We start from the raw sequence: 72089 nt of genomic DNA, 5'->3' as shown, positions 1-72089 counted from the left end.
AGCTCAATGTAGTTCCCTGTTCTGACTGTACTAACCTTCTGTGACCATAAAATGACATTGCTGCCCAGCTGTCGGTGGTCACTGGGATTTAGAATTCCCCCAGAAGTGGGGTGGGGCCATCTTAGCCCTTGACATGCTCTAGACTGCTCTAGACTGCTCTAGATCGGGCCTGTGGTGGTCCATACTGACTTATCTTTTGTGGGTGAAAATCAAAATCCTAGGGCCTGAATTGAGGGCCAGGAGCTGTCACTTTAGTTTTGTCCGTTTCATGTTCTTTGCACAGCTGAGCTTTTTCTGACCCTCTCTTATCCTCCACAGGTGGTAAGCTGCCCCCTCAGTCCCCAGGTGTGGGCACAAGACCCTGCCCAAACTCACCGGTTTTTAGGACAGGCAGTGAGCCCACCCTGAGCCCAGCAGTGGTTCGGAGGGTCTCCTCGGACGCTAGGGCAGGGGGGGCGCTGAGGGGCTCAGACAGCCAGCTATGCCCCAAACCGCCCCCCAAGCCCTGCAAAGCGCCCATGCTCAAGGCTCCCCGGTCTCCGTCCACCTGGCTCAACTCAGAGGCCAACTACTGCGAACTGAACCCAGCCTTGGCCGCAGGCTGCGATGGGGCAGCACGGCCGCCCTTCTGTGCCCAGGACAGCTACGTGGACCTGCTAACCGCCAAGCAGAACGGCGGGCCGGCTGCCCGGAACTCTGACACCAGCTACTTGATCCTTGATGACGATGACGGGGCAAAGCCTTGGGAGCCGCTGCCGACTCAGAGGGACAAGGGGCAGGAGGACGAGGGTACATTCGTGACACCCCTCCTGGAGACTGCCTCCTCCTTCAAGCCCAACGACCTTGAGTCGAAGCTCCTTCCTCCTGAGAACAAGCCCCTGGAAACCGCGATGCTGAAGCGTGCGAAAGAACTGTTCACCAACAACGACCCCAAGGTCATCGCCCAGCACATGCTGAGCATGGACTGCAAGGTAGGTGCCTGGCGGGTGGGTTTGGTCGGACTTCCGAATGTTTGGAAGGAGGATCTATCTGGGCCTCATTTTGCCTTACCTTGTGACTGCTTTGCTCACAGGAAAACTCAGATGATAACCTGGGTGTGGGGATTTATTTAAGGGGTGGGGACTACAGACCGGGACAACCCTTGCCCAGGCAGGAAGCTTGTACAATTCACCTGAGACAGAGGGACACAGGCTGCTACCCAGGGCCGTGCCTTCCCTCTCCCACCCCTGCTATGTCCTTCTCCCAGCTGGCGTAGATTTTCAAGTTCTCCCACAGCCTCAACTCCATCAGAACTGGTGAAGTCAAGTCCAAAGAAGAGTAAATTGTAGATGAAAATGTAGTTTCTGGAGTAGCAGAGCCTTGGCTGTTTTTATTTTCATTGTACATGCTACATATGTACATTATATATTTGTTTTATTGTTACAAAAATGGTCTTTAGGATAAACTTTTTTTTTTTTTTTTTTTGTGGTACACGGGCCTCCCACTGTTGTGGCCTCTCCCGTTGCGGAGCACAGGCTCCGGACGCGCAGGCTCAGTGGCCATGGCTCACGGGCCCAGCCGCTCCGCGGCATGTGGGATCTTCCAGGACCGGGGCACGAACCCGTGTCGCCTGCATCGGCAGGCGGACTCTCAACCACTGCACCACCAGGGAAGCCCCAGGATAAACATTTTTAAAGTTACTTGCTATAATAATTTTATAGAAAAATTATAAAATACAATTATAAGATACAATTTTAGAAAAATTATACAATACAGATTAAGAGAAAAGAAAAAAGTCACACAAAATCCAGCTTCTTGGTGATCACTATTGTTAACATTTATTCTGCAAATAGGTACATGTAAATAATAATTGCATGCATATCTATTTGTTTACCACAGAAATGGCACAGGTCTATATATACCATTCCAAACCCTTTTTGTCTTCCATCGAACAACATGTCATGACTATGTTTCCATGTGACTACATAAATCTGTGTTTACATCATCATCATTTTTGATAGGAAGCACTTCTTTTAGATATGGGTGGCTTTTGTTCATAGCTGGCCCCAAGACAACCTCATCCTTCAGAGAGAAATTTCTAGAAAGTAGGTGTTTAAGGCTGGGGTGTGCTTAGCCCATGCCTCAGTATAAGGAGACAGATCCCTTCATTTGAGCAACAGATAAGGACTTAGATTTAAAGTCCTTTTTCATTTGTAGCTCAGTGGAGTCAATTAGCTTCAAAGATCAGGGCTTATTGAGGAATTGGGTTTTCCTAAATAAATTTCCTGGGTCATGAATCGTGGCAGGAAATCTAATCTCCGAGTACTCCCCCAGTGAGTTCCTCAGTTGATTGAAGCTCACGGGGGCGCAGAGGGCCTCCCAATGTTCCTTAATGAGGAACGTTAAGCAGGTGCTGGCTGCTCTGGGGTGAACAGTCTGGGGGGCTGCCAGGAAAGGGGCTGTGTTGGAAGAACAAGGGCTGTTCCCGTGGTTGGCTGGGTATTCTTGGGCAGTGCCCCAAGCGGTCAGATAATTTGCCTTGTTAAGACCTTACCTCACTTTAATGTGAGCTAAACCTGTTTGGGCAGGAAGAGGATTTAGGTCTCCTGTTCCAGTAAGTAGCTCTCATCCTGGGCCCTGGATCTGAGAGCAGAACCACACCAATAGCCCAGGAGCCTGGTGTGAACCTGTCTGGGTTCTCCATGGAGGAAGCTCCTTGTTGGGACCATGGGTCCAGGTTTACAGAACAGCCTAATTTCCAGGAGGAAATGAATCCTTCCCTGTTGTGGCCTCAGGTGGGGCTTGGTGGTAGTCTAGGAGGAGGTGAGATGCCTGACCACCCTTTGCAGGAGAGTCTGGAACCTTCCCACTGCCTTGGAAGTCTGTTCTCAACTGAAGGAATGTGCAGCCTCCCCTCCTTCTTGTTCTGTTTGCATTTTGTCCTCCTGGTGAGGGTCCCACTCCCCTGTCTGCCTTCAGGCACCGCTGGAAGAGGGGCTGGACAGATCCCCCAAGCAGCGAGGCAGAGACCTGAGCAGGAGCCCCCTGACTGACCCCTGTTCCCAGCCCCCAAGGGCAGGCTGTTAAGTCCTCCTTCCTCCCTCCAGAGTACCCTGCCATTTCCTTATTCTCTTCCTGAACCACTGACTTCAGGGCTTTGCCAACAAATCACGCACAACTAGTGTCTGTAAGAGGGAAACAAAACAAAGGCTGTTGTTACTGACTCTAAATGCAACCAGATGGGGCCACCAGAAGCCGAGAGCAGGCGCTGGGCAGCATCTGGGGCCCAAGTGCTGGTTCCCACCTGTGCACAGAGCCTGGGGTGTCAGGACAGGTGGATGGCCCTGAGCGCCTGGAGGCTGCCTGCCCAGCAGTGTGAGCCCCTCCCCGGGGCTGAGCCCCTCCCACCCTGCAAAGGGGCGCCGCCTTGGCCTCACTCACCTGCTGGGCTCTGTAGAAGCTAGAAGGGAGGCCCAGCGGCCAAGGGCCTGGCCTCTGGGGATGAACTGCCTGAGTCTAATGCCACCTCCCCCTGCCTCTCGGTGTCTCTAAAAGGAGAACAATGCCATAGCCCAGGTGGTTGTGAATACCAAAGCCTGCCTGCAGCCATACCATGCCTGCCCCAGAGTGAAGCTAAGTAAGTGTTCACTAGTGTTCTGTACTGAGCCTTGGTTGAGCACCAACCGTGGGCCAAGCCAGGCCAGGTCATGGTGGGAGAGGCAGGAGCGACAGTGACACAGAAATCCAGACCACAGCCCAGGTGGGAAATGCTCTGCAGGGAAAAGCACAGGACCTGCAGGGCCTCTGAGGTAGGGTCTTAAACATAGGGGAGGGAGGGAATCAGGGTGGAGATGTCTGAGATGAGTTTTGAAGGCTGAATAGGAGTTGGCCTGATGAAGAACACAAAAGGCATCTTCCAGGTGGCAGGCAACACACACGTGCGGAGACTCAGAGGTCAAAAGCCGTGGGGGGAGGGGTTGGTTTATGGAGGATTCACCCTGTGTGGGTGGTGAAGGGCACATGGGGTCAGCTGGGGGAGGGCCTGGGGTCTTTCCTTCTTGTTTTTAAGTCTACTTTTGGGCTCGTGTCAGGTTGCTGCCTTCAAAGAACTTTGCAGTTCAGTGAGGGAGACAGGCCCGTAAGAGCACAGTGCAAATCAGAGTCCTCTGCAGAGGACAACAGACACGGATAGTGGAGCCAGGCAATCTCATTTCTATGGAGAAGGTCCCTGGCAGCTGGGAGGAGAGCAGGGCCAGGCCCCTCTCAGGGCTCCCCTGGGTCACTGCAGCAACTCCCGAGGCAATGGGATAAGGATCCAGCAGAGTTCTGAGATCCTGCAAAGCTAGGATGGCTGAGATCAGAAGAGCAGAGGGTGGCTAGAATAACTCATTGTGGGGCATTGATGTCACCCTGCACTGCCGGGTCCAGCTCATAGTAAATCCTCTACAAGTGTTCATCCCTCCTCTGCATCTCTGAGCTGCACGGCCCCAGGCTTTTCCAGGAGACCTAATCCAGGTTCTGCACTGTGACCTCACGACACCCTTGTTCCATAGCTCAGCCTTGGGGCAAGCAGGTGTCAGCATTTCCTGGTAATACGTCAGGAAAGTGACCAGGGGATTGCACGTTTACATTGAAGGAAAACAGACTGGAAAGGAAAACAGCTTCCAGAATAAAACTGAGTCAATGACAAGCCTTTGACTCTTGTCACACAGAGTGTGCATGAATTGGATGTGTTGGGTTTGGAGCCTCTGACAGGACAGGTGTCTAAACAAGCAAGCAAAATGTGTGTGATTGCAGGTGGCTGGGGTGTGCATCAGGGCTGTCTTGTCATGGTCAAGGTGTAAATCTCTTTCAGGAGATCTGGCCAGAATTCTTCCCCCTTCGACGTGGCCAACGATTCACAACTTGACTTTTTTAAATAGCTGGGGTTTTAGGGCCATGTGATCCTTGGCAAAGTCTTTGAGAAAGGTGAACTTAGCCGTTGTGTTAGAGAAGGGGAAACTGAGGCCCAGAGAGCAGAGTATGAATCCTGCACCCTATTCTGGAGTCTGTGCTGGACAGTTCATCCCCGGGGCTGACAGTGGTGCCTCTGCTCAGCCACAGAAGTTAAGGGTCAGAGTTAATAATATCAGCTGAACTTCCAGATGTTTTTCGTGGCCTGTTATGAAGACACCTGGACTGTTCATATACCTGGGATAATTATAGTTGAGGACAACACCGGCTCAAGGAGAGGGATTGTCCCGCGCCTGCCGCGTGTCCAGGGTTGGTTTGACCCACTGTATCTGCTAGTTGCACTGTTAGTACATCAGTGCTCTGTGAGTGTCACCAGCCCCGTTTTAGAGACGGCCTAACTCAGTTGTAGTATTTGGAGGTAGCATGTACAACCCTAAGTGGTCAACTAATACCTGATTCCGATAAGCTGTGATCACACACTAGAATTGAGATGGGGAGAGCTGGCTGCGGCAAACCAACCAGATTTCCTTTAAGGAAGACCTCTCGGGGTGGTGGGGGGGAGAAGTGGGTGTGTTTGAGGCCTCGGGTTTCAAATCGCTATACACGTTTCTAATGGTTTCCAGACGTATGCTGTGTTTCCTGAGCCCAGGAGAGGTGTAATTAAGGGTAATAGGAGCCAGCCCTGCCGTTAAGTGAGAACAGGAACGGCAGAGCCTGCAGCAGTGCAGCATTTGGACGCAGCTCTGCTTTTCCACTGCAGGGGATCCGTTTGCTGTGCGCACCCACAGCCCTGCTGTTGGCAGCAAAACATCACAGCAGGATCCAGCCTGTGTTAGACAAAAGCTTGAAGAACTGTACCATTCTCTGACCAGGCAGAAACACCAAATCTGCAGAGTTTGCAGACCAATCTAGGTGCTTTCCTCCCAGGTTTTACATTCCACTATGTGCATTAAAATTCTCCAAATACATTAAAACTGTACCCTACGATGCCACTGCTTAACAAGAAGTGCAACAAGTCAAGTGCATCCACACTGTTCCAGTTGAGTGTATTTCTTTCCATGTGATAAATTCGTATTTGCAGCAAGCCCACGTCCTGGTCCAGTTCATTTCAACCTGTGTTCTTGACAGGTCGCGAGGATACTTGAAGTCTCTGAAGAGATGAGGAAGAACATGGGCATGAGCTCAGGGCTGGAGCTCATCACCTTGCCTTATGGCCACCAGCTGCGCCTGGACATCATCGAAAGGTGAGCGGTGCTGCTCTGCATTTATGGCACTTTCAACTCCACAGGCTGCAGAGCCACAGGTTTCAGAGCTGGGAGAGGCCAGGCACCCACCACCCCAGTTCTGCCTCGCTTGAGCGCGGGTGGCCCAGAAGCCGTAGCCAGAGAATTCCTGGAGAAGCTCAAAGAGACAGCAAAGAGGAAGTCAGGGAACAGAGAGCACGTTCCCGTCCCTGCTCCAGGAGCAGGTGGAGGAGCGGACAGACGACCCGCCTGGGAGCACAGCTCACCACGGCCCCTGCCAGCCTGGGGTGGGAGCAGTACTGCAGGCAGGCGGAGCACGGACGCCATACCACCTCCAGCCTGGCCCACTGAGCTGCGGCCCCCTTGTCTCCAGAGTTCAAGACTGCTTTAGGAATTAAGTGGGAGTTTGTGGGGAAGTTGGGAAGAACAGAGCCTGAACAATGTTTTCTCTGAAGGGAGGGCAGATGGGGGATCAGAGGTCAGGGGATGACGGAACTCGGGCCCCCAGCCTCTGAAGCATCACTGCCCTCTTCTCACAAAAAGCCAGGGCCCTGGCTGTCCATTAAAACCCACTCACTTGAACATCGGATATTGAGAAATTAGAAAGATAGAAGTAGTGAGGCACGTTTTTAAGAAAAGAAGCACTAGACTAGATTCTCATATTACCATAGAAGTTGGCCTTTTCGACACAAAAGAAAAGATAGTTTTTTGTGTGTGAGACTATCTTGTTATCAAACAACCTGGTTGTTTCTCCAACCAGGTTCCCAATTGCCACAACACACATGTGGTCTTTAATGGACAGCCAGGGCCCTGGCTTTTTGTGAGAAGAGGGCAGGGGTGATTCAGGGGCCGGGGGCCCGAGTGCCGTCATTCCCTGCCCATGGCTTTCCGTGATGTTCTGGGTCACGGCGCTGTCCAGTACAGCAGCTCTCTGTGATGGCAGAAATCTCATTACAGCAGCCACTAGCCACATGTTGCTACCGGGCACCTGAAATGTGGCAACTGAAGGATGCAGTGTTTTATTTTACTGTGTACTATTTTAAGTGTCAGTAGCCACATGTGGCTAGTGGACAGTGCAGTCCTAGGCTGTCAGCCCCTAGAAAGTGAACATTGTATTTTAAATAGCCTGGGAGGGTCGATAACAGCTGCTTTCAAGGTTACCTGACTATGAAGCAGATAAAATGGCTCCAATACTCCTATTGCCTTGGCTTCACAGCCACAGATGCATCCCGTAGGAAACATCGAGAGTACCAAATGGAAGACTTCTGGGAGGCAGGAGGACAGGAAATGGCCCCTGATGCCTTTGATCAGAGGCCAGGGTGGGTGCTTGTTGGCCTGTTGTTCAGTGTCTTTGGGCAATTGTAGGTCCGACTTCCGAATTTCCCTACTTTCCCTGCTCAGACTGTTCTAGATGCTAGCTCCGCTCTCCAGGCGTCCTCCTCCCTCCCCATGCCGCAGGGGCCTGGCTTCTCATTTCCACTAACTTTCCCTCCTTCCTGGTCTGGGTCCGGTGGTCATCATTTCCACAGAGACAGCTGTGCTGCCATGCGTCCCAGTTTCTCATGTGATACATTTCAGCCTGAAAACTCTCCGGTTGCAGGCCTTATTTTATCAGTGTCATTAGGTGTGTTGGGCATGGATTCTAGGCCCAGGCTGAGGTCAGCAGGCTTGAGGCTTCTCTCTGGGCTATTTTCTGACTTCCACTCTTGTCTACATCCGTTTCCTCTTTCTCCTGATTGCCGCCTGCCTGGGGTCTGGCTCCTTGGCTTGTTTCCTGTTCAGGGCTGACCTGTGGGATCTACCTGCTAGGGCTTGGAGAGCTGTTTTCTCCATTACAGTGTGTTTACTAAATAAAGGCCAAGGTTGTAGCAGTCCTGCAGGATCAAATGACATTATTGTGTTTGAGAATTGAATACAAACTACCCTTCGTTTTAAACTTACCACTTCACCCATTCCAAGCCTAGCAAGCAGAGATATCCTTCGTATAACATTTAGTGCCTCCCCCTGCCGACCCCGGGAGCTTCTGCTGTAGGGCCGCCTTGCTGAGCTGGTTTCCTCGTGGTGGTGTATGCAAGAGGCTTGAGGCAAATGTTGGTTAAACGAATGGATATAATTACGCAAATAGCTGTTGATATAATGCCACGTCTTAAAGAAGTAGAGAGCCTGTCTTTTATTAAGGGCCATTAAAACATAGGAAAAAACACTGAATTAAAGAATCAGTTGAAGGCAACATGGGAAGTTAGTTTACTACTAAACATCTAAAATGTCTGGTTCAACCTTAACAGTTTGCAAATGGGTAACAAAACTCTTCAATAAGTACAACAGATGATAAAAATATACTTTAAGCCTATTTTAGGATCCATTAATTAGGAAAGATAGGAAATCAGCAAAAAAGATAAGAAAAAGGAAAGAGAGGCCAACAGGCAAAAGGGGCCAAGATACAGAGGGAGAGATGCACATATAGATACAATTTTAGTAACTACTATTTGCTGGGTGCTGTGGTGCCAGGCGCTTTAATTATCTTTACACACACACACAGTCTTTCTCCCAACAGCCCTTGTTCCCATTTTAGAGATGAGGAAATGGGGGAGTAGAGCAGTCAGGTAACAGCCTAAGGTCACACTCAGCAAGCACACTGCATACCCACATGTGCAAACACTCACAGACAGCAGAGCCCGTTACTGATTTAACAATCATTAGAGAAGCTAGTAATGCTAAGCACTAGATGAATCACACCTCTCTTTGCTCTAGAAGAGTGAGAGAGACACCAGCACACGTGGGCACAGAGAGAAGCATGGTCTTGGAGTAACATCCTTAGCTGTGAACTTTCAGGACAAGGTGGCCCAGTTTCAAAGGCAAAGTCTTATTGTTTTGACTATCGCTTTGAATCAGGGCTTCACCTCCAGCACTGTACCAGCGCCTGGAGAAATTTACCTGAAGCTACTCTGGCCCAAGGCAGGAACTCCTGGTCCACAGGAGGAAGGAGAGGCAGGTTTACAGGCTGTGCTGCTGCCACCAGGAAGGAGACCTCTCTGCGACCCCATTCATATTGGTCCCATTGTCTGTAGACAAAAGACCATTCTGCTTCCTGTTTTGGGTCTGCGAGGTTGACCTGTGTAGTTCAGGATGAGAAAAGGGAGGATTGTTGGCAGATACAAGATTTCAATTTTATTAGGTCTGACCTTACAGGGATGTCCTGCTGGTCCACTGTTGAGTCTTTGTCCACATCTCCATTCCCTTTCTGGCCCCTTGACCGGAGCCACAGATACTCTGTTCTTAGCTCCTCATTTCTTTCTTTGTTCTGACATCCATGTCGTCTTCCTGAATCAAGCATGTTCTCTCATTTTTCTGTCCCTTGCATCCCCCAGTCCAGGGGGCTCAGTGGAGGTGGCCCAGGGCTTCCCTGAGGAAGGGATTCCCCAGTGTGTTGGGGGACGTGGCGTCTCCGCAGACCTGTCATGGTGGAAGGTACAAGGAGCCTCTTGCACTTTTGAGCAGCTTCACCCCAGGAGGGCCCTCTTTACATCCCCTGCTCCAGGGCTGAACAGCCCTGTGCTGGGGCATCTGTCCTTTTTGACTCTCCATAGGACACCCACTGAGGCCTCCCCGGGGCCCTGCTGCAGTCAACCTGATGGGGGCGATCTCTCTGTTGAAATCAGCAACCAAACCGGCTGAGCTGCCAGTACATCTCAGGGCGATAGCAGCAAACGGTGGAAAGCCAGTCCTTTCCCTGGCCAATTTGGTTTCGTTTCCTCTTAGTCCTGTTGGCCCTGGGCCTGACTGCTGTTTTCCTCCCTCTCAGACACAACACGATGGCCATCGGCATTGCAGTGGACATTCTGGGCTGCACGGGCACTTTGGAGGACAGAGCAGCCACCCTCAATAGGATCATCCAGGTGGCAGTGGAGCTGAAAGACTCCATGGGGGACCTCTATTCTTTCTCGGCCATCATGAAGGCCTTGGAAATGCCGCAGGTAAATTCTCACTTGCTTTGTGCGGCCCTGTGGGCCTGCGTGCACTTAATGTTCTGCAAAGTGGTCTGCAAGCCCATGCTTAGCAAATCACAGATGATTTTTATTAACCTCAAAAGGTAAATCGTATCTTAGTGAAAGCTGCTTTAATTAGGGGGCAAACAAGAGCAGTGTCCCAAGTATTTTGGCTCTGTTTTTAAAAACAGCAGATAATTGCTGACAACCTACACTTTCTCTTTGATATACGATAAGAAGAGTCATCCTCAGGAACTATAGATATTCCTGAAGGACCAGTTAGGATGATCACGTCTGGCTTGGGTGTGTTGTATAAGAAAGAGACTGCTTCTGTCTGGGTCACCGGACGTGCGGGCAGTTTGGGGTAATGACTGACAAACTGGGATGTTTGGGGAACTGATCTCTAAGAATCCCTAGAGTGATTTATCTCAAAGTATGTTCCTCAGATCACCTAAAACAGACTCTGCTGTTAAAAAATTCAGATTCCTGGCCCATCTGCTATATAACCCCCTAAGCAGAGTTTCTGAAATTGGACACTTTGAATTTATCTGCTTTGACAGACTGTTAGGAGGAGGGTCAAAACTGAAAACCTGTCTTTGAAGTCAAATGGACCTCACAGAGGAAAGTGGTCCTGTTGTCTTGACTCCTAGGAGTCAGCTTTCAGACTTCCGTTGTGTTAAGCCCTAGGTACTCGGCGACTTCGAGTATGAGATCACAGTCCCACAAGGCCAGTGTGCAACCCCTAACACCAAAACCGCAGCTCATTTAGCTTGGCTGTTTCACAGCCACAGATTGTCTCTGAAATCCTGCCGGGTGCTCACTGAACATCCACCATTGCCACTGGGGCACTGTTGCTAAGTCAGGGCATGTTAGGAACATAATTTCCTTGCACGAAAGCGAGGTCACCTTTCAAACAAGAAGCTGAAAAACCTCATGCTTTCACCAGGAAATTTTGAGAGGGGTCAATTCCAATTATAATATACCAAGAGCTTTCAAAATTCTTTAGATGCACTGGGACTGTATAGGGGTGATATTTGAAATAAGCAAGTTCAGCCATATTTTCATGATATACTGACTTCTGCTATACTAACAGGAGTTATAATTTTTCATTTGGGTGTTTTTAATTTACATCATATTTATTTTCTCTTATCCAAAACTGCCTATAATTTTGAGGGCTAACAGGCTAGCTGTATGCATAGGCCCCCCAGCCCAGAGCTTTCTCCGAGAGTAGTGAAGGGGGTGTTTTGTGGCATTAACATGGTTGCTGTCCATGACATCAAACTCAGCAATTAGGGACTTACCCCAAAGCACCTAAACATGCCTTTATAGATGGCTGCCTCCCCCCACACAGCAGCATCAGACTCCTCCCTTCTGGAGTACTTCAGCAATGAGGGGGCAGAGGCCTCTAGGGTGTTCAGGGCCCTGCTTGGGGAGGGGAGTGGCAGGCCCAGGAAAAACCCAAGAGGAGTCACGTCATTTCTGCACGCCATCGTCTAAACCTGCTCCTTCTCTTCTCAGCTTCTGGGGTCAAGAGGGAGCATCCAGGAGATGGGCCTAGCCCAGAGACAAGGGCTCCTTTCAGAAAGGCAGACGCTTCAGGGAGGGGGAAGAGGAGAGAGGGCAGGGTGGTAGGAGGCCAGAGGAAAAACAGCCACATCCTTTCCTTCCCAACAAATCTGCTGATGGTGATCCTTTCTCACCTTCCTCTTGGAATACACAGGGAGCTCTTAGAGCCCAAGGAAATGAATTTCAGCTCCGCCATTTAGCAGCTATGAAACCTTGAGCAAGTTACCTAATCTCTTCTGTTTTCTGACCTGTAAAATGAAGCCAAAATACCTGCCTCATAGGGCATGGTGAGGATTAAATGAAATTCCTCAAATACCTGACAGAGTTGGCTCTCGTTCCATAAATATTAGTTCCCTTCCCTCCGTTTCATGTAGAAAAGGTCAGACACGGGCTTGCTTGAAGGTGTGAGTGGGGGACCATTTATCTAGGGCAGTCGGAGTCAGTGGCATATGTTGGTTTTGACTAAATTGTTCCCAAAGAAATGAAAAGGAATGAGTAGTGGCATCATATGGTCTAGGCAATTTTCCACGTCTCAGACTTTATTACTTACAAGTAACATTAAAATGCTGTATGTCATATTCTACATCCTTACATCAGTATAACCTCTGTGGAGGACAGTTGGCAACTCCTATCAAAATTCAAAATACATGTATTTTTTAAACCAGTAGTTCCACTTCTGGAAATTTATCCTCCAGATATTTGGTAATAGAAAAATATGTTTAAAGCGCTTATCTACAGGAAACTAGTTAAACTATGGTTTATGCATAAATGGAACACTAGGCAAAAGTTTAACAAAACAAGACTGTTCTATGCTGTTTTATATGTACTTACACGGAATAATTTCCAAACAATGAACAGGAAAATATGTGTAGTATGAGACACATTTATTGTAAAAGGTGTGTGTGTCTCATGGGTTATTAGAGCAATGTGGAGCAGGGTCGGGGTGGAGATCAGCTTTTCTCTCTACACTCCTTTCAACTGCTTTGAGTTTTTACCATGTACCTCTATCATCCATTCCAAAATTTAAGCAAAGAGGTAGTTTTAAAAAGAGCCTTTTCCAAAACGATAACACCTTTCTTTCTTCCAGATCACAAGGTTAGAAAAAACGTGGACTGCCCTGCGGCACCAGTACACACAAACCGCCATCCTCTATGAGAAACAGCTGAAGCCTTTTAGCAAAATCCTGCACGAAGGCAGAGGTGAGCACAGGATCAGGACAAGGGGGTCTGGTGGCAGCTCTGGCAGTGTCATATCTGTTCTGGTTTGATCGAAGCATTTAGCAGGGCATATTATGAGGCTCTCAGTTATCTGCAGGACTGTTGATGGGTCACCAAGGCTTTTGTCAGATGACAGCGTCACTTGTAGGTCTGCAGTTGCTAAAACAAGACATAGGCTACTAGTTACCTTATTTTGTGCTTAACTTTATAAATTGAGGTGTAATTTACATAACATTATATTAGCTTCAGGTGTACAACGTAATGATTTCATATTTGTATATGTTGCAAAATGATCACAATAAGACCAGTTAATATCTGTTACCGTACATGGTTACAAAACGTTTTTTTTCTTCTGATGAGAACTTTCAAGATCCACTCTGCTAGCTACTTTCAAATATGCAATACAGTTATATTAACTATAGTCACCATGCTGTACATTACATCCCCCAGGACTTATTCACTTTATAACTGGAAATTTGTACCTTTTGATCCCCTTCACCCATTTCACTTCTCCCCCTACCCCTACTCAGGCAACCACCAATCTGTTCTCTATATCCATGAGCTCAAAGGGTGTTTTTGTTTTTGTTTTGTTTAGGTATCACATGTAAGTGAGCTCATATGGTGTTTATCTTTTTCTGTCTTATTTCACTTAACATAATGCCCTCAAGTTGCATTCATGTTGTTACAAATGGCAGGATTCATTATTTTTTAATGGCTGAATAATATTCCATTGTGTATATATGTATGTGTGTGTGTGTATACACACATGCATCTTCTTTTTTTACTGAAGTTATAATTGATTTACAATGTTGTGTTAGATTCTGATGTACAGCAAAATAATTCAGTTATACATATATATGTATCATTTTTCATATTCTTTTTCATTATAGGTTATAACAAGATATTGAATGTAGTTCCCTATGCTATAAAATAGGACGTTATTTACCTATTTTATATATAGTATTTTTTTTTATAAATTTGTTTTTTGGCTGTGTTGGGTATTCATTGTTGCACTCAGGCTTTCCCTAGTTGTGGCGAGCAGGGCTACTCTTGCTTGTGGTACATGGGCTTCTCATTGCGGTGGCTTCTCTTGTTGTGGAGCACAGGCTTCAGTAGTTGTGGCATGTGGGCTCAGTAGTTGTGGCTCATGGGCTCTAGAGCGCTGGCTCAGTAGTTGCGCACGGGCTTAGTTGCTCTGTGGCACATAGGATCTTCCCGGACCAGGGTTCAAACCCATGTCCCCTGCACTGGAAGGCAAATTCTTAACCACTGCACCACCAGGGAAGTCCCTATATTTAGTACTTTGTATCTGCTAATTCCAAACTCATTTATCCCTCCCCTTCTTTCCCCTTTGGTAAACATAGATTTGTTTTCTATTACTATGAGTCTGTTTCCATTCTGTAAATAAGTTCATTTGTATCATTTTTTTTAGATTCCACACATAAGTAATATCATATATTTGTCTTTGACACACTTCACTTATGAAGTATGGTAATCTCTATGTCCATCCATATTGCTGCAGATGGCATTATTTCATTCGTTTTTATGGCTGAGTAATATTCCATTTTGTGTGTGTGTGTGTGTGTGTGTGTGTGTGTGTGTGTGTGTGTATACCACATCTTCTTTATCTACTTATCTGTCGATGGACATTTAGGTTGCTTCCACATCTTGGCTGTTGTAAATAGTGCTGCTGTGACCACTGGGGTACATGTATCTTTTTGAATTAGAGTTTTCTCTGGATATATGCCCAGGAGTGGGATTGCTGGATCATATGGCAACTCTATTTTTAGTTTTTTAAGGAACCTCCATACTGTTCTCCATAGTGGTTGCACTAATTTTCATTTCCTCCAACCGTGTAGAAGGGCTCCCTTTTCTCAACACCCTCTCCAGCACTTATTGTTTGTGACTTTTTGATGACGGTCATTCTGACCAGTGTGAGGTGATACCTCATTGTAGTTTTGATTTACATTTCTCTGATAATTAGCAACGTTGAGCATCTTTTCATGTGCCTATTGGCCATCTGTATGTCTTCTTTGGAGAAATGTCTATTTAGGTCTTCTGCCCATTTTTTGATTGGGTTGTTTTTTTTGTTATTGAGTTGTATGAGCTGTTTGTATATTTTAGAAATTAAGCCCTTGTTGGTTGCAGTGTTTGCAAATATTTTCTCCCAGTCTGTTGGTTGCCTTTTCATTTTGTTTATGGATTCCTTTGCTGTGCAAAAGTTTGTAAGTTTGATTAGGTCCCATTTGTTTATTTTTGCTTTTATTTCTATTGCCTTGGGAGACTAAGAAAACATTGCTATGATTTATACCAGAGAATGTTTTGCCTATTTTCTCTTCTCAGAGTTTTATGGTGTCATGTCTTATATTTAGGTCTTTAAGTCATTTTGAGTTATTGTGTATGCTGTGAGGGAATGTTCTAAGTTCATTGATTTGCATGTAGCTGTCCAGCTTTCCCACCACTTACTGAAGAGACTGTCTTAGCTCCATTGTATATTCTTGCCTCCATTGTCAAAGATTAATTGACCATAGGTGTATGCATTTATTTCTGGGCTCTGTATTCTGTTCCATTGATCCATATGTCTGTTTCCATACCAATACCATGCTGTTCTGATTAATGTAGCTTTGTAGTATTGTCTGAAGTCTGGGAGGATTATGCCTCCAGCTTTGTTCTTTTTCTTCAGGATTGCTGTGGCAATTCTGGGTCTTTTGTGACTCCATATAAATTTTACAATTATTTATTCTAGTTCTGTGAAAAATGTCATGGGTAATTTGATAGGGATCACATTAAATCTGTAGATTGCTTTGGGTAGTATGGCCATTTTAACAATATTAATTCTTCCAGTCCAAGAGCATGAGTCCACATCTTCTTTATCCATTCATCCATTGATGGACAGTTAGGTTGGTTCCATGTCTTGGCTTTTACAAATAATGCTTCAGTGAATGGGGCAGGGAGGTGGTGCGTGTATCTTTTCAAATTAGTGTTTTTGTTTTATTCAGGTAAATACCCAGAGGTGAAATTGCTGAATCATATGACAGCTCTATTTTTTTTTTTTTTTTTTTTGGTACCGGGGCCTCCCCCCTTACGCGGGCCTCCCACTGCCGTGGCCTCTCCCGCCGCGGAGCACAGGCTCCGGACACGCAGGCCCAGCGGCCATGGCCCACGGGCACAGCCGCTCCGCGACACGCGGGATCCTCCCGGACCGGGGCACGAACCCGCGTCCCCTGCATCGGCAGGCGGACCCCCAACCACTGCGCCACCAGGGAAGCCCGACAGCTCTATTTTTAACTTTTTGAGGAACCTCCATTTTCCATAGTGGCTGCACCAATTTACGTCCCCACCAACAGTGCCCAAGGGTTCCCTTTTCTCTGCATCCTTGCTAAAACTTGCTATTTCTCGTCTTTTTTATAACAGTCATTCTAACAGATGTGAGATGATATCTCATTGTGATTTGCACTTCCCTGATGTAGCTGTCCAGTATTCCCAACACCACTTATTGGAGAGACTGTCCTTTCCTTGGTGTATATTCTTGGCTACTTTGTCACAAATTGACTGACCATATGTGTGTGGTTTTGTTTCAGGGCTCCCTATTCTGTTCCATTGATAATATGTGTCCGTTTTTATGCCAATACCATGCTGTTTTACTATAGCTTTGTAATGTAGTGTGAAATCAGGGAATGTCATGCTTCTAGCTTTGTTCTTTCTCAAGATTGTTTTGGCTCCTTGGCATCTTTTGTGGTTCCACATAAATTTTCGGATTGTGTTTGTTCTATTTCTGTGAAAAATGCCATTGGAATTTTATAAGGATTGCACTGAATCTACAGTTTACTTTGGGTAGTATGGACATTTTAACAGTATGAATTCTTCCATTCCGGGAGCACAATATCTTTCCATTTATTTGTGTCTTCTTCAATTTCTTTCATCAATGTCTTACAGTTTTCAGTGTACAGGTCTTTCATCTCTTTGGTTAAATTTATTCCTAGGTATTTTGATCTTTTTGATGTAATTGTAAATGGAATTATTTTCTTAATATCTTTCTGTTAGTTTGTTATTAGCATATGGAAATGCAACAGGTTTTTGTATATTTTGTATCCTGCAACTTTACTGAATTCCTTTATTCTAACAGTTTTTTGGTGGAGTCTTTAGGGTTTTCTATATATAACAGGTCATCTGCAAATAGTAATAGTTTTACATCTTCCTTTCCAGTTTGGATGGTTTTATTTCTTTTTCTTCCCTAATTACTCTGGCTAGGACTTCCAATACTATGTTGAATAGAAGTCGTGAATAGTCATCCTTTTTTTCCTGATCTTAGAGGGAAAGTTTTTAGCTCTTCATCGAGTATGATGTTAGCTGTGGGCTTGTTATATATGGCCTTTATTATGTTGTTGTACATTCCCTTTATTCCCACTTTGTTGAGTTTTTATCATAAATGGATGTTGAATTTTGTTAAAAATAATTTGATCTTAGTAGATGCAGAAAAATCATTTATCTTTTATTAATGTGGTATATCATAATTATTTGTGAATGATGAGCCATGCTTGCATCCCTGGAATAAATCCCACTTGATCAATGTATATGATCCTTTCAATGTACTGAATTCAGTTTGCAAATATTTTGTTCAGGATTTGTGGATCTGCGTTCGTCACAGATATTGGCCTGTAATTTTCTTATCTTGTGGCATTACAAAGGTTACAGTCCAATAGGACCCCTGGCAATAATAAGCCCCATTGGCCATCAGAGCTAGGCAATTTAGAGGTGTCCTCTGGAGGCAGCTGGAGATATTGGAATGCCGGACAAGGGTATGAGCTACTTTCTGGGATATATCAGTGAGGTGCAGCAAGGCAGAGGGAGAGCACAAAGATTGCGTCATCCATTAGCCTCCATTGCTGAGAGAGCCTCATAGGTCCCAGTTGTTTGCCAAACCAGAAGCCTGCCTCTCGGGCTAAAGCTTTAAGATTAGCAAATGAGCCTCATTTGCATAATTCTCAATTGGCTGCCTCTGCACTGAGCCTTGGGGCAGGTGAGTCCAAGCTTGCAAGCCCCTTTAAGACCTGTTTCTCAGATGATTATAGCCTTGTGGGTCTTGCAGACATGAGTACTGTTGGTTTTCAAAGTTAGATGTTTTGGGGGCTTATTTTTCAGGTGCTGGTCTTAAAAGCTGGGGTACCCCATGTGGGGTTCAAGCCCTTTGCTCCTCATGGAGAAGCTCCAGGTTTTGAGTTCCCTCCCGATTGTGGGTCACTGTGCCAGGGGTGGGGTTTATAGAGAGATAGTCTCCCAGCCTCTCTTACCTGCTTTGATGTCGACCTTCTCTCACTTATGCAATGCATTCGGACAGTTATTCAGAGTTTTTAGTTTTTTCCAGAGGCAGTTGTTCCATATTTAGCCACAGATTCAGTGTGTCCACAGAAGGAGGTGAGCCCAGGACACTCCTACGTTGCCATCTTCAACTGGAACTCTTTGCACTTTACTTGGAAAGAAAGCATGACGTGGAAAACTTTACCCCTTGTTTTTCAGAGTCTACGTGTGTTCCCCCAAACAATATATCAGTCCCACTGCTGATGCCTCTTGTGACCTTAATGGAGCGCGAGGCTGTCACTTTTGAAGGAACTGACATGTGGGAAAAAAACGACGAAAGCTGTGAGATTATGCTGAACCATTTGGCAACAGCCCGACTCATGGCAGAAGCCGCCGACAGCTACCGGATGAATGCTGAGAGGATCCTGGCAGGTAAGAGCTGGTTTCAGTAAGCTGTCTACTCTGCACAGTAACTGGAATGAAGGAATGAAAAAGCATGGGTGCTCTCAATAAGAAAGAGACCAAGTAGGAAAGATTAAGGCATGGGAATTCCATTTCCTGTATGGTTGATCACTACTTACTCTTAGTTCCTGTCTTAGGGATCCTACTTCTCCCTTCCTTTTACGTATTCTCTCTCTTGTGCCAGTGGTATAAACAGAGAGAAAGGATCAAGAAAGAATTTGTCAGCTTGTTTACCATTAGTACCTCTGATAATCACTATTAGAAAAGGTGATGGGCCAACATGAGGAGTTGGGAGTTGTATCTGACTAATCTGTATTCTTCCCAGAACACTGGCAAGTGAGCTCCCCTGCTCTTGGCATCAGAGGGTCCAACATAAGCAAAGGCACTGAGAGAGCCTGGAGAAAAGTACGAACCACAAGTACTTGGCTTTGTATTAGTGTAAAGTGTGTCTTAAGGAGTGGCCAGCTAGGTTAAAGAAGAAGGGGGATACAGGTGGGAAGGCCTTCCATGTAGGACTGTGGCTGAGGAAGAGCCAGTGAAGGGTTTTAAACATGGGAGGATGTTATCACATGGTCAGATTTGTTTTCAGTCTGCCATCTTTGTGGAGGAAGGCAGAAGACTGAAGCTTGCAGGCAAAAAGACCATTTAGGAGGCAAGTACAAGAATAAGGGCTTTACCAACACAGTTATCAGGGGTGACTATTTTCTCTTCCTCACTGTAAAATTTTTTTTTTTTTTTTTTTGTGGTACGCGGTCCTCTCACTGTTGTGGCCTCTCCCGTTGCGGAGCACAGGCTCCAGACGCGCAGGCTCAGTGGCCATGGCTCACGGGCCTAGCCGCTCTGTGGCACGTGGGATCTTCCTGGGCCGGGGCACGAACCCATGTCCCCTGCATCGGCAGGCGGACTCTCAACCACTGTGCCACCAGGGAAGCCCCTCACTGTATAATTTTTAACAGTCTTCAAGGGCCCACAGTTTGATCCACAAGGTTAAGAACTATATGGGGCAGGAGAGGCCTGAAATAAAGTTATTTCAACCTGAAACAAAGTTGTTAATTCAGAACAGAATTCGGGACTGAACAATTTGCACTGTGTCTGCTGTAGGTATAAGCACTACATACCTGTTTCTTTTCTTTTCCTCAGAAAGTTCTTCAGGGTTGGCAGTGTAGGACTCAAACCATAAAAGCCTGTAATTCAACTCACCAGATACTGGAATGCCTGCTTATACAAAACCAATAAGTATATTACATTAGATGTTGCCTAAGCCAATATATTAGGGTGGATTTTGAGAAAAGTATGCTCTAAGCTGTTCTACAGCAAATCACCTTAAAGGCATCTGATGGTATTTCTCAGTTGATCCTGCTACTGGTTTTCATAGCAAGTTCTCATTGCTAGAAGTGACTGTGAGCCCAGTAAGGGCAGAGATTTGCTCACCAACATATCCCAGCACTCAGCCCAGGGTAGGGGCTCAAAGCATATTAATTAACTGAATGAGTGGAAGTTGTCATCTGGCCTCTGGCTGGTTATCTGCCAAAGATATTTTGGCATCACATGGATGAATGGAATAGAAGCCTTCTATAATCCTCTCCGTCACGAAGATACCATGATCTAGATGATAATATATTTAATGACAGAGCCAACTACTCCAGCAGTAATCAAGGATGAGAAACATATGCCTGCATGATGCTTTGGCTAGAGGTTTCCCCTGCTCTAATAGAGTTGACTGAGCATCCTTGGCCGTAAGTAGAGCAGATCTTCTCTTACAGAAAAGAGAGTTGAGAAACAGGCCCACACATGTGACTGTAGATTGTTTTCTGACAACAGTGTCAAGGTAATTTACTGCATAAAGTTCTCTTTCAACAAATGGTGCTGGAACTACTGATTATCATATACAAAAAAAAGAATCTCAATCTTGACGTCACAGCTTACACTCAAAATTTAACAGCTAAAGTGTAAAGCTTCTATAAGAAAACATAGAAGTTCCTTGTGTCCTTGGGTTAGGCAAAATTTCTTAAGATACAAAAAGCATGAACCATAAAAGAAAACTGATAAATCAAAATTTTACATTTTGCTCTTTAAAAGTCACCATTAAGGAAGTGAAAAGGCACACCACAGACTAGAAGAAAACATTTGGCAAACATACATCAGATAAAGGACTTATATCTAGAATCTAAAGAAATCTTATAACTCAAGGAGAAGAGAAACAAGATTTGAATCAACAAAAGATTTGAATAGACACTACACCAGAGTGGATACACAATGACAATAAACTACATGGAAAAATGTTCAAAGCATTAGTTATTATGGAAATGTAAATGTAAACCACAGTGAGATACCACCACGTGCTATCTAGAATGACAATACCAAGAATTGACAGCTGGACTCTTCACATGTTACTGATGAGAATATAAAATGGTAAAGTCATTCTGGAAAAGAGTTTGATGGTTTCTTTAAAAGTAAACATATATTTACCATGTGACCCAGTAATTCCACTTCCAGAGAAATGAAAACAAATGTCCACTCAAAGACTTAATCACAAATGTTCACATTATTCGTAATAGCCAGAAACTGGAAACAATCCAAATGTCTTATCAGTTGGTAAACAAAATGTGGTATGTATGTCCACATAACTGAATACTACTCAGCAATAAAAAGGAATGAATTATTGATAACTACAACAATATGGAATAATCTTAAAAACATCATGCTGAGTGAAAGAAGCCAAAGTGAAAGAAGCTTGACATAAAAAAAATCCATGTTATATAATCCCATTTATATCAAATTTCTACAAAAGGCAAAGCAATAGTGATGGAAAGATTAGTGGTTGGCTGTGGTGTGGGGTAGGTACAGGGATTGACTGCAAAGAGGTACTAGGGGATTTTCTACGGTGATTGATGGAATTGTTCTAAAGTGGTGGTGATGGTTGTGCAACTGTACAAACCACAGCTAAAATGGGTGAATCATGACAAGTAAATTATACAACAATAAAGCTGTTAAAAAAAAAAAAGGTACTTTGAACACTCCTCACAGCACTACGGCCCATGGTGGCTTGTGCACACGAATTTTATTCTATCACGTCTTAGTGAGTTTACTTGTTATTCTTTCTCTGAAGGTGTTCAGGTCCTTGGGAGGGTGGGGGGGCTCTGCCCACCTTTATATAGAGTAGATCCTGTATTCTTTTTCCTTGGGGGCATTTTTTGAAAGTTCTGAGAGATGTTCATTTTGATCCTACTTTAAAACAAGCAAGTTTTCAGTCTATTTTCCACACTGTTTCAAGCAGAACTGAAGTAAGTTTTTTTGGTTTTGTTTTTACTAGGTTTTCAACCAGATGAAGAAATGAGTGAAATCTTCAAGACTGAATTCCAAATGAGATTGCTATGGGGCAGCAAAGGTGCACAAGTCAATCAGACAGAGAGATATGAGAAATTCAACCAGATTTTAACTGCCCTCTCACGTAAATTGGAACCTCCTCCTATAAAGCAGGCAGAGCTTTGATAACTGACTCTCCAGAGGACCTTAGGATATAATTTCAAGCTTATCCAGTTTCTTCTTTGAGAAAGCTTATCCTTTGATAAAGTAAAGTAATAATGTGCGAATCTGACGACATACAAGCTTTTAGTATCCGCAGGATATTAAACATGTAAATGGCACAGAGCACACTTATTTATGAATTGTTTAAAATTACTACTGACTTTAAAATGAATGATAATTTATTAAGGTAACTATTGCTAATGCTGATCAACAAATTTAAGTGAAGACCCAGCTACATTGGCTGGTTGCTTTCTATTACCGAGGTATTTGACCATTTTAGTTTTAATAATTCCATGTCAGATAAGTGTAAATAGAAGAGTTTAAAAGCATGAAACATTTCAGAAGGTATCAGTTGTATGATATTCTTTAACTAAATATGAAAAATGTAAATAGTCATATGAAAATATATCTTTTTGTGAAACAGCTGTATCCAGTCTCTTTAATAGTAAACAATTCATAGTAGTATAATAATTCTACCTCCTACCTTCCTGGGGCACCCTCTTCCTGTGCCACTACATCCTGATTGATGATAGTAAACCAAAATCAATGAGAGTGGTATGGAAATTTTAAGGTTTCTGGCTTAGGGGACAGAGGTGAATACAAGGTAGAGCTGGCTCCAGAAGACCTAGGTTCCAACAACATCTGTGGTGCTTGCTAGCAGTTGGACTTTGGTCAAGTTAACCTCCTCAAGTCAAGTCCCGTGTGCAGCACAGCGCCTGGTACAAAGTGAGCACCAGATGTTAGTATATTTCATGACATTATTTCACATATTTCAAAATAATTACCTTTTCCTCTAGCTGATAAGTATGAGTTTTCCAGATTTGTTTTCTAGGTTTTTGACTTCCCAAAGGGGATACGTTCTAGTTTATCAGTATCCGCCCCAAGTTCTTTCTATTGTAGAAAATTTGGAATACAAGACTTTAAAATATTAAACTTCTATCATCACTCTGCCACCAACTGTCACTTACCAATTTGCTTTTTCTATTCTAAATAATTTGGGGACCATAGAGAATAGTATTATATCCCACTTTTCTCAAATACGTTGCAAAAATTTCACCATGACTGACAGCCTTTGAAAAAATATGACAGGTTCCAGAAGTTACACTATAATTTAACCATCACCCTATTATTGGTCATCTTGAATATGCCTGCCAGAACTAAGTACAAGCCTCTCATTGTGGTCTATTTAATAAAATGGAAATATTAGTTTCAAATTCTGGACTATTTCCATTAATGGGGCCTAGAATCATGAAGCCCTTCTCCCAGTTTTTAAAAGCCATCATTTTTTATTTCCTGAAAAATCCAAAGCACACTTCTACTTCTGGCAATATGGTGGTTCAGATACTCTTAGAAAACCCTCTCACTGTAACAATTTTCAAAAACATACCTTTTAATGCACTATTAAGCTTGATAGAATGAACTGGAAATCCCCAAGGAACAATCCTCTCCTCCCCACCTCACCCATCAAAAGGCACAGCAAATTTAAATCAACTCTGTAAGAGGAACTTAAAAACCTGGGTGGCCCTAGAGGCAAATACTGACATCAACTCAGCGATCAGGAGACAGTGTCTTAGCGGAGCTGCACATGAAATGCCTCCATTAAGTAGGGATCCTTAATAAGCTGGAAAAGAAATCCATCTGCCAGCAAAGAGAGGTTACCCAGGGAATAGCTACAAGAAGAAAAATAATGATAATGGTCTTTGGTGAGGATTTGGAACTACAAGCCTGTTCTCAAATAGGTCTGGAGTAAAATTCACAAAATTTACAAAACTCAAAACCAAGAAATTGATTTACAGTGGTAACAAACATATACATATACACATACACACATATATACATATATATATACACACACATATGTGTATATACATATATATATATATATAAAAGACATAAGCAGGGCCTTCCTGGTGTTCAGTGGTTAAGAATCCGCCTGCCAATGCAGGGGACACGGGTTCAAGCCCTGGTCCGGGAAGATCCCACATGCCGCGGAGCAACTAAGCCCATGCGCCACAACTACTGAGCCTGTGCTCTAGAGCCCGTGAGCCACAACTACTTAAGTCTGTGCGCCTAGAGCCCGTGCTGTGCAACAGAAGCCACTGCAATGAGAAGCCTGCGCACGGCAACGGAGAGGAGCCCCCCACTCGCCACAAGCAGAGAAAACCTGTGCACAGCAACAAAGACCCAACAGAGCCAAAAATAAATAAATTTATTTTTTAAATACCGAAAAAAAAAAAAAAAAAATTAAAAAAAAAACACACAAGCAGAAGCAGTGCCATGAAAAATAAAATGCTGGGGAAAAAAAGATTTAGAACCCCAACACCTTCAGATGCTGGAATTACCATATTTTGAATGCAAAGCACTCATGTATGGATGTGTATAAAGAAAACATGAACTCAAACAGGAAATGAGTATTAAAAATGATCAGAGTTTAAGAGAAACTAAACATACCCTTTAGAAATGTATAATAATGAAATCAAAAACCCAATGGATGCTAATAATAAACAGAAGATTAGATCCAACTGAAGCTTTAAATGAACACAAAGACATATCTGAAGACCATGCCCAGAATACAGCAGAAATAAGAACAGGAAAAACAGAAGAGAAAGATTAAAAGAGTTAAATGATTTGAAATAGAAGGACCCAATGCATCTCAGCAGAGCTCAAGAAGGAAAGGGAGGTGGGGAGGAAGGAATTCATCCAGAAGAAAGGTCTGAGATTTAAGAAGGATTGGTGAGCAGAGAAACTGCTAAACTTAGAGGTGTATCCAAACACTAAAAATAGTATCTACTATGTGATGTTAAAAAGTCAATTAAAACAGTAGCACACACCAGGAGTGGGGTGATCAGTTACTAGAGTTCTGATAAAGTGTTACTCTTTTAGTCAGTAGAAGGATTAAGATACTGATTAGCTTTAAGTTTTAAGTAAGTATGCAAAATATCAAGGTTAAATACTACAAGAACAGAAATTACAAAGTTTCAAACTAGTAGAGGAAAAAAAGGAGAATACAAACAAAAAATATGAGACGTTGAAAAGTGAAATGAATAGCAGCACAAAGATGGCAGAAATAAGTCCGAACTCATCCACAGTCATTATAAATGTAAACAGACTGAACCCTCCAGTTAAAAGTCAGAGATGACCAACTAAATTTAAAACAAAACCACCTGGACTTCCCTGGTGGTGCAGTGGTTCAGAATCCACCTGCCAATGCAGGGGACATGGGTTCGAGGCCTGGTCTGGGAAGATCCCACATGCCACAGAGCAATACAGCCTGTGTGCCACAACTACTGAGCCTGCGCTCCACAGCCCACGAGCTACAACTACTGAGCCCACGAGCCACAACTACTGAAGCCCGTGTGCCTAGAGCCTGCGCTCCGCAACAAAGAGAAGCCACTGCAATGAGAAGTACGCGCACCACAACGAAGAGTAGCCCCCGCTCGCCGCAACTAGAGAAAGCCCCCGTGCAGCGACAACCCAACACAGCCAAAAATAAAATAATTTTTAAAAAATCTTATACTGGGCTTCCCTGGTGGCGCAGTGGTTGAGAGTCCGCCTGCCGATGCAGTGGACACGAGTTCGTGCCCCAGTCCGGGAAGATCCCACATGCCGCAGAGCGGCTGGGCCCGTGAGCCATGGCTGCTGGGCCTGCGCGTCCGGAGCCTGTGCTCCTCAACGGGAGAGGCCACAACAGTGAGAGGCCCGCCTACCAAAAAAAAAAAAAAAAAAAAATCTTATACTATTTACAAGAGACATAAAGCATAAAAATACATAGAAATTGAAAATTCTTTTAAAAAGGTCAGGATAATTATGAGAGAGGGAACGGGGTATAATTTGTGAGAGGGATGTGGTGGGTTTCTGAGGTGCTGGTAATGCTTTATTGCCTGACTCAAAAGTTACTGACTTTCTAATAACTTAAGCTGTACATTTATGTTTTATACATTTTCTGAATATTTTATAATAACACATTAAAACATTTAAAAAAATATGTGATACCTAGGCATATTTGTAACAAAATACGAACTTGGTGAAAAAATTTTTTAACTTTATTCTAAAAAATCTGAAAACCACTGAAAAGTAGTAAACGAAGGAACCATGCTCATAAACTAGAATATATTATATATTAAATATATTAGTTCTTAAAATGATCTATAAGCTCAATGCACTCAATGCATTTGAGTGCTCAATGCAATCCCACTCAAAATTCAATACAACTTTTCAAGCTAACTTGATAAGCTTTTCCTAAAACTTTAATGGCAAGGAAGTCAAGACCATCCTGGGAAAATAAGATGGGGGGAGGGGGGAATCTGTTCTATCAAATATAAAAGCTCATGATTAAGTTACAGTAATCAAGAAACTATCATTAGAAATTTGACATATGACAGGAGTAACATTGCCCATCAGTGGAGGAAAGGATGATTTTTTAAAATAAATAATTCTTGAACAACTGGTTAAGCAAATGAAGGCGGGGATGTTCCTTACTTTATATCATACACTGAAATAAAATCTAGATGAATTAAGATCCCACATGTGAAAGGCAAAACCATAACACTTTTAGAAAAAAATACAGAATATCTTTTTTACTTTGAATGAAGAATTTCTTAAACTAGATAGGAAAGCATTCAATATGAAAGATTGATCAATCTACATTAAAATGAACTTCTATTCATCAAAAGATATCATAGATAAATTGACAGAACTGAAAGATGGTATCAGCAACACATAAAAATAACAAAGTATTAGTATGGTAGGCAGCCTCCAAGATGGCCCCAGATGTTCCCTGCCACCTGATGTTGACATCCTTGTGTTGTATACCAGGGTTGGTTTGCATCACCAAGTACATAGAAGTAATGGTATTCACATCTGAGATTAGGTTATAAAAGACTGCAGATTCCATCCTGAGTTTTTCTCTCTTGGATCACTCATTGAAGGAAGCAAGATGCCACACTGTGAACATCCCTATGAAGAGGTCCACAGGGCCTGCCAACAATCATGTGAATGATCCTGGAAGTGGACTCTCCAGTCTGAGTCAAAGCTTTGAAATGATTGCAATCCTGGCCAACACCTTGACTGCAACCTCCTGAGAAACTCTGAGCCAGAGTCACCAGCTATGTTACACAGCAAGAGATAACTAATACTATTAGCATCTTTAATACATAAAGAACTCCCATGAATATATACGGAAAGAAACCAACCAAAGAATAAAATGGGCAAAAGATATAAACAGGCTTTTCACAGAAGAGGAAACACAAATGGTAAATATGACAAGATGTTCAACTTCATCAATAGTCAGGAAAAAGCAAATTAAGATTATAATGAAATGCTATTTTACATCCATTGAACTGTAAAAAAAAAAGAAAAAAAATTTTAAAGTCTTACTCCTAAATTGTTGGTCAGGATATGGAGAATAAATAACCCTTATACACAACTTGTAGGTATGTAAAAATGTTATAATCACTTTAAGGGGAAAATGCGGCATTACCGTTTTAAATTTAAGATAAATATAACCCATAACTTAGCAATTCCTCTCCTAGGTATAGGTCTTAGAGAAACTCTTGTATCAGTAAACATGCACATGGATGTGCATAAGAGCATTGTTCATACTACCAAAATTCAGGAAATAGCCCAAATGCCCATCAACAGGAGAATGGATAAATTCTGTATATGTATATAATGGAATACTATACGCAGTAAAATGAACTATGCATAAACATGGATAAATCTTAGAATACTGTTGAGTGAAAAAAGCAACTCTCAGAAGACACCATGCAATATGCAAAATATTTAACAAGTGGGATATTAATAATACATGAATCATGAATTAATGTACAAATCAATGTGCAAATCGAGTAAAATAATCCCCTTTATTCTTTAAACTACATAACACTGTTTATCAAGTGATGAAAGTGGCACAATTCATCAATCACTAATAACTTCCAAATAATTTGATTAAATAGTTGAGTTGGTATAATTTTTTGCTCGACATGGCTGCCATCAGCTGAACAATGCCTCCATGATTTAACACAGGGCTGCAAACTCTTCCAATGACTTCCCCCTTTCAGTTGCTAGTTATTAACTTACTAATGTGTTGTCTGGCACCTGGAGAGAGAGGACATGCAGCTGATCCTCATCTCATCTCATTGGACAGAATAGTACCATCTGGATGCAGGCTGTATGCCAAGAGACAGTGGCAGGAGCACCCCGCTAGAGGAAAGAGAGTAGAGAATGTGAGGAAGAGGGAGCAAGTTGGGTGTGGATTGATGATCCTGGTTGCCACAACTGGGAGCTTGTGTTTTATGTCTGTCTCATTCCACACCCAAGGCTGTGTCCCCCACATTGGCCGACTAAGAAGTAAGCAATGGCTGGTTGGTGCCAGTCATAATTTAGGACAAAGGCAGGAGAAAGCGGGGAGAATAAAAATAAACTGAGCCAGTCTACTGGGGCTTCTGCAGGCCCTGAGACCAAGCAGTTTGGTCTGCCCAGGCAAGTGAGAGTAAAGTTGAACTTTTAGAGGTTAAGAGAGTGGACACTGTGATACTCCTGTCTGAGACCAGCCAGGGGAGCAGCAGTTGTGATGTCACTTAGCATACTCTTCTGGGTATTAAACAAAGGCTGGTAGTTTCCCTCTCCTCATACCTCTTCAATGAACAAGGCAGGCTACCCTCCACCACAAAATAAGTTGCCAAATAAAACAAAATGTTAAAAAAAAAAAAATCTAAAGGGCCATTACTGTACCACAAGGGGCTATGTCAGGGGCTATGTCCCCAAACACCAGTGTCTACCCACACTCCCTTCCAGTCTCCCCAGTTGCTACCAGAGCTTCGATGTGTCTCCTCCCCTTGAGCAAGATGAGGCATTTCTTTGGAGGAGGAACAGAGGAGGTCTTCCTCAGCTTAGTTGTCCAGGGCTTACAAAGGGCTTACGAAACCAAGGGTTTATGAAACCAAGAAGATTCCCCAACACCTGAAATTAGAATAGTATATCTACAGTAAGCCCTTTGACTTTGTCCCCAGTGCTCAAACCAGAAATGCATGTGTCATGTGTGATTTCTGAGAGAAACCACATGTAGTGAAACTTATACAATTAACTACAGTTTTACTACTTTTCAGAATTATTTTTTACCCACCAGTAAGGAAATATTTCTACAGCATTAACTGTGGCTATATCAGTGTGCACTGGCTGAATATGAGCCCTGCTCATAACAGAGTATAAAACCAACTTTACAGAGCTCAAAAACATGGAAAGCTCATCAGGTTTAGAAAAAGATATCCATGTGATAAAAATGAAGAAAAAACAATAAACATAAAACTCAGGATAATGGTTACCTTTGAAGGAGACGGAGAGGATAATTTTCTATTTCTTGAGTTGACAGATTTATGTTTATTTTACAATGGTTCATAATATACGTATGTTTTCTACAAGAAGTTCTCCTCAGAGGTGACATTTCGGGTCTACCAAATCAGCTTGTTGCAAGCTCCTACTCTCTACAACAATGCTCTCACAATCTTATAAAAATGAGTATGAAATCTTGTCAATTACTGAAATTGTGCTGAAATCAGGACAATTACGTCTGTAGAATTTCCCATTTGTATCTAAAGAAAGGAATGAGGCTAACTAGACATGACTTATTCTTAGGACCTAGGTCAGTTGCCCATTACATTTTCTCTTAAATGCTGACAAAATTATCTAGCACTTTTAAGAGTTGTCAAACTTCCCAGAACTTACTCTTCAAAATCTATATTTTCCAATGGGCAGAAGGCCTAAATAGACATTTCTCCAAAGACATACAGGTGGCCAACAGGCACATGAAAAGATGCTCAGCATCACTAATTATTAAATGCAAATCAAAAATACAATGAGGTACCACCTCACACCCATCAAAAAAGACATAATTTTTTAAAAAAAATCTACAAATAACAAATGCTGGAGAGGGTGTGGAGAAAAGGGAACCCTCCTACATTGTTGGTGGGAACGTAAATTGATGCAGCCACTATGGAGAATAGTATGGCAGTCCCTCAACAAACTAAAAATAGAGTTGCCATATGATCCAGCAATCTCACTTCTGGGCATATATCCAGATAAAACTATAATTCAAAAAGATACATGCACCCCTATGTTCATAGCAGCACTATTCACAACAGCCAAGACATGGAAGCAACCTAAATGTCCATCAACAGAGGAATAAAGAAGATGTACATCTATACAAATGGAATACTACTCAGTCATAAAAAACTGAAATAATGCCATTTGCAGCAACATGGATGGACCTAGAGATTATCATACTAAGTGAAGTCAGAAAGAGAAAGACAAATACCATATATCACTTACATATGGAATCTAAAATATGACACAAATGAACTTGTCTATGAAACAGACTCAGAGACACAGAGAACAGACTTGTGTTGCCAAAGGAAGAGGGAGGTGAAGGAAGGATGGACTGGGAGTTTGGGATTAGCAGATGCAAACTTACAGAATGGATAAACAACAGGGTCCTACTGCATAGCACAGGGAACTATATTCAATATCCTGTGATAAACCATAATGGAAAAGAATTTTTAAAACAATGTATATATATACGTATAACTGAATCACTGTGCTGTACAGCAGAAATTAATGGAGCATTGTAAATCAACCATATTACCATAAAACAAATTTTTTTTTAAATGTGTATTTTCCCATCCCCCTATCTTTTGGCATCTATTTTCCATAGTTTCTTAGATTACAGACAGTGACTATACTCAGGAATATATTTGATCCCAGGTATATGAGCTTATTGAAATAGGCTTGGTGGGTTTTTTTAGTATTTTTTTCACCTGCACTAATACCTTCTTCACAAAGAAAACCTATTCTTTTCAACAAGCCTGAAGATCCTTTTCCTTTTACTGTTTCCTTAATACTGTTATGAGGATGTTTTCTCTACCAAGTACGATTTGACTTCCCTGATCTTGGTTCAGACAGTAAAAGTCCTTTTCATTGTTGAGTTTTTTGGTTGACACTGTTTTCCTGCTGTTTTGTTTTGTGTGTCCCTACTTCCAAGCTTGGCATGGATCTCTAAATTTTCATCTCAACAGTTGCAACCTTTCATTGTTCAGAATAAAACCCTGAGTTTTATTCCCTTTTAGGGTTTCTAGAAGTTACTAGTCATAGTTTCAGATTTGCTCTTTTAAAAAGGTTAATCTTCTGAAACTAAGACTTCCTGAAATCACTGATGTGACACTAATTGTGGCAAATATTTTCTTTCCATGTTTTGAAATGCGATGAAGACACAGGTGCTCTCTCTGACTGATCAGGAACTCAAGCAGAAGCACGGGAAATGCTGACCAACCTGAGGCTAGATCAATCTATGTAGTATAGGGAAAGTTCCTATGGATGCAGAGGCTAAGATGGTGTAAAAGCAAAGTCTGTGTAACATAGCTACTGTAGAACAAAGATTAAACTATACAAATTATTACCTTAACTTAAATTCACTGTAAAGAAAGTTAACTTTTTTTTCCTTTAAGAAAGCTTGAGAGAAACTAAAACTAGAATAAAATTTTCAAAACTGCTTTACAAAAATTGTTGCCCAACACAGATGCTTCCATCTGTGGAACCTGGTCATCTACTTTGTATTACCTGGAACTTAGCATATTCAAGAACAAAACCATTACATCTCTTTAGTTCACACAGCAGTAAGAGATAATACTATACACCTTAACTGACCATGAAAAGATTATTTTATTCCATGAAAATATTCTCAACAGAGAACACTATCTTAAACAAAGCATTTACATTAAGAAATCAACATGTGCACAAAAAGAGTAAAAATTACTGAAAAAATTAAAGACTTCTTTTGGACAATTCACATATTCAAATTTAAGAATGATTTAAACTGTGCAAGTACAAATGTCTTTCCTATCGTAATAACCCATACACAGGTTGCACTATTCCACGTGAGGGAACTTGCCTCCTACGGAAGCAAATCCTACTTTAAGAAAAACAAACAGTAGCTTGAAAAGAACAGTTAGTCCTCACAAGAAAGCCTTAAACTTTGCCCTCTGTGGCTGTTGCCAAAAAGCACAAGCACCTCAGGCTTTGTACAGAAGACAAACACAGCCAGCTCAGGTTTCCTCTTCATTGCTAACCTTTAAAATAAAAATAGCACTGGATCTGAAAACTACTTTATGTAGTCTGTCAGTACTGAATAATGTCACTTTATATAAATAACCCTGTAACGAGATTTAAAATCTAAAACTTCATAGTTTACTAGCCTTAAAGGTAATACACTATCATGTCAGCTGTGTAATGGGAGTACTTGATCTTACGAAGGCATCGACTTTCACACAATTGTCATTCAGCTTTAGTATAACTGGTAGTACGATTCAAATAACACTGGGAAAAATTATTAAAGCAGTCACACAGTTTCTAAAATATCGCTTGAAATCCAACAATACACAGACCATTTCACGTTCTTTCTTCCTTCAAAACAGTAAAGAACCAAATTAATGAAGCTTCCATGTTACAAATATCCCCCCACCCCCACCCACCTCCCCATTAAATGCCACTAAGAAATTAGTTAAGATACAAGTCATTAACAGAATCACAAATGCGAGGGAGGACAACATGAGCAACGTGAGCATAGGGGCACTGATGACAATTATATTTACAAGTATAAACATACAGAAACTCCCATTTTTACAAGGAAAAGTGCACATAGATCATTACAAAGTTTCACTAAATTGTATGTGGTTCAAATAAAATCATCACTTGGAAACAGACTATCATTGTAATAATTGAGAAAACAGTAACCCCAAATTAAAAGACAATGGGAGGGAGGTCCAAAAAACTTCTCATAAAAACACTAAGTAAAATGGACTCAGACATGTCTTTAGTTTGATGCGTAAATTTGAAGATGCACCAACAAACATGGTAGAGCTCTAAAAGCCACCTACCGAGGTTGTATCGGCAGCTATAGCAGCACTGCCGAGTTAATGGAGGTCGCACTGAGCTGACACATAAAGCCCTTTGTGGGATACTGTAGTGGTAGTGTTGGCAATCAGCAGATTTAGGCACTCTAGTTTAAGGCAGCGTTTGAATGGAAGCAGCTGACTTCTGACAACAGTCCTTTGTCTTGAGGTGGTGAGTATCTTCTGTGTTTATTATGCCAGGATTTCAGTGCTGACTATAGATTCTTCCCAGACTGAGGTGCTGAAGATGTATCATGTTTCAAAGAGTTCTTTCAACTGGGCTGTAGGCTAGAGCAGAGATGTTTTTTCTTCTGATCATAAATACTTCAGGTTCACAAACTGCTTCTTCATAATGCCAAAACTGGAATGTTTTGCAGTGGGGAAGTTATAGCAGCGTACACAAATACTAGGATGGAAACATTAGTGCTAGAGATGTCTGACAAAGTGATTTGCACTACAAATGTAAAACAAAACAAAGGCTTTGACAAGAACAAGGGATTATAAAGACATGCCTGAAAACTCTAAACCCGATCACTCTAGACATGCAACAGGATGTTAAGCAAGCACAGAGGTGACGCAGGCAGACACTGACAAATGGCAAGGATTCTAACAGACAATGGGTCTAAAAGCCAATTAAACAGAGCTGCGATGGACAGTCCTGTTGGGACAGTCAAAAATGGCAAGGATTCTAACAGACAATGGGTCTAAAAGCCAATTAAAAGAGCTGCAATGGACAGTCCTGTTGGGACAGTCAGATATGACAAACTTAAGGACAGCTCTGCATTCTTTCCGATTTGGATATCAGTAAAATAAATGGAAAAAAAAAAAAAGGTTAGCCATTGTTGGCTTTTTTCCTTTATGTGAATAACTGTAATTGACAAGTTTAAGGGTTGGTATTACAATGATTTTTTTAAACAATGTACAGAAATGCTAATGAAGTTAGTAAAAAAATAATCATGTCTGCATGCACTCATGCAACTTGCTTCTCTCACTCTCTCTGAGCCTGACAACTCTAATACCCTCCCCCCAAAAGCAGCTGCATGTAACCTCCTTCAACATCTTGCCCATTTCCTCAGAAACCCTCTTCAGGAACCTGCAGTCCAGGAGGAAAAAGAAAAGAACAATTACTGAAGACCTTTGGTAAGACCAAAAGGAGTGTTCAAAGTGTCCATCCCAAATGTCTCTAAAATCATTTTATAGTCAGCTATTAAAAACACCAAAACATGTTGGAACATGAGCAAAATTAAGGACCAGTCTCTTAATTGCTTCCTCACTTTACTCCCCTACACAACTAGCACTGCTATCAATGTCTTGATTATACAGTGTTTCCAACAAATGCTTATTAAAATTGGAAAAAAAAACTCCTAATAATTGACGATTCAGCTAAAATGAGGAAATGCCCTCAGTGATGGCAGAGATATATTCCTCCAACCCAGTTAGTGAAAAAAGTCATTTTTGCTTTCAAGCAAAATTTGCCAGTACTTCTCCTCCATGCAAGATTTCCTCTTAGTTTATTTAGAATCCACTTTCTATGTATAATTGCTAAATGCTAGTATCACTAAAGTGGTATTTCTCAAAAGACATTTAAAGATAAAAAATACCAGCATTAATTTAGAAGAAAGCTTGTACATTATTGAAAATTACTAGAAAACCTGAAAATATCCTTGGGTCTCAAAAGAAAGCCATTTTATTCACTTAAAGAGCAAGACCAGGCCTGTTTATTTTGCACGTCTCTTGATTAGCCTACTACTAAAACAGATTATGTGTTAGGTGCCTGTTTTCTTCCTTTAGGAAACTGAAGTTGAGAATAAGGACAAAAATGAAAATGATTACATTCGTATTTTATCCAATTAGCCAACTATTATTACATTTTTCCTAGAAACTGTAGCTACAATTTCAAACCCCTAGACCAAACCACTCTTTTGGGCATCAGCTTTTTATAGCAAGCATTTCAGAGCAGTTTTACTTGAGTTCACTACAATCACTGTGTTTCCTGAAGCAAAGTGTAGAGGGGTAGGGAGCTTTCTATCCCTACCCCTCTACAGGATGGATTCCTGCCCAGTAGATTAAATTTTATGATTTATAAGGCAGAAAAACACAAATCCTTCACACAGACTTAAGCAGGACATAAAGCAAAAGGCATCAATTAAGCTTCACACCAACATCACTCAAATGGTAAAGCGTCACGAGAACAGTTTCTTGTAATAGTCACATCTCTAAGATCGAGCCTACACTCAGCTCACACAGTGAACAATAAATCTTGGATGCCCTTTCAGCTTTCTTATGTTTTCCCACCCATTGACTGTGTTTTCATTTTGTTATCTTTCCTATGTCATACATGTTACAAAGCTGCCGGGTTAGTTTAGATGTAAGTTACTGCACCTTTACTGTTTTTCTCTAGAGTTACATCTATGTATGATGTGGGAACGTAGCCTTCTTCACCATTCTGTCTCCGAGCTCTTGTCCATCCATCACCCTTGTCCTCCTCAATAATGTATAGAACTTCACCTTCTTTCATTGCCAGAGTACCTTCATTATGTCCTAAATGAGCACAAGCATAATTTAAGTATAGCAATAATTTTGAATAAAAGTTACAAATACAACAAAAACCAGCGTGGAACCCTACTAGATTTCAATGTAATAGAACTATGAGCCCACTGACTCTCATTACCAACACCTCTATGATGCTTTGTAGTTTACCCAACAGTTTCATATACTTACCTCATTTGAACTGCACAATAACCCGTGAGGCTGGCATTAACAGCAGCACCATGTAACAGATGAAGTATCTGAGCTACAACAACACTGCATGATTTGACAGGGTATGCTAACTCCTATTTCACTACTCCAACTCCTTCCCCAAATCTGAGTGGCACTGTTATCTAGAAAATTCATGAAGTTCAAAATAGTTAACAAGACAGTGAGAGGGTTGGAAGAAAGAAGGAAAGAATATAATTTGAGGAGAGAGCAGAGAAAAATACAGGTCCATCTCTGGTGATGGTAGAAGCAGAATGATCATAGCCACAAACTTCCTTCAAAACTTCATCAGCCTCAGGCCTCTCTTTCTTCCCAATCCCTCAACCATTCCCAACCTACTTAGCAGTAACAGTTTTCACAAATGAATATTTGTTTAACATACACTAAATCCTTCCCTTACTCTCTGTAGCAAATTATAGCAAGATCTTATTTAATACTATTTTCTCAGAATGAGCAGCAACTAAAAACTACTCAATTTAAAAACCAAAACAATGGATGGGTAGGGAAGGGCCTTAAATTCATACACCATTTTATAACAACTTCTTTGTAAGGGTGTTACTCTGCTCCTCTGTGAAATGAAGAAAACGATTTTTCAAAGTCCAAGAGAGGGAAGGGTAACTAAAAACCTGTAAGAGAGGGCCACAATGCCTTCCTCCCCTTATAGACTCTCTTCTCCAACTATCACAGGGGGAAGGATGGCACAGTCAGAAGCTACCACGTTTCCTCCTTCCCTCACCTGAAAATATGGCCTACAGGGTCAGCATATGGTGGTGGCACTCAGCTATGCCATTTGCCTAGTACCTGCCGCTCAATGTTAGCAAGTTACAAGGAAGAGCCTGAAGTGATATTTACCAGCCTACCAACTTTCTGGGTTGAGCTACATGCTCAAGCGGCTTCAACTTTGATGAGTACATCAAAGTTGGGAAATTCTGTATCAACCAAAGTTGATAATTAAATAATAATCGTTATTAGGATGCTGATAACATAGATAATTTTCTTTCAATGTCATGTACGGAAGAAAAATCTCTATACCTGCAATGTAGTTAAAACAAAAATATTCACACTAATGAACTGGGATTATAATTTTCTGGCACTTACAGTTTTCTTATTTAGCTATAAGGACACTACAGTGCATGACTCTGTATGTAGACTTTAAGGAACCAATTTTATCAATTACAGTGTATTAAGAAAATCATACCATCGAAAGGGTAGATAGCTTTGCAGTGTCCAATAGCAGGCAAGGGATCGTCATCTTCAAACTCATCATCAAACTCACTGTGGTGACCATGCTGTTGGGGTGGCCCACGGACTTCTTGGTTTGCATCATCAGTATAGCTTCCCTCAGGGCTATGAAAGAAAATTATCTCTAATCAAGTACATGGGAACTTTTTATATTACCTACAAGTTGATCTCCTCAGGATCAATTCAGAGAATCAAATAACCATGACACAGTTCCAAATTAAGTCTTCATTTTCTTAAATGTTGAAATGTGTGTGTGTGTGTGTGTGTGTGTGTGTGTGTGGCTTCTAATTCAAAATGCTTTTGTTGAATTTCCTGAAATTAAAAATTAAAAGATTACAATGTTCTAGGCACATAACATGTATTCAGTGAGTATGTCTCATTATCACTGGGTCCAGAGATAAAATGGAAAAATGTCATGGACATTTGGTTTTTATCATCCTGGATTCATCACCCCCTCTTTTTTCAAGAAAACCCTAAAATTTCTTAGGGAACCCACCCAGACCCATGTTCAGTTCACAGGCTTCAGGTACAGTTGCTCTGTCCTGGTTCCAGAGGGTCCATCTTAGCACAGAACTTGTATGACCAGAGTGAATAGTTCACTAGTAGGCGTGTAACCCAATAAGATATGAGAGATACACAAAGACTTTTGCTTGGGACTGTTCAGAGAAGCTCCCTTCCTTTTCCACTGGACGTGAACCTGGAGAAATATGAGCTTAAGAGCTTTGGAAGATCACCATGTAGAGCCTTTAAATGAAGCCAACACAGTGTAAGGCAAAACTGGAAGGTGGCGAGAAACAGAGTACTGAAGATATCATCTGAGTTCCTAGATCAAGCTCTCCCTGAAGTCAGCCAATAAAATCCCTTTTCAGTTTAAGCCAGTATAGGTAGAGTATTCATCCTATCACTGAAAACCAAAAGACTCCTAGCAAAATTAATTTCCAGTTAATCATGTTAAGAGGAAAGTTAGTAACTAAGAAAATCCCAGAAAGCAGGTAATCCAAAGGCATTTTTTCTGTAAATTTTTACTTCAAAAAGAGAAAAAATGTTGATTTTGCTAAAGAATCAAATGACTGAATAATATTTTCATAATTTGCATGATGAGATTTAGCAGTACTTTCAGTATGCCTGGAAGCCAAGTTCTTAATAACACAAACCAGAGGGACTAGATTATTTTAATCTAGGGTTTACCTAATAACAAAAACCAGTGTATTTGGGACTATCTCTTGATATATTAAGGATATATACTCTTTCAAAAAGTGATGATGGAGAGGAAGAGAAGGAGAAATTAACATTTGTCAAGCACATACTAGCACAGGTATTTTACTAGTAGGTGCTTTATGTACGTTATTTCAGTGGTCCCCAACCTTTTTGGCACCAGGGACCAGTTTTGTGGAAGACAATTTATCCAGGGACCAGGGTGGGGGTGGGGGGACGGGATGGTTCAGGCGGTAATGAGAGTGATGGGGGCGGCAGATGAAGCATCACTCACCAGCCCACCCGCCGCTCACCTCCTGCTGTGCGCCACCCCTGCAGTTGGGGACCCCTACATTATTTCATTCATTACTAATAACCCTGTATGACAGGTATTTTAATCTTTATTTTATATTTTAGGAAGCTGAGACTCAGGGAGCATTAAAAATGAACTGCTAAATGTGGAGGGGAGAGATAAATCAGGATCTTGGGATTAACACACACACACTACTATATATAAGAAAGATAACCAACAAAGACCCACTATGTAGTACAGAGGACTCTATTCAATATTCTGTGATAACCTATATGAGAAAAAAATCTGAGAATGAATATATGTATATGTATAACTGAATCACTTTGCTGTACACCTGAAACACACTGTAAATCAACTATAATCCAATAAATTTTTTAAAAAATGAATTTGCTCAAATTACAATGTAATTAGGTAGTAAACCAATATTTGATACTAGATCTCTCAAACTGTTCTCTAAGGTGAATCCAACTTTGTTGGATTTTATTATGAGGGGGAAAAAAAACATCTACCCAAAGGGAGAGAATGTCACAAATGGTATGAAAACATGGAAATTTAATAAAATGTCTTTTGGAATCTCTGATCCAATTTAACAATATGAATTTTTTTCCTTCACAAAACTCTGAGTAATTTGACAGCTAAATTTTTCTTTGGCATAAGCTACCCAACTCCATCTAAACCTAAAGGCAATCTTCCCAGGCCTGGGGAGCCTATGCCTCTAGACCACAGCTCCCAGAATTTTCCAAGTTCCTACCTCTCTGTTTGTAGATGCATTACAAACTAGAACTGAGCAGCAATATGAAATTTCATACTTCACCTGTAGCTATTATAAAGAAACAGAAAATTATTTAGGTTCAAAGATTGAGTTATTAAAAGCAAAACTTGTAGGAAAAAAGAGAACTGTATGAAGTTTAGGACAAAACAGTGAGAAAAGTTTGGGGTAAAAGGAGGAAATACAAATAAAATGCAAAAAATAACCTTTCTCGTCCCTGTGTTACAAGGTGATTTATGTCACTGCTATGTCTTCTGTCTCCTCTTCCACCTGTTTTGCCTTCAACTTCAGACAGCCAAGCCTTAGGGAAAAAACAAAACTGAGCTCAATAAATATATATTTTTTTTAATGTATTTACTTTTTGTTTTATTTTCTATTTTTGGCTGTGTTGGGTCTTCGTTGCTGCACGTGGGCTTTCTCTAGTTGCAGCGAGTGGGGGCTACTCTTCGTTGTGGTGTGCGGGCTTCTCATTGCGGTGGCTTCTTTTGCTGCGGAGCACAGGCTCTAGGTGCGTGGGCTTCAGTACTTGTGGCTCACGGGCTCTAGAGCGCAGCCTCAGTAGTTGTGGCACACGGGCTTAGCTGCTCTGAGGCATGTGGGATCTTCCCGGACCAGTGCTCGAACCTGTGTCCCCCTCATTGGCAGGCGGATTCTTAACCACTGCACCACCAAGGAAGCCCAATGTACATATTTTAAAGCTCATAAAATATTCTACATTTAAAATGCGCTTTGGGTCTTTATAATTATGTAATTCTTAGAGAAGGGAAACCTTTATTTCAATTTGGTCAATGATCAACTTAATAGCTGATTAAAAACATAGTACGTTTAGTTTTACATAAAGTTTTAAATAAGGTAAAAAACTTCAACGAGGGATTAATTCTAAAGATTATGATATCTGAACTGCCCTGGTGGCGCAGTGGTTAAGAAGCTGTCTGCCAATGCAGGGGACACAGGTTCGATCCCTGGTCCATGAAGAGCCCACATGCCACAGAGCAACTAAGCCCATGCACCACAACTACTGAGCCTGCGCTCTAGAGCCCATGAGCCACAACTACTGAAGCCCATGTGCCCTAGAACCTGCACGTTGCAACTACTGAGCCAACGTGCTGCAATTACTGAAGCCTATGTGCTCTAGGGCCCGCATGCTGCAACTACTGAGCGCGCATGCTGTAACTACTGAAGTCTGCACCTATAGCCCGTGCTCCGCAGAAAGAGAAGCCACCGCAATGAGAAGCCCACGCACGGCAACAAAGAGCATCCCCCACGCACCACAACTAGAGAAAGCCCTCACGCAGCAACAAAGACGCAACTCAGCCAAAAGAAAAAGAAACAGAAAAAAAAAGAAAGATTATGATACCTTACTTTTAGATTATGGTACCTTACTTTTAGATCATAATGATACCTTACTTTTAGATCATAAACTCTAAAATAAAATATTTGAAGATAATTCTAGCAAAACTCAATCTATCATAATGAAGTTTATAAAAATGAACTTATCTTAGACAACTGCTAAATAACAAATCTACCTCATTCTTGTGGATTTCCATTCGCAGGCGGTCAATGTTATTCATGGTCTCTGCTAATTTAGGCTGCAAACTCCCTGGGTCCCCCATTTGTGGATTTTTCTCATATACATCTTTCATTTTGTTGAGTGCTTCTCTGAAAATGAGCAGGAAGACATAAAATTAAACATTTACTTTACCTGTTCCCAGATAAAAGAGTTTCATTTGATTCTGGGGACTCACATGCAGCCTAATCGTAAAAGTCATATCTCTTTAACTTTAATCAAACATTACCTGATTGAAGATAATCTGCACGAAGCTGATCATGTATATAGTTAGTAATTTATGGAGGCAGTCTTTTAAAACATTTAGAATTTTAAAAAAATGATTTCATTTCTCATTTCTTGCTTCCTAAATGAGATTATATATATTTAATCAAGGACTGAAAGAATATTCCTCAATATTGTTAAACTCATCATGTCCCAAATCAAACTCATCATATTCTCATCCAGACACATTATTCCACTGATGTTCCTTATCTTAGTTCACAGCATCATCCTCCTCCCACTCATCTATACCATCTTTAACTTGCCCCTCTCCCTCTAAATTCAAGTCATTCATCCTCTTCACTTCTCTAATCATATCACTATTACCATATCACTATTATATCACTATATATGCCTCAATTAGCTCTCCTTGGCTCTAACATCTGACATTACTAACACTCCTTAACACTCTTTTCTTTCTTGATTTCCTGGAGGTTACATTTTCTTTTCCCTTCCCTTCACCTCTGTCCCATTATTTCCCTCACTGGTTCCTTCTCTTCTGTTTATCCTTTAAATGTGTTACATAAAATGACAGAAATTTCTTCTCATCTCATCCTACAGTTCTCCTTTTTAAGGGTGATCTCTTAATGCTTTGTTTTTTCCAGTTTTATTGAGACAAAATTGACTATTTTAATATCTTCAGATCTGACTTCACCTATCTTCAGATCATTCTCAAGTATGAATCTCTTCAATCACTCATGTCAGTTTAAGCTCCAATTTTATCTTCAGTGTAATAACAGATAGTAAGTTACCAATCCACTGTAATAACCCTTTATTCATCATATATAAATCTCTATATTCATTAAAACAAAACTGAACTAAAAGAAACTTTTAATAAAATTGAAAAAAAATTAAAGCTACGCATGAATCTGAAGCTGTAAGTAATCAAACACTGTTTTCCAACATTCTTGCTGCAAACAAAATAATTATAGCCTCAGATTTCTACTGAGCTCAATTTATATCTTAAAGCAAAATAAAAATTTATCAAAATATAAGAGGTAGTTAGTGTTGGTGAAACTACTCTTGATAATCATCAAACTATTTTGAAAATTTATGTAAGGCATAAATATATACTATTAGCATCCAATAAGTAATCTGCAACCTAAGAAACTCTAACATTTCATTTTAAAAATATGACAGAGCACAATTTTCCTAAGTTTAGGACTGTATTTTTCCCTCAAAATATATTTCAATTAGGATGTATAATTTTTAAGCCTTTTATACATCACATTTAAACATATCATTCAAAGTAGACTCTGAAAGGAATAATGATGGCAGACAGAACTTAATGGGAAAATACTTTTGGTCTGATTCTTTTTGTAGTTCTCTGTTAAGTTCATCGATGCGCTGCTGTAGTTTTTTACGTCTCTGTTCTGGTGGCAGATGACTGAAATCTTCTAGTGCTGGGCCCTGAAAAGAGAATCTAAATCATTATAAAAGATATTTTCATGAAATTTTATTTCTAAAATATACTCACTATAAAGTAAGTATATCAATTTTAAGTTTAATTTCAAATTAGCCCCAAACACCTCCTTTTAAGAAAAAGAAATCTACATAGATATGTATGTGTATTAAAACAATAGTATTGAAGAAAGAGTTCAGATGCCAGTCATTTTTTAAAAAATCATGAAATAGAATAGGTAAAAATATCAGCAGATACAGATAATTGGTAATTACCAGTATAACATTATATTCAGGTCTCGGCAGAGTTAAAATAAATACAGATGAACCTTCTTACAGCAATAACAATGAAATGGAAAGACGTAACATTTCTCACTTATACAAAGTATTTTTTAAATAAAATACTGCACCACATTCCCAAATCAAATCTATTGCTGTGATACTCGGGATATTACAAATGTTCAGACTGAAGATATGAAAAGTTTATATAACTGAGTTAAACTACTTACCTCATAAAGGCAATATAACTAATGAAAAATATTTTAATATTACACAGTCTGAATGATTATATTTATTAAACCATTCATTAGAACCGAAACATACTTGATCATTAAAAAATAAAAGGTAGAACTATCCACCAAGTGAAATGTAAGTAGAAATAAATAAGGAATTTATTTTCAATTATCCTTTGTACAACCAAATAGCATACCTCAGTTGTTCTTGAAATAAAGACATAATCCAAAGAAAGATAAAATCCTTATTTAGGAAGGATGCTTAATGTCTAAAATTTTTTTAATGTTTTGATATTCAAGAAACTATATCATTTAAGAAACAGTTCTAGTATTTAGATGTAACTTCTGATTCAAATGATGTCTTTCTCCTCTTAAATGTTAATCATGTCATTGTTACCGTAGTTATCTTATTAGAGATTATATATACAACCAGACCAATGTTAGCAACTACTGATTCCATTTAACATGAGCCCATATTTATGTAAGATTTTACATACTCAAAAATTGTTGAAAATTATTATTCTTCATTTTTCTCTTTAAAATGGGGATTTTAAGAATATGCAATTCAATTTTTTAAGTGTTGCTGAAGTGAGCTCCCACAACAAATGCATCCTTGCTCCTTGAACCACTGACTCCTATAACACATCTAAATAGCTTTATTTCACCATCTATAAGAGTGCTTCCCTTGCTTTTAAAAAAATAAAATTCACTTTTCAGGTAAGCCATGATCAAATGTAACATTTAATTCATAAGAAAATTTTTTGCAAATGGCCTGAACATTATGGACATTCAACAAGCCTGTCTACAAAAAAAAAGGAGGACATCTTTTCTAAGTGGCTTTTGTATTTTAATCTACCAGTCACCAGAAATAAAAATCTGTCAATCACCCAAATCTGACCTAAATAAACAAATGGCAAAATTTCCTACAAGGTGTCTTTAAATTTAGTGGTCAATTATCAACGTAAGTTGTCAGATTTAATCTAATTTGGGGTACAGGTATATAATAGTTTGAAAACTATTATATTGTACCAAAAGCAAAACTTTCTTATTTATATTTTTAAATTTAATGAAATGAAAAAACACATTTCAATATTGTTTTTTTGATAGTATTGTAATAAACTCACAATTACCTATAAGTAAATCCTCCAGATTTCCACTTATCATTAATCAAACTTGTTCTCAAATTTATTAACAGCAGATAGCTAGGTACTTGCATTTTTAATATCCCATTCTGACATTATAACATATTCCTTTATAGAATATGAGAACTAAACTCACTCTACTTCCTACGGCTGTAAAAGAGACTCTGAGACATTTAAAAACCTCTCCTACTACATGGGAATTCATAAAAGGCCAAACTGCAATAGTCTGAAAAAGACTCATTTGTTTTCCGAAAAATGAGAAACTACATAAGCACCCAATAATTTTTACATTAGGTCTTCACAATGCAGTTCCATTAATTTGTTTGAAACATATGTATAAAGGAACATCACACACATGCACAAGCACACATGCGCACACACACACGATATTTAAGTTATTTGTGCTTTTATTCCCATTCATTAGTAGACAAGAAGAAAGCACTGACTCTCTAATGAAACTAGCAAGAAATCTTTCTTTCTTACATTTTGGAAAATCTAATGATTCTTGTGATAAACTACAAATCAAACTTATATGACCTTTTTAAAGAGTGTTAAGAAAAATCATTTTTGTTTAATTTTTCTTTTGTAAAAACATAAACTTTTGTTCTACCACGTAACTTTTAAAATGATGTTTAACTATAATTTCATTCTCTGTAACATGACAAAGACTCCACCCAATAACATTTAAGAACTTAATGAGTTACAGTTAACCACATTATTATTAAATTTTATGACATCAGAGGTACTGGCATGTGTTGGACTATGGATTAAATTATAAAAAGAAAAGACATACAAGGTAACATGTGGGGGGTGTACGTTACCACTTTGTTTTGAATTAAACAAAACAATGTTTTGTGATTATTTAATGTTGGCACAGTATATATAGATCAGCACATAAGGCTTACCATCTTCACCGACCACTGAATAGTTCAATGGAAAACAGAAAGAAATGGTATATTATTCACATGAAACCATAATACAGAAGATGCAATAACTTATTCTTTTTTTTACAATATTAAAATAAATCATGTACATTTCACAATCCAAACAATTATGCCAGAAAAACAATTTTAACCACACTTTTGGGAAAGTAAATTACTTGCAAAACAAAATATACACTGATGATAATGGGCAGATATTTTCCAAGTGCAACTGAAACGCAAAAGTAAATAGTAATCATTCTATCAGTAAACACATATTTTCTTCTTTAAAAAACAATTTTTACATAAGTGGATTTCACTTACATAGCTGTTCACTCTCAAAATACTAATATTTGAAGAGGTGAATATAAAAGATTTAATATTAGCCATTTAAAATAAATATTAGATGTAGTATTAAAGAATGGAATACTTTTCCCAATGCATTAAACAAAACACCATTATCTGAATTATTATAGTTCAAAATACTGTTTTGAATTTAAATATACTATGGGTCAGTAAGGGTAACATTTCTACTTTAGTTTTAAGGTGCTATTTTTAATGTACGGACACATTAAAAAACACACTATTATCAAAATAATAATGAGCCACCCAGATTCAAGTTTCCCATACATATTTGCTAATGGACACAAACATATGGGTTGAATTTTGCTTTGAAGATATAGCTTCCATTTCTCAGTTTTCATTCTGAAATCCATGTGCTCGAAAAGCAACACTAAAAATACATAACTTCAATTTTTAGAAAACTGGTTAAAATTTATTCTTTCTGAAAATGTGAAATGACATAGCACAGAGTCCTCTCATTTTGTGAATATATATATATGCATATTTATATATCACCCACATTCTATGAGTTACCAGGATTCTGCAACTGGCACTGCATCTGTCTGCCATCCACACGTGTATACATGCACATGTGTGCACACAAACACACTCACACACACATTGTGACCCATAATACTCAGTAGAGCTTTGCAAAGTTCATCTTCATATCCATTTCATTTGTTTAGCGGCCTCTAAAATTTTTACTTGTCCCTATTTTCTAAGTCATGATGTTTTAGAGAATATGGAAGATGTCAGGTAGAATTTCACATAAAAAATATAGATTTTAATAAATAGCTGACAAAAATATCTACCCTTTATCTCTGATGAACTGGCCATATATATTAATGGTTACGATGATAAGAAAAGATGACATACGCTATCCATTATCTTTCCAAATTAAGCTTAACATTCTTTAGACTGTCAGTAGTTTCAAGGAACAAAGACCACAACTTATTTTGCTATGACAAAATTCCTGGTAAGAAGATTAGAAGGTTTAAATTTTAAAAAGATATTTATGGTCTTCTATAAATATTATTAAAACAAAATCATACAGATGATAAGAAACAAAATAGGTAAAGCATTTGAATTTGTCTTTTATGATAATCTCCACCAGCTAAATTTCTAAGTGATACAAATTATTTTTTCAGTTTCTATATTAATAGTTTTAGAGAAAACAATAATATAATTATAACTGAAATATCAAATGCTTCAGTTTTTAGCTAACCTAGTTTTACTATCAATTAGAAAATAAATTCACAGTTCATTAACCTTAGATTTGGGGATATTAAAAACTAAAGTTCTTTGTAAAATATTAGAAATATATTTTGTCTTTTTTTTAAAGTAATTCACGTTCAAGAGAGAAATACTATACTCTCATATGCAATTTTCATATCCCTGTAAATAGAAAATTTCACATACCCACTATATCTTAATAAATACATAAGGGACCTAAAAAGGAAATCAGTCAGGCAATTCAAATTATTATGTATATTTAATTTAAAGATAGGAAAATCCTGAGAACTGTATTCTGGATAAATAAAAGCTTACAAAAATGACTCTAGAAGTCTATAATATCATGAATAATTTAAAAAGAAAACATGGACTTGATACTGCTAGATAAATATACTTCTAAAAAAAAAAAAAAGGAGTACCCAGTAAGCTCTAATGAAGTAGTTATAGAGTAAAAATTATTCATTTTTATATTAAGTAGTTAAATTTGGGTGTGCACCAAATATCTATTTAAGGTTAGATCTTGATGTCACAGAAGGAAATTATAAACCCTCATCCCTCAGAGAAAGTCTACCAGTACCACCATCAAATTCAAAAACACTGGTCCAATATAACATTTCTCATATCCTTAAAGATACTGCAAACTGTATACAATAGGTTTTCTTAAGAATGAAAGAAAAAGAAATTATAAATTTTTAGAAAAGCCAAAAGCAGGTACTTAGGAAAAATGATGTAACAAATATAGCTCAAAACAAGAGTTTCTGCTTTGAATGGTACAACTCATCAGCTTTACGAAACCTTAAGACTTTGTAAGTTTAATGGACTTACATGGAAATCCATATAAAAACACATAAACTGGCTTCTTAAAGCTTATCTTCTTTTTCTATATTGAGAAAATTCTTAAGTGGAAGAAAACATAATTTCAAAATAGTATCTAGTAAACTACCAAATACCAATCAAAATAGAAAGAAACTTCTCAATGCCAAGGTAATAAACTTTACTTCCTGCTCTATTCTCCAATCTCTAGTTGGTTTGTCATATTTTCCATCTTGCATACTGCTTTTTTCTTTGGCATGATAACTAATAATAAAAGTGGGACCATTTTGGCCTTCTGCAAATAGCCCCCCACCCCCCCCCGCCAAATGTACTAATAGTTTAAATTAAAGCAATATGTGGAAATACGAGAAATAATGACCCCGCAGATACTTTTAAGTTCTACGGTTATAAAATTCTACCAATAGATTTATTCAATAACAATGAAGATGGCACATATTTAAGCTTCTCTCTCCAGGGCTCCCAGTTCTAACTGCCTAAACTTTTTTCAAAGAATTATATTTACTTCATACCTCTATGACTATATTGTGTAGGGTACTGTAACTGGGCCTGGTAGACTCGATATGTAGGACACATACGTGATTACAAAAATATGGCTACTAGAAATTACTATTTGTAATTTCTCATGATTTATGAAAAAGCATAATATTTAATGAAGTCTAAGTCATCAAAGAGAAGAAAGATGGGAATTAATTCTACTCTATTATTCAGGCAATAGAAATCCCACGTATGATTTCTTAAAGTCTTTTAAAACAAGTGATAAGAGCTTTGAAAAGTGATAACAGGCACCTATGGTGCTTGTAGGTATAATACAGACTCATTCACAGGGACTTTTCAAAATGTCATGAAATTAACCTGTATCATTCACATACAGAATTAGAAAAGGTAGACGCAAAGAAGTTCATGTCATTATAGGAAAAAAGGAAGTCCCAAAAAGAACATAATACACTAGGATATTTCTGCTGCACTACTGATACCAATTGTTTGTCATACTGTTTCAATGGAAATGTAAATAATAATGTAATCTTGCCCTAAATTAATGTATCTTGTCCACATGTGGCCAGAAGAGAAACCCAACTAAAGCAATTTGAAGATAGAAAGGGCTACAAACAGTGAGAAACACACAGGCTAGACAGAGAAGGAAAAAGAAGAAAGAAATGAAAGGGAGAGAAGGAACAGAGGGAGAGAGGAAGGGAGGAGAAGCAGGGAAAGGAAAGGAAGAGAGAGGGATTGCAAGGAAGAGTGAGTCCAAGAGTGAGTGTATTGTTGTTAATGATTAGAGTTCTTATGACACTACTAGACTCTGAGTTCTCACTGGTGGGTTATCACACCTATGTTTTTTATATGTCCAAATGCTCATACAAATCTCATAAATGTATCTAAATTATGAGCTATGAATATTACAAACACGGTCTTAAAATCAGATCATAAAAGAAATTAGACTAACATAATGAAGTAACACTAATTTATCAGTAGTATAACAGTTGTTGCTAAGAAACAATTTAATATTTGCTTTTTACTATTCTAAAACTTTTCATTTGCAGAGTATCTTTAGTTTTAAGTAAATGCCAAAGGCTAGCCTACTGGGGGAAAAAAAGGAAATATTTGGTAAAAAATACTTCCTGTAACAATTACTCAATACAAATTCCATATAACCATTACTCAATACTATCTAGTATCTTTATAGGCTTTACAACTTACAAAGTACTTTCTAATATATTATCTTAATTGATCTACAATCTTGATATTTAACATGCCTATCTTTGATTTTTTATTTAACTATTGGAAATTGTGTTTTATGCTTCTGAAAGTAGGGCAATTAAAATTAAAATAGAACTTGATTTTTTTTTGCCAACAAAATAATACTTTATAAATTCGCAGAGGTCATTAGTGACAAATTATTACATGAGTAACTCCACTGACAAATTACTGAAAGTCTTAAAAATGTAAATACATTACAAGACAATGGCGGACATATGACTTCACATAAACAACAACAACAAAAAAAATAGCTAATATGATGGTACCCAGCACCCTCTTTATAATACCATTCTTTTATGGGTGAGCATTTCAAATGTTATAAAGAGGAGTTGTTTTTAACTTGAGGGCAGCTATACTTAATTCTGTCGTGTTTTAAACTACATATATATAGGAGAGAGCCTTATAATGAGGGTGGAGAGTATTAAAAGCCACAGTACACACACAATAGGCCATCATGCATTTTAACCCATTATTAAACTTACCCCTCTTTTGAGACTTCTGAAAGAAGGAATTCTGGGCTTCCCTGTTTTTATTTCATTCATACAATAATGCACGGGCTCAATGGAGAATGTGAGAAACTGGGACCCATTAGGAGTACTGGATGTGAATAAACTAGTAGGGGTTAAGGGTGGGGACTGTGGCTAATATGGAAATAAAGAAAGGAATCAATAAGCCAAATGTGCATAGCTTTTTTTCCTAAATGAAAATTCTATTTTTGGCAACATACTTTTTACAAAATATATCTCAAATAAAGTTTTCTATAAAAATATTATAAGAAAGTTAACATAGCTTTGCCAAAACTGTCATTTTAAAAAGTCAAATTTACTTTTAAAAATGTACCACTTCATCACTTTTTTACAAGCTGACAGACTGAAAATATAGAGTATATACAAATTATAAGGTTAGAGAGAGCAATATGACCTAGACAAAAAAATTCTCTTCTGATTTCTAGAATATTAGCACCACCTAGTTAGTTACACTTAACCTATAATACTTGTCAGAGATAAAGGTAGCAGCTACAGTTAAAGTTATCTAAATAGTCAATGTCTATTAAAATAAAATATTAAAATTGTAACTGATTATCATAAATAGGCAAAATAATTTCATTACGTTGTGGCCTTCCTCTCAAAACTGTTTCTATTTCATCCCTGTTGCACCTCATTTTTAAAAAAAATTTCAGTATTCCTTGTTTTTCTAAGCTCTCCTAGCTACTCTGATCTGACTTTAAAAAAAGTCTCACCTCTCAACTTCTCAATGGGACAATATTATGAAAAGCATGAATAAAGCTTGAGTTAATTATAATTGTGCTTTTAAAGATATTTACAGGTATATTATAATGAGTTAAATTTTATCTACATTCGTATGTCAAGATCAGAAAAATGAATTAAAATAATCATGTATACTTTAATACAGAACATCAAATTAAAAGTACATATCTATTCTCCTACTGATTATGACACTTTATAGTCATTAAATTGATAAGAAGATTAAGCACACATCTATTCCATTTGCTCACCTGCTGAGCTAAATTTATCTATCTAAAATAAACAGCACATTAAAAGATGGGTTTCAACAGGAGGTTAAGAGAGATTCTCTTAGTAAACTAGAGATTTTTTTACACTTCAAATAACACACGCATTGAGCCCTTCCCATTAAATATTCACATGGATAATAAAAATAACCTTATTAGTATGATCTATAAGACCTAATCTGACATTTTATTATTGCTGTGGTCAATCATTCATTCCAACTGAGAACTGCAATTTTTGTGATCTTAGAGTCAGATCATAATGATTCTGAAAAAATTTGAACTGAAACTACATACAAATGAAATTTCAAAAGCATATAATTTAAGAGATGTTAACAGCTTATTTAATATTTTTACTCATTTTTATATGGCAGTCAAATGTTAAATCCAGAAATAATTTTTACTATTAAGGTACAAAGTTCTATGTTTCTACTAGGTGAAAAGTTAATTGAATCATTCAAATCAAAATATTTATTCTCTATTAATAGTAAACCATTATCCATTCAATACCTACATCATTTTAAATGACAAACTAAAACAAAATTATTAGCATAGAGGAATTTTATGACTTTTACCTTTGGCTTCTTTCCAAAGAGCCACAACTTGCCCTTGGCCTTTCCTACTGTGGTTTTGGCATCCACCTTCCCACTTTCCTGTTTGGATGCACTGATAGTCCCATCAGAAATGGTTCTATAAATATGCTGACTGTAATCTTCAAATGGAAAGTCTCCTGGAGGTTCAAATCCGGACTTAAAGGAGTCTACTACCATCTGAGAGTCCTATACACAAGAAACATGTTTTTTTTTAACCATTTCATTTGCTTATGATACCATATTAGCTTTCAAAAACCTTAATCTGTGTTAGAAAACAACAAATAAAAATTTAAAGAAATAATTCTACAATACTTATTAAAGGTTTAAAGTGAATAATTTCTTCCTGTGAATATGTAATAAACCATAAATGTTTAAATTCCTATAGAAAAACAATTTACAAATTACTACTTTATTAATTTGTAATGTTCACGGATGTTTTCACTCCATGGTTATTCTCAAGTAGAAATTCTAAGTTTTAAAGGAAAAGGGTTTTCTGTTTTACAGGATGTCTCCAAAGAAGGTGACCTATGGAAAAGAGGAAAGGGCATCTAATTGTAAAAGAGGGTAAGAGACAAGTAGAAAGGCTTTCATTCACGCAACAGGGGAAAGGATAAATAAAATATATTAAAGACATACGAGGAAATGTTAACAGAACAATGAAAAAAGATCTCACAAACAATACTGAGTGCAAAAATTAACTCTGAAATAAAGTTTAGCACCATTTACCCAAAACTTTAAAACTCACATAAGTGTTATATATTGATTTTGGACATACATACCTCTATATGAATGTTCTATTGACACCTTAAAATCATTATTTGCAAACAGAATACTTTATCTCTACAAACTCCTCCCCCACCCCTACCAGCTCTCCTCTTTTATTCCCTATTTCTGTTGGTAGTACATTTTGCCTATCATTTAGTCAAAAGTCATCCTTAGGTCATACCTTACTTTTTTTGTGTCACTAATGCCACCCCCACCAATCATCTGCTAAAGGGTAAGAAGAGGGAGAGAGGAGGAGGACCTAACTATATCTGTAACCTTGGATGCAGCTATACCAAAATATAAATGTATGTTTGAATTCCCAAAGAACCCCAAAATCTTCTTTCCTTTTTTAAATTTAAGTCAGAATTCTGTTACAGGAAAGACCTTCACTCATATAAATTTTAGTCTAAAATACGTAGTACATATTTGGCACTCCCCAAACACTGGTTCTCTTCTCTTCCTTTTCCCTCATATCCTCATTTTGTTAACCTTAGCTTCTCAGTTACTAAATCAACATTTACTGAAAAATGACCAGGTACAAGACCTTTTCTAGACCTTAAGATATAATGTGATTAGATTTATTTCTTCAAGAGGAGCAGGGCTTCTTGAAGGCAGTACCTTCTACTCATAATGCCCTCCTTTTCTCTTGAGCCATCATTCCATACACTCCTCAGGCTTCAAAATACAGCTCAAGTACCAACTCCTGTGGTTACAAGCAACTCTTACAACTCTAGATCTGACCATTTCCTTCTTTAAACTTTCACTAGACTAACAGTATCATACAGTTTGTAACATACAGTTCATAGGTTAGTTATACTCTTGGAGTAGAATTGAAAAATTAGTGGGGAAAGGAAAGAGAAGCATTAGAACTCTTTCCTTTTAAACAATTAGAATTTTAGTGTTTAGAATGATCCTTACAGCCCAAAGGAATCTGGCAATAAGTTACTTCTACAGAATATAACTTAAAATCAGCTAACCATCAATTAATTCCCCCCTTTCCCAATTCATTTCACTAACTTAAACCAAATATATTATTCAAATTAATTATAAAACACTTACTCTTCTTTCGTCAACTGATTTTGCTGCAAGAATCATTCCTTCCAAACACTTTGAAATGATAGGAATAACTTTGCGTTCTGAGTCTGCAAATCCTCTGTAACACTCACTGAGTTTAATAGTCCTTCTTTCATCCATTTCTTGTAGTTGCTAATAATTAGAAATTTAAAAAAAAAAAAGGAAAACTGAATTTTCTTTTCCTTCTGAAGCAGCCCCCTTCCAAAAAAAAACAAACCCCTAAAGATTCTACCCTAACAGTTACACTGTTGTAAATACCTTTTAACAATTAAAGAGGATGTGGTATATATATATATATATATACACACACACAAGGCTTTTAGTATATCCTAAAACCAGGTGACAACAGTTTTCAAGCCTTCTAAAGGACCCCCTACAGGCTACCAGATCTCTGCCTCATACAACCTCCACCATTCATTCTTCAGTCAGAGCAGTTATTGTTGTTTATGCTTCTAGGAAAAGTTTCGTTTTAACACAAAATTTTGATGCATTTTTTTTTCCTTTTTAAGCAACTGGCATAAAACATATACAAGGGTGAGCATTCTAAACCCTTAAGTTAGTTCAGAACATTTTGGTAAGATCTGACTGGACCAAGAATCCACAGTTGACCGCATACCAATGGGTACCCAAACCTACCACATTCTACAGCTCAAAGTGACTATTGAAACGTTGGAGACATAAGAGGAAAAACAAGAAGCCACAGGGTCAAAGTGATACATGTATGGAATCCCTACAATTCAAAAATTCATTGGCACATGGCACTAAGAATTATGCCAGGACACAATTATACCGAATAACTTAAAGGCATTTTTTGACACTTCTTATTTGTCAACAATGACCTTTCTTTCTCATAGGAAGCAACTACACTGCTGAAGTCCCCTAGCTTCCAAAGCCTTCATACTACTTTTTTCCTCTTTACTTCCCAAAGCCTGGCAATTTATTTTGAGACCTGCATTTTCACAAAAGAACTGCGCCCAGCATCACAAAGTGGCAAGACTGCTCCATAGCAAAGGACAAACAAAAGGATCAAGCCCCAAAACACAGAAAAGCAGTGGATCTCCAAGTTAAGGTCTCCCCAGAATACGAAGGCATAGTTTTCACAAAAGAACTGCGCCCAGCATCACAAAGTGGCAAGACTGCTCCATAGCAAAGGACTAACAAAAGGATCAAGCCCCAAAACACAGAAAAGCAGTGGATCTCCAAGTTAAGGTCTCCCCAGAATACGAAGGCATAGCTGGTAAATTTAGAAAAGCACCACTGAGTGAGGACAGGCTGACTAGATGCTCTGGATTAAATGACTGAAATCTGATACCCTCTCTAGTCCACCACCTCTCACTATGCTTCCTTTGTACTTCTAACTTGCCTCCAAGAAAAAAAAAGGTGTATTTGGACTGACACTCTTTTCACAAAAGCTCTGCTCTCCCAGGTACTACTGTTTTCAACACTGTTTCACTAAATCCCTTTTCTCTAATTTCTCTCCTTTCTAGAATAGGCGGTAACATAATTTAACCTCCGGAGTCCTTACCTGAGGGCCGTTTGGCAAATAGTATCATCAAATGATGATGGATGGGATTTATAAGCCTGAATTACATTTATGATCTGGCAGCTAGGAAGATAAGCAGGCAAAAACCAGGCTAGCAAATGCATTTCTTAAGTTTTATTTCTGCCATCTGGACTAATGCCAATGATTCTGTTATAGTGTCAAAAAGCTACATCCAAATTCTAAGTGAGCAGACTACAATACACAATTCCAATGAATTCTCCCATCTCATAAGACTTAATAATGTAGTATTAAAATTTATCTAGAAAATGTCATTGTTTGAGTGAACTGTTTAATATACTACTAATAAATCTCTAGAAAAATCTGTGATTTCAGTCAGAAAAAATCTACTTTTCACATCTATAATCATAAATTTCTTATCACCAATCTTGATGACTAACTAGTGAATCTAGAAACATTCTGACTGATGCCTGAAATTTTGAAGTTTTACATTTAAAGACTAGCTCTTCCGTATATAAAATTAGGTGAATTTCACATCTCTAAATTTTACCTTGTAAATCTGAGGAATCACTACGTAGAAATGTTTGTGCTGTTCTCCATTGAAGTTTTGTAATTGTGCAGCATATTCATTCTTATTTTCGTCAGCCATATGTGTGCGTAGATTCAACTGCTGTTTAGCCTAGAAGCAAATCGGTCCAAATCATCACCAACGACAAGACGAGCAACAAAATCACAGCTAATTCACTTTTCTAGAAGTTATACTAAAATGAGACTTTTTCTAACTACTGATATCATTTAAAAGTAAAGGAGAGGCTTACAGATCTTATGGCCAGTCTCCCTGTTGCAATATTCCCTTTTTCTTACTGCAATAATAAATCCTCCCCCTTACAATAATCCATGAAAATAAAGTTTCTCCTTAACAAATTCAGATTTTTTTAATTAAATAAATGACAACACTATGGTTTGAAATAGTAAGCTTTTAATCAGAAGAGAAAAATAGCATCAGGAATAATTTAGACAGTTACAAAGTTAGCAGTAAAACATTTCTTTAAACATAATCCAGTTATATCCAACTCAGAACCACAGTGAAACCAAATAATAGTAAAAATGGGATTTGGGGATAATGTAATGCTTAACAATAATTTCTACTGCTATACAAATCCACAGGTACTTTATCTAAGGAATGCTTATTTAGAATATAGTTCTGTTCATCTCAAGGAAGGTCTTATAGAAATGCTTTTTGAATGAGAATATTAGTACCATCTACTGATTCATTGGTGAGAACATCAGAATACAAACAGCACAAATCTAGATTTATTGGAGGGGAATCTAAACAATTTTCTCAATTGTTATAAAGTAATAGAAAAAAACAAAATAAGAATTGAAAAATTTTCAGTGTTCCAACCTATAAATCATGTTAGATGAGAGTGCTTTGAAAATTATATCAATAAAAGCACATTGTGAATACACTTCATTATTCTAATTCTAGTTTTTACAATTGTAATCCCTAACCTTCTAACAGTAGGTCTACAAGTTAGTTCTTCTGAACTCAGAAACAAACCGACCTACAGAAATACATGGCAGTCAAGATCTCAGATAAGTCCACAAAAATCCATTTAATCCACAGTGTACTTGAAAATTAAAATAAATAAGTACTATGAAAACTAAACACCATGGCCGAAAATATTTCTACAGAAAAATACACTTCAAGTTCTAACCTGGGATCGTAAGTACACATTCATTCACTGCTTTCCCTTTTCTCCCTCCTCTCACAAAATATGATGGAATAAAAGGTTTCCAGAATATTCCCTACCCACAATGGTTCTTTCAGGGGAAGCTCCTCATGTTCCAAGTCACTGGCTGTGACTCCCAAGGCCTGGGAGAAAGGCTCCAGCAGGTTATGTAAGAGAATAAGGCTAGAAGCTAAAACAATTGACACCTTCCCTGCCATATTCTGGGTTTCACATCTACTGCCTTTCCTTTCTTTCTTTCTTTTTCTTTTTATATTTCATCAAATTTTTTAAAATTTTAATTGTGGCAAAATACACGTAACATAAAATTTACCATCTTAATCATTTTTAAGTGTACAGTTTGATAGTGTTACATATATTCACGGTTTTGTGCAACTGACTTCCTTTTCTTTAGGAAGATACTCGGCCTGCTCCCTCTTCACCTGTTTTTTTATGCTTTATTTTTAAACCTTCATAAGTAGTTACTTGAAACTATGTTACCTTCCCTTCCTGGTCACTTAAAACAGAATTCCTCTACTCTCTGGTATCTAAAGTAAAACCTCAAAGTTTTCCTAATTCTCTAATAATTAAAGGGGTTGCAAACAAATAAGAATAAAAAAGGAAGATATAAACATAAAAATTCTGAACTAGTTAGGTGAAACTAACTAGTAGACATGTTATATCTAGATTTCAAGATGTCTGACCTGTCTCTAAAGATATCTTTACAGACAAAATGAGTAAGTTAAAAATGAGAGCCCAGTTAAAGAGTTCGCCTAACTTGCCTAGTACATAAACTATGTATTCAATTGATGTTTGATAGTAAGTCAAGGGAGTTCTTAAGGAGTCAATGTCAACCACCAAGGAAGTTTCCCATATATAAAATAGGGCTGTTTGCAAGTGTTGTGGTCCACATTTTTATCAAGTAATGATAACACATTATGTGTATGACATGATACCTGGAAGGAAATTAATATAGTGGATGATCAAAATCAGGATCCAAAAATCTTAACAGCAGGATCAAATCTAATAATTGATACAGATGTAGCATATACGTTTAAAAGACCAACAGTACAAGTTCTGTCTGAGACACATATTCTTATACCACACCATACATGAAAAGACATGGGGATTTCAGTTAACCATAAACTCAATGAGAGTCAAGCCAAACAATGTGGTTGCCCAAAAAGCTGATATACATTTAGGGTATAATTAACATAAATTTAGTGTTGAAAACAAAGGATGTAATTAAACTCAGAACTGATCAGACTGAACTATACCAAATTTGAGGTAACAAAGAATATTGTTTAAATTGGTATCCAAGGAAAGTAGTAACTTGAAGATGTCTGAAAAGTAACTTGAAGATATTTCATATGTGCAATAGGTGAAGAAACACAATAGTTCATCTAGGGGTAGATAATCTGCTACAAATATCTAAAAACCTATTTTGAGAAAAATATAGATTTGTTATTTTTCTGGTACCTCAAAGAAACTAAAGCTGAACAGGGAGACAAATGGGGTCAATATTAAGGAAATGGTATTTTTTTTAAAAAAATGAACTGACTATTTTAAGACTCTATATTCCCAATAACAGGGAACTTACTATCATAAGAGATATGTTATTAAAAATAGGGTAGACAAGATAAACGCCATCATAAGTTATACTAGAAGAACTTTAAGGTAACTGTAACCTGAAATGTATATGATTTTGGGGTTTTTAAAAACTGGTAAAGAAAATGGAAGGTAGAAAATAAATTATTCCTTTCTTCTTGCTTTTCCTTGTTCTGATGCTATAGGAAATTACAAAATTCTAAGGAGAAAATATACTAATGTTGGGCCTTTGTATATACAAAAACATGGAGTAAGGTTCATCTATTTTTCAAAATCCCAACATTTCAGCATTATCACTGGGTCAAATGTCCTAAGATAAAGAGCATACAGCAGGGGAGAAGGAGAAGCTAAGCAGCAAAAGTTACAGGGCTGATCCTACCAACAGTAATGTTACAGAACATCTGGCCCAGAATCAGTCAGTGAATGACAAGAGAGAATTCAGTTTTCCAAAATGAATGACTGAATTAATCAAATAATAAACAAATAGTTGATATCACACTTCTGACAGTTTTATCATGTTTTCCCTTCTGTATACTTGGGAAGCACACTATCCAGCCTCTATTTGCATACCCCATCAACATACCTTAGACTTTCTATCTTATTTTTAAATAGGATAGAAGCTCATTCCTAATAGCAACTATGTCTTTCCTATACACTCAGAATGCAGTTGACATTAATATATTAATTTTATTCTAATTATTTTCTCAGACCACTATGTGTAAAGTATGCAAATATTTGTGTATCTTAGATTTAGATGTAGTGTATCTCTTGAGGAAACTCTAATACCAACACAAATATTGTAACTACTCTCCATATGCAAGTAATAATATTTTGATATTAAAGTCAGTTTGGATTATTTCTTACCTTTTCAACATCTGCCTTGGTTGCGTTAGTATCATTATCCAATCTTTCATAACTCTGTTGTGCCTTCTCTGCCTCTCTACATTCTCTTTCAAATTTCTTTTTACTCTGTTAAAAAAAATTAAAATGTGGAAAAATAAAGTTAGATTTATCTCATTTAGAAGTTAACAAATAATACTAAAATTTATATGGAACCATAAGAGACCCAGAATTGCCAAAGTAATCCTGAGGAAAAAGAACAAAGCTGGAAGCATAACCCTTCTAGATTCCAGACAATACTATAAAGCTACAGTTATCAAAACAGCATGGTATTGGCACAAAAAAAAGACATGGATCAATGGAACAGAAAAGAGAGCCCAGAAATAAACCCACACACCTACGACACACCTCTATGACAAAGGAGGCAAGAATATACAATGGAGAAAAGACAGCCTCTTTAGCAAGTGGTGTTTGGAAAACTGGACAGCTACATGTAAATCAATGAAATTAGAACACTCCCTCAACACCTTATATAAGAATAAATTTGAGGGCTTCCCTGGTGGCGCAGTGGTTGAGAGTCTGCCTGCCAATGCAGGGGACACGGGTTCGTGCCCCAGTCCGGGAAGATCCCACATGCAGAGCGGCTGGGCCCGTGAGCCATGGCCGCTGTGCCTGCGTGTCTGGAGCCTGTGCTCCGCAACGGGAGAGGCCACAACAGTGAGAGGCCCACGTACCGCAAAAAAAAAAATGAATAAATTCGAAATGTATTAAAGACCTAAACATAATACAGGACACCATTAAACTCCTAGAAGAGAACATAAGCAAAACATTCTTGGACATAAATCACAACAATACTTTCTTAGATCAGTCTCCTGAGGCAAAAGAAGTAAAAGCAAAACTAAACAAATGGGACCTAATCAAACTTAAAAGCTTTTGCAAAGGAAAGCATCAACAAAATAAAAAGACCTATGGAATGGGAGAAAATGTTTGCAAGTGATGTGACTGATAAGGGGTTAATATTCAAAATATATAAACAACTCATACACCTCAATATCAAAAAAACCACCCAGGGCTTCCCTGGTGGTGCAGTGGTTGTACTGAAAAAAAAAAAAAAAAAAAAACCACCCAATCAAAAAAAGGGCAGAAGACCTAGACATTTCTTCAAAGAAGACATAGAGATGTCCAACAGCCACATGAAAAGGTGCTCAATATAGCTAATTATTAGAGAAATGCAAACAAAACCACAATGAAGTATCACCTCACACTGGTCAGAATGACTATCATCAAAAAAGTCTACAAATAATAAACACTGGAGAGAGTGTGGAGAAAAGGGAATTGTCCTACAAGGTGGGAATGCGAATTGGTGTAGCCACTGTGGAAAACAGTATGCAGGTTTCTCAAGAAACTAACATATGATCCAGCAGTCCCACTCCTGGGCATGTATCCAGAAAAGACGAAAACTCTAATTTGAAAAGATACATACATCCCAATGTTCACAGTAGCACCATTTACAATAGCTATGCCATGGAAACGACCCAAATGCCTATCAACAGACAACTGGTTTAAGAAGATGTGCTATAGGGGCTTCCCTGGTGGCGCAGTGGTTGGGAGTCCGCCTGCTGATGCAGGAGACGTGGGTTCGTGCCCCGGTACGCGAGGATCCCACATGCTGCGGAGTGGCTGGGCCCGTGAGCCATGGCTGCTGAGCCTGCGCGTCCAGAGCCTGTGCTCCGCAACGGGAGAGGCCACAGCAGTGAGGGGCCCACGTAACACACACACAAAAAAAGATGTGCTATATATATACAATGGGATATTACTCAGCCATAAAGAAAAGAATGAAATATTATCATATGTAGCAACATGGATGGACCTGGAATATCATACTAAGCAGACTAAGTCAGACAAATATTATATGATATCACTTATAAGTGGAATCTAAAAAATAATACAAGTGAATGTATATACAAAATAGAAACAGACTCACAGACATAGAAAACAAACTTATGGTTACCAAAGGGGAAAGGGAATAGGGGGATAAATTAGGAGTATGGGGTTAACAGATATAAATTACTATACATAAAACAGATAAGCAACAGGATTTACTATACAGCACAAGGAACTATATTCAATATCTTATAATAACCTATACTGGAAAATAATCTGAAAGAATTTATATATAACTGAATAATTTTGCTGTACATCTGAAACCAACACAATATTGTAAACCAACTATACCTCAATAAAAAAGAAAGTAACTTTAAGGTATTGCCACTGTGTATTGTGTAAAATTACACACTACAAGTAAAATTTTTCTAAATTAGCAAAGAATTTTACTATTACAAACCATGTGCCTTAAATATCAGACGTCATAAGACTGTGAAGAAAAAAAATCATAGGCATGACTGAGTTAATATTTATTATGTATCTCAATCTCTTTATAATAAGAAAAATAATCATATATATTTTGTAATTTTTTATTTTAAGCTCATCTTAAGCATGACTTTTTTGGTTTGTTTGGGGTTTTTTGTTTGGTTTTTATATGTTTGGTTGATTGGTTTTGGTGTTTGCTTGTTTTCTTTTCTTTTTTTTTTTGATGGAGTCCCAATGTAGCTTAGAATGTGGAAACATCCCTCCAAAGTGGTTTTGTGTTGTTTCTTCCAAGTGTCCCAGGAATACCATCTGCCCAGAATGACCTCTAAAATTTTTTTAATTCAAATTAGTATGACTTTGCAAAACCTATTCACAACTGAGCATATATTTACTTTCCTGTGTATTTTTTTATCCTGAAGTTAATGTCTTTTTCTAAAAAATTTGCTTTAGTTTTCAATGTACTTTTCTCTAATTCAACCCTAGTGTCCCCAATTCTTTACATCTCTCCTCAGTTAATTCAAACACATTCTGAATTCTATCAATTTTATCTTCTTAATGAAATCAAGAACCCAGAGGTTTGTAACCTGTTAAAATTTGAACTGGTTACCAAACTAGGCCTACTGAATAACTGTTACCTTGGGATTTCCCTTCACCATTTCCTGGGGATTCCTTTCAATTCTCCCTTAATTCGAATCTCCTATTTCCTAGTTCCACACCTGCCCCTTTCTTGGTTCATTTCTCTATTTTGCTAGAACACATTCAGCAGTAGCTTCCTAAAAGAAGCTTCCTAAAAGAGATAATTGTTTAAGTCTCCATGACTGAAAATGCCTTTCCATCTATTTTAATTGATAAAATTTGGCCAGGTATGAAACTCTAAGTAGGAAATCTTCTTTCTTCAGAAATGTAAAAGTACCACTCCACTGTCTTCTGGCTTCCTGATCCCATTCTGATCCCTGATCCTTTGCATAAAATATGTTTATTTTGTTTTGTTTTTTCTCTCTGGAGGTTGGTAGGATCTTCTCTCTCTCCTAATTGTTCTGAAATTTCATGAAGATATGTCTTGCTGTGAATCCACTGTGCTGAGCACCTGGAAAATCCTTTCCATCTGGAAACTCATGTCTTTCTGTTCTGGGGAAATTTTCTTGAATTAATTTTGCCTATACATTTTCTATGTTTTCTCTTTTTTAAGATGCTTATTATCTTGAAAATGAACCTATAGGATGAGTCCCTCTAATTCTCTTATATTTTCTCTCATATTTTCAATCTCTGTCATTTTGCTCTACTTTGAGAGATTTCTTCAATTTCACTCTTTCTAGTGAGCTTTTCATTTCTGCTACCATAAAATTCTTTTTTGTTCTTTATATGTTCCTTTCTTTATAGTATCTTGTTCCTATTTCATGGATGTAATAACTTCTCTATTCCCTATGAAAATGTTAATAGTTCTGGGTTTTGCTTGTTTTTGCTTTTTAATTTCTATTTCCTTTCACAGTCACTGTTTCTTCAAAGTTGCTTTTTTTTCTGCATACTAGTTTTTCTGCATACTCTGGTGTTTACATTAGATTTTTTTTTAAATGTCTGGGGATACCTGCCTATCTGCTCTTATTTTAAAAGCTAATTGGATTATGGCCTTTTCCTCTACAGTGATAAGGCCAGGCAGTTTCCTTGGAGAAACCATGGTGCCTGTATCTTTAAGTCTTTCCTCTCAAACTAATTAAAATCCACAGAAGAGACTCTTCCAATTTCTTGTCTGGAAAATATATGCCTTGCTACCTGTATTCTGAGAATTACTCAGAAGAAAGCACAGGATGTCAACATTTTCTATTTACCTAACCAGTTACAATGTCAATTTCTTTTCTTGAGGATTACAAAACTATTCAGATAGTGCAAACCTCATAACTACAAGGTTGAAAGGTTTATATTTCTCACAGGATACCTCCTACTCCTTGACCTTCAGATAGAGACAAGGTTCTTCGCTACCTCCCTTGGCCAGTAGGCAGAGTTCCTGCCACCTTTCACTAAAGGTTTAGTCCTTCAAAGAGTCAAACTTTATACAGGGATTTCAGTTCCAACTCTCCAAACATACAGAGTTAAAACCTAAACTTTGTCAGTGTGTGAGTACTAAACCCCAAGCCCTTAGCAAGGTCCTGTAAACCATACCCCAAAACCTCTAGAACCACTTTTCAAATGCCACTGTATCAGCTCACACAACTATTGCTCTGGCTTTTAGTTTACCCTTAGTTTCCAGGGTAAAAATTTTAAATGTACTTACTATTTTTATTAGTATGAGATATCAAATGAGATACATAAAATTTATTCAAAGCATAAATATATCTGAATATACATAATATACAGAATGCCACTTTCCTGTGAAGATTAAAATTAAATTTCCACAGTTAATTCTCTGAAACTCAGTTCAGAGCTGTGTTTTCAAATTGACCAGCTATCTACTAATTTTGGTGTAATATGAGGCAACTCATATACAACAATACTTTTTTTTTTTGCGGTACACGGGCCTCTCACTGCTGTGGCCTCTCCCGTTGCGGAGCACAGACTCCGGACGCGCAGGCTCACCGGCCATGGCTCACAGGCCCAGCCGCTCCGCGGCATGTGGGATCTTCCCGGACCGGGGCACGAACCCGTGTCCCCTGCATCAGCAGGCGGCCTCTCAACCACTGCGCCGCCAGGGAAGCCCACAACAATACTTTTATATTAAGTGTCCTATTGTTTGTGAAAAAAAATCTACCTACTAATTTCCTTGCAACAGCAAAAGAATCATGAGTACAGTAATATTAAAAATACTCCTTCCCTGAAAGATATTATATCATTATACAATACAGGGATATACTCCAGAAAAGATTCTCCTTTCTTCATCCTTTGTGTCACAGACTAATCAACAGCCACATCTACTCCCCTATTCTTTCTCAGAAGAGCCCACCTCCCTGTACGGAGGCTGAAAAGAGCTGGTAACTTGCTTTACCAGCCTTTCCACAGCTGGGGCATGGTCAAGTAATCTAATCCTGTCAAAGGCACCCATGAAGAATTCTGCTGGGGTTTTCTGGGAAAGCTTTCCTTCCCTGATAAGAGGAAACAGAAGAGAAATGCTTCCTCTCTCCTGCTTCTGCATGCAGCTGAATGAGGATGTGGTGCTTGGCTGTTTAAATCAACTGTTGACCATAAAGGGACAAGCCTGAGGGAAAAGGCCATGGTCAAGACAGCAATGTGGACAGATAGAAAAAGCAGCCTTGGTGACATCACTGAGCTACTGACCAACTCTAGAACTGACCTGTTTCCAAGCTTTGTTCTTATAAACTCATATGATCTGTTACTTGGTACCACCTGATAGACCTGGCCATTTCTGATGCTTCAATCTTCTCAATCTCTGACCATTCCTTCAAAATCTTCTTCACAGGCTACTGTCTTCTGCCCTCAACTTAAATGTCAGTGGGGCTTATTTTGTTTATCCTGGGTTAATAACTGTCTTTAAATTTTTTTTTCTCAATGTTCAATACTCTGTCACTAATTCAAGCTTTCTCTCCTAGTTCTTTAAATATCCTCTCAATTATTGCAAACATGTTAGGAATTTTACAATTTCGTTTTCTTGATTAGACATGAAGACATGGGACTATAAAAGGCATCCTGCACATATTTCTACATATTACACAGAAATTATATTTGTGTCTCTTTCTTATTAGACTGCAGGCTCCACAAAAACAAGACCATATCATATTTGCTTTTGTACCAGACTCAATACACGTTACAGATGCCTTCAATAAACATGAGTTGAGCTGAATTCACCTTTATTTCACAATATTGTTAACGCCTTAAAGAAATCTCTCCTGGGGCTTCCCTGGTGGCGCAGTGGTTGAGGGTCCGCCTGCCGGTGCAGGGGACGCGGGTTCGTGCCCCGGTCCGGGAGGATCCCGCGTGCCGCGGAGCGGCTGGGCCCGTGAGCCATGGCCGCTGAGCCTGTGCATCCGGAGCCTGTGCTCCGCAATGGGAGAGGCCACAGCAGTGAGAGGCCCGCGTACCACAAAAAAAAAAAAAAAAAGAAATCTCTCCTACATTTTTTGACACTTGTTTTTTATGACCCTTATGACTTTTGCTTAATAACTAACAATTGTTCTAAAGGTAAGTCAGCACATATCAACAGGAATGATTTGTGTCTAACTCCAGTTTTTAAAGGGACCAATAACTCATGAGTGTAGGAGTCTGTTATTTTGTGCAAATGAAAGACACACATACATACACATTCATTGGGTGGCAGATACTAAGGATGCTAGTTAAGGCAATTTAAAATTTAATAAATGTAAACACTCCCTAGAAGTCTTTCTGAAACCAATTAGAAAGAAAATCAAAACAAAAATGAAAAGAGACTATTAATGTACCTAAGAATTCTCAATCAGTACTGGTGATTAGAATTTACATCAGTGACAGTTTATATAGTAAAAACTTAATCTAAGCTTTTAATCCGTGCCTTTAAAAAAGAAAGAAAAAAAGCTGAAAGCTGTGCACGTATATGCATACGTTTTTTTTTTAATCTCAGACTTGTCCTTTTTCCAACAACCACAAGCTAAATTAACATGAAAAACTCCCTTCAGCATAATTTTCAAGGAATACAGTGTCCATCATAAAAATATGCAGGGAAAGAGTAAACTGCTTGCTAACATGAGGGTTCAAGAAAGAATATTAACCCTATACGACAGCACATCATTTGGCATAACGTTTTAAGTAAAGAAGATAAAATGTTCCATGTAAACATCTTGGTTTTCAAATGACTGTATGCCAGAATATTTAAGAAAAACCACATTAATAAGTACCTCTGGAAAGTTTTTAAAGTAAATAATTATTATGCTTTTATAATTTTGCCCGATAAAGTACTTTATTTCCTACAGTAAGATAGTCTATGACCAGCAGCCCAGTACGAGAAACACTCAATTATAGAATCACTGAACTGGAAGAAACATTTCATATAATCTAGTTCACTGTCTTCATTTTTCATTTGCTAAAACTGAAGTCAAGAAAAAATCAGGTGCTAAGGAAAAGGCAGAATTAGAATCTAGTTTCTCTTAGTCTCAGTCACATGGTCTTCCAGGACATATCAATATTTCCTTATTACTTCTATCCTCTATCAATATTTTATAGTAACAATGGCAAAGTCAAAAAGAATCTTCCTAAATGTTTACAATTATCTGAAGATTATAGAATTGGTACAAGTACAGAACCATGTAGAAAAAAGGAAAACAGACAAAATGGTCTCATATTCTCTACTTACACCAATGTCAAATTATAAATAATACTACATTGAGAAATATTAAACTCAAATAGATATGAAGCATAAGAGCATTTAGAGCTAAATGCTACAAAATTTTATGTTAAACATGAAAACACTATAACTCACATTATCCATCTGTTTCCAGCACATGTCAAGGTATTGCTGAGCTTTTCGTCCCTCTTGAAGATGCTGAAGATCATAACAACAACCAAAAAAACAAACAAAACAAATTTTTAAATTACAATACCAATTAAAGCCTAAAGTCCCCAAAAGGCTTTTCACTTAATTTTTTTTCAAGGTACTAATTATGTAAACTTTATCAAGACTTAGGAATAGATTATTAGTAAAGCAAAAATTCTCTAAAATGCATTTTATAGACTTATTTAAATATTTTAAATATAATCTTTAAGACAGATATAATCTCTTGGAAAATACATGATTATCTAAATAGGGGTTGACAAAGTTTTCTATAAAGGGTCAAATAAACATTTTAGGCTTTGCAAACCACACGGTCTCTGTCTCTGTTACAAATATTCAACTCTGCTAATATAATGCAAAAGCAGCCACACACAATATATAAGTGAATGAGTGTGCGCCTGTTCCAATAAAACTTTATGGTCACTAAAATTTGAATTTCATATAATTTTCACATGTCATAAAATATTCTTTTTTTCATTTTCTTTTCAACTATCTAAAAATGTAAAAACCATTCTTAGCTCATGGTAACTAGGAAACAAAAACAGGCAGTAAACTAGATTTGTCCCACTGGCTGGAATTTACCAAACCTCAGTCTTAAATCCAAAAGGATCACAAATTAGCAAGAATGTCTTGAGATAATTCTAGCTAGAAGAAATTTAGAGAAATAGAAAACCAGTTTATGCTGTATGACTATACATTATTTTAAAAAGCAAAGTAATTACTTCATTTCTGTGAAAATATTTCATATACTATTATAACTGTATAAAAATGACAAGAATTACCATTTTTCTTTCAGTTTTCAGATCATGAGCATATCTCATTAATTCACCATAAACTCTGTGCGCCATTTCTTCTGCTACTACTTCTCGCTGTCCTGCATAGTCATTTAACTCGTTAAGGATGTTAAAAAAGGCTATACACGAAGTAAACCTGACAAAAACATATTAAAAATGGTGAAATTTATTTTTACTTTCATTATAAATGTTTTTGTGAGGTATAGATTGAGCCTGATACTTAACAAATTTTAACATATTCAACCTAAATCTCAGCTACTAGCTCTAAATTAACTTTGTATGAAAAGAATCCTGCTTAAGCTCAAGTTGTACATGTTTATATATCTTCGGGCAGTCTTAATTTATAAATAAAAGGATATTTGGGGTCAAAAAATAATAAGAATACTACCTGCAGGCTCTTTTAGCATACTGTAATCTCTTAAGTTGCCAATTAACTGCCCTGAGCTTGGGAATGAACTTGGTTGGATTCCTAGGCTTGGCAGCTGAACCTATTACAGAGATGATATGCTTGCTCTAGAGGACAGAACCTGCCAATTATACCACTCAAATGCATCTTGATGGGTGATCTACAGAACAATTTTGCTATCAGCTCTGGACACAGCTGCCTGTATGCCTGCCCACATCCTGAATGCAATTGAAGTGCCGCTATGGTTGGCACCACAGAGGGGTAAGAAGGGGCAAAAATAAGGGTAAAAAGAATGTGTGCGGAGGGAAGGAAAGAAACAAAGAGAATCACTGTATTAAAATGTATAGATCTACTTGAATACACTGCCGGAACACTCTTACATAAGCTGAAGGTGGACAGCTCAGCTAGGACTCCATTAACACTAAACCTGAGAATCCTCTAACAACTGACAATTACACACAAAGTTGTTTTAAGTCTAGTCTCCTTTTGTTTCTGCATTTTACAACCATCCATGTATCCCCCTGTTTAAGAATGCCAAAAAGCTCATAGGCAAAGGTTTACTCATAGGCAAACCTTTTATTCAGAGTTCCAAAATTACCCTGAAAACCTTATTCCTTTTCATTACCCCTTTAAACCAACCAGCCAAATTGTTTTACTACTTGTAAAAGTAAAAGCAAGAATCTAACAAGCTGACAGCTACAAAATAAAGTATGGAAAAAATACCCTTTTCTTCTGGAGACTACATCATTCAAGTGGAGTCCCAGTCCACCTATTACTTAGAAATCACACTTCAACTATTCTAAAAAGCTATTATCAAGCCCACTGAAGTATGCAACCTCGTAAGAAAAAACAGTAGTTTCCTCTTTCATAAACATTATGATTTTTTATTAAAATAAACTTTTAAAAATCTTTATAAAAAGCTAATGGCATAATATTTATTTTACTAAATAACAAAAATACAGGTCTTCTTTTAAATTTTAATATGCAACCGTAAACAGGTATATAATTTACCTTGGCTCTTCATCTTTGGTGGAACGTTTGGGACAGTACTTCTTAACCAGATTTCTATAGGAAGAAGATTTTTAAAAATTTACTAAAATACTGTTGTTGAAATTCAAATACTCTAAAAGTTTCCAATTTCATTATATCAAGAATTTAATGATGGAAAAAAATTAAGACAGCAACATGATCACCTATTACCATCATAATAGACAATCATTACTTACATTTTCTCGTTAAAATACTGATTCCTGTAGAAAGAAATGTTATTTCTATGTTTATACGAGTGTAATAGTAACAATTTGGTTGATTATGCTATCAAACTAAAAAGAATTAAGAGGAAGAATAAAAGAAACAAAGTACACAGTATATGAAACAAAGTACTCAGTATATGAAACTGAGTTATGGCAGAAAGACACGTATTTCAAGGAAATACTATCATTATTTTCTTTTGTAAATCAGGGATTATAATACTAACTAAGGTAAAATGTAAACAGATGCGGACCCACTACAGGATAAAAGAACAGTTCGTCAGTATCCTCTGTAACTCTACTTTTATATGAAAATCACTATGTGATCCTTAACCTTCTCTTTCTTTAGGCAAATGAATTAATTCCAATTGTAACTTTCTCTGCCTGTATCTATGTCCATTCTTGACAGTCTCGGACTAGAATGCTACCTCATTTCATCTTTGCAAAATCAGAGGCAGACAAGCACATGGACTCGAGTCAAACTGGACTATGTGGGTTTTGTGTGGCTTCTGTGTGACCTTGGGCAATTTACTCACACTCTTTGTGCCCAGTTTTCTATAAATGGTGATACACAGTACCTCTAACCCATAAGGTTATGAGAATTAACGTAGACAATATTTGCAAAGCATTAACCACAGTCCTTTATACCACGCTCCTGAAAATATGATCCATGGACCAGTAAAGGTCCAGACTCCTCATTACCTATCCCACAACAAGCTAAGTACAGAAGTTGAGAGTAGTTTTAATAAATGTTGAATCTAACAGTAAAAAAAGTAGGGCCTGTATTTCATATGTCTCTTCTTATGTCATTTTTTTCTAGCATTAAATTTTTATTGTATTTTATAAAAGCATCAGTAGAAACTTTAAAAGAAACTAGTCCATCATCACAAATAATTTGAGATGTACTGGTTTAAACTATAATATCTATGGAAATCAGCAATTATGAGGTAACTGATTAACTTATTATGGTTATAACCACAGTCTCCAACCTATAAATGGGTTGCATTCTGGAAATTACTTTTAAAGTCAGTGATTTTCAACCATGAGTCCCTGAATTACTTTAAAAACAAGTCAAACTTGGGCGAAGAACATTCCAAAGAGCAAGCAGTTTCAAATTCTGAACATAATTTTGTATATCAACATTTTAAGCATTGTTTAGAGTTATAGGCTATAATTGACATTTGTTGTCTATGCCTACCTGCATCACTCACTATGCTTTTTTATTCTGTAACAGTTTGTAGCAGACATATTTCTGCTCATCAAAGAACCCTATTGGGCTTCCCTGGTGGTGCAGTGGTTGGGGGTCCGCCTGCCGATGCAGGGGAACCGGGTTCATGCCCCGGTCCGGGAGGGTCCCACATGCTGCGGAGCGGCTGGGCCCGTGGGCCGTGGCCGCTGGGCCTGCGCGTCCGGAGCCTGTGCTCCGCAACGGGAGAGGCCGCAGCAGTGAGAGGCCCACGTACCGCAAAAAAAAATAAAGAAATAAAGAACCCTATTATTTCACACATTTTCCAGCACACTTGCAGTTAGGCAGAACCATGTGGCTAATTCTGTATAATGGGCTGTTAGCTCTGTGTTACGTACTAAGCTAAAGCATTATAGCTCATGCATAAATGTCTGGGCTTATTCATTCCCTGATGAAGCAACTGTGGAGGCTTCATGTTAAGATCAAGGTGAAAACAGTATGGATTCTTGAGTTACCACATGGACTACTAGAGTTATCACCTAGCCTTGTGGCTGACTTTGCATGAGCAAGAAATAAGCTTTTGCTGCATAAAGTCCCTGAGATTTGGGAGTTATTATTCTAGTACAGCCTAGCATAACCTAAACTACAGCTCCTCTATTGTCACGTCTACGTAATTGTGGTGGGTTGGTCACATATAACAGTCCAGAAACACTTATTTGATCCAGGCCCATTAATCCAGGCCATAGTCAATGCTAAAATTTCTGTTGAAATTCTTGGTAAGATATGTTTTTCTTTTTTTTAATTTTTATTTTATATTGGAGTATAGTTAACAATGTTGTGTTAGTTTCAGGTGTACAGCAAAGTAATTCAGTTATACATATAAATATATCTATTCTTTTTCAAATTCTTTTCCCATTTAGGTGAATACTGAGCAGAGTTCCCTGTGCTGTACAACAGGTCCTTGTTGTTCATCAACATGTTCTCTTTATGCTGAAGCTAAGTTGATAGGACACAATCCTGGAGGCCCCACGTGTAAAGAGCCTACTTGGGTATTAAATCAACAGAAAGGACAACAAAACCAAGAGAAAAAGAGAGAAATTCTTACTTTTCTGAGTACCCAGATCCCTAAACTTTTCAGTCAAATAAGCCATAAATTCCTTTCTTTGATTAAACCAATATGACTTGGGCTTCTGACACTTGAAAGAATTATGACTACTACCACAGATATTAACACAAAAGTCTTAATGTACTCATAGCTTAAACACAGCATAAACAACACTAATTTGAACTCTAGCTTCTGGGAGGAAGAGCACAAATACCACAAGAGGGAAGGGGAAGAAGAAGAAAGTAATATTACTTTTACCTTTTGAGCATGCACAGTTAATCCTCAGCAATTTTTAAAAATTTGTCTTGCCTCTCTTATGTAAAGTCACCCATCTATGGGAAGCTCTTCCCAAGCCCCAATAAAGCCCTCAGAAACCATATACAAACCACTAAGACTCCATCCAAGCCTACCCTGCCACTAGAAAAACTACAGCATGGTCCAAAATGTTCTT

At 38.4% G+C, this 72089-nt stretch overlaps 2 protein-coding genes across 4 annotated transcripts in view; one reads left to right on the top strand and one right to left on the bottom strand.

The window, feature by feature from the left end:
• Positions 1–22654, top strand: part of BCAR3 (BCAR3 adaptor protein, NSP family member) — a 139353-nt gene extending 116699 nt beyond the window's left edge. For all 3 annotated transcript variants that reach the window (XM_024751278.1, XM_024751279.1, XM_024751281.1), the window contains 6 exons: positions 319–971; positions 6061–6176; positions 9979–10150; positions 12816–12927; positions 18463–18675; positions 22019–22654. In XM_024751278.1, the coding sequence (XP_024607046.1) occupies positions 319–971; positions 6061–6176; positions 9979–10150; positions 12816–12927; positions 18463–18675; positions 22019–22197 (1445 nt within the window). In that variant the 3' untranslated portion in view covers positions 22198–22654. The remainder of the gene's footprint in view (positions 1–318; positions 972–6060; positions 6177–9978; positions 10151–12815; positions 12928–18462; positions 18676–22018) is intronic.
• A 9271-nt stretch (positions 22655–31925) lies between these two features.
• Positions 31926–67823, bottom strand: FNBP1L (formin binding protein 1 like). The gene is made up of 14 exons (XM_024751277.1): positions 67680–67823; positions 66826–66888; positions 59082–59186; positions 55430–55558; positions 53364–53510; positions 51522–51725; positions 49901–50059; positions 45237–45251; positions 42577–42686; positions 40975–41107; positions 39655–39749; positions 37129–37277; positions 35556–35714; positions 31926–34266 (listed from the first exon to the last, which is right to left on the bottom strand). Exons 1-14 carry the CDS (start codon positions 67743–67745, stop codon positions 34259–34261), a joined length of 1542 nt encoding a protein of 513 aa, XP_024607045.1. The 5' UTR covers positions 67746–67823; the 3' UTR covers positions 31926–34258.
• Between the last annotated feature and the right edge of the window lie 4266 nt (positions 67824–72089).

This window comes from Neophocaena asiaeorientalis, unplaced genomic scaffold, assembly GCF_003031525.2.
Source record: "Neophocaena asiaeorientalis asiaeorientalis breed wild unplaced genomic scaffold, Neophocaena_asiaeorientalis_V1.1 scaffold147, whole genome shotgun sequence".
NCBI classification, from domain to species: domain Eukaryota; kingdom Metazoa; phylum Chordata; class Mammalia; order Artiodactyla; family Phocoenidae; genus Neophocaena; species Neophocaena asiaeorientalis.
Note: the sequence above shows the minus strand (reverse complement) of the source record. Positions and strands in the feature narration are given on the sequence as shown.

What these genes read in the sequence shown, in the direction of transcription:
- FNBP1L (XM_024751277.1), bottom strand. Translation starts at nt 67,745, where the DNA reads ATGGCGCACAGAGTTTATGGTGAATTAATGAGATATGCTCATGATCTG. An exon ending in TGATTCCTCAGATTTACAAG is followed by an intron (nt 53,511 to 55,429) that starts GTAAAATTTAGA and finishes TCTAATTATTAG; the next exon opens with CAACTACAAGAAATGGATGA. An exon ending in CAAAAAGAATCAGACCAAAA is followed by an intron (nt 41,108 to 42,576) that starts GTATTTTCCCAT and finishes GCTCATTTTCAG; the next exon opens with AGAAGCACTCAACAAAATGA.